We start from the raw sequence: 72,089 nt of genomic DNA, 5'->3' as shown, positions 1-72,089 counted from the left end.
ATCAAGTGCTAGGCTAACGGAATGGGTCAAGTCAATCACATCATTCTCTAATGATGTGATCCCGTTAATCAAATGACAACTCATGTCTATGGCTAGGAAACTTAACCATCTTTGATTCAACGAGCTAGTCAAGTAGATGCATACTAGTGACACTCTGTTTGTCTATGTATTCACACATGTACTAAGTTTCCGGTTAATACAATTGTAGCATGAATAATAAACATTTATCATGATATAAGGAAATATAAATAACAACTTTATTATTGCCTCTAGGGCATATTTCCTTCAGTCTCCCACTTGCACTAGAGTCAATAATCTAGATTACACAGTAATGATTCTAACACCCATGGAGTCTTGGTGCTGATCATGTTTTCCTTGTGAGAGAGGCTTAGTCAACGGGTCTGCAACATTCAGATCCGTATGTATCTTGCAAATCCCTATGTCTCCCTCCTTGACTTGATCGCGGGTGGAATTGAAGTGTCTCTTGATGTGTTTGGTTCTCTTGTGAAATCTGGATTCCTTTGCCAAGGCAATTGCACTAGTATTGTCACAAAAGATTTTCATTGGACCTGATGCACTAGGTATGACACCTTGATCGGATATGAACTCCTTCATCCAGACTCCTTCATTTGCTGCTTCCGAAGCAGCTATGTACTCTGCTTCACACGTAGATCCCGCCACGACGCTTTGTTTAGAACTGCACCAACTTACAGCTCCACGGTTCAATATAAATACATATCCGGTCTGTGACTTAGAGTCATCCAGATCAGTGTCAAAGCTTGCATCGACGTAACCATTTACGACGAGCTCTTTGTCACCTCCATAAACGAGAAATATATCCTTAGTCCTTTTCAGATATTTCAGGATGTTCTTGACCACTGTCCAGTGATTCACTCCTGGATTACTTTGGTACCTCCCTGCTAAACTAATAGCAAGGCACACATCAAGTCTGGTACACAACATTGCATACATGATAGAACCTATGGCTCTATCTTCTGCAGTGGTCGGGCATTGAGTCTGACTAAATTTTACACCTTGTAACACAGGCAAGAACCCTTTCTTTTCTTGATCCATTTTGAACTTCATCAAAACTTTATCAAGGTATGTGCTTTGTGAAAGTCCAATTAAGCGTCTTGATCTATCTCTATAGATCTTGATGCCTGATACGTCTGCAACGTATCTATAATTTTTTATTGTTCCATGCTATTATATTATCTGTTTTGGATGTTTAATGGGCTTTATTATGCACTTTTATATTATTTTTGGGACTAACCTACTAACCGGAGGCCCAGTGCAAATTGCTGTTTTTTTTGCCTATTTCCGTGTTTCGCAGAAAAGGAATATCAAACGGAGTCCAAACGGAATGAAACCTTCGCGAGGATCGTTTTTGGAACAAACGCAATGTAGGAGACTTGGAGTGGACGTCAAGGAAGCAACAAGGCAGCCACGAGGTAGGGAGGCGCGGGGTAGGCGCGCCCCCACCCTCGTGGGCCCCTCGTGGCTCCACCGACCTACTTCCTTCGCCTATATATACCCTTATACCCTGAAAACATCGAGGAGCACCACGAAACCCTTTTTCCACCGCCGCAACCTTCTGTACCCGTGAGATCCCATCTTGGGGCCTTTTCCGACGCTCTGCAGGAGGGGGAATCGATCACGGAGGGCTTCTACCTCAACACCATAGCCTCTCCGATGATGTGTGAGTAGTTTACCACAGACCTTCGGGTCCATAGTAATTAGCTAGATGGCTTCTTCTCTCTCTTTGGATCTCAATACAAAGTTCTCCTCGATTCTCTTGGAGATCTATTTGATGTAATACTTTTTGTGGTGTGTTTGTCGAGATCCGATGAATTGTGGGTTTATGATCAAGATTATCTATGAACAATATTTGATTCTTCTCTGAATTCTTATATGTATGATTTGATATCTTTGCAAGTCTCTTCGAATTATCAATTTGGTCTGGCCTACTAGATTGATCTTTCTTATATTGGGAGAAGTGCTTAGCTTTGGGTTCAATCTTGCGGTGCCCTTTCCCAGTGACAGCAGGGGCAGCAAGGCACGTATTGTATTGTTGCCATCGAGGATAAAAAGATGGGGTTTATATCATATTGCTTGAGTTTATCCCTCTACATCATGTCATCTTGCTTAATGCGTTACTCTGTTGTCATGAACTTAATACTCTACATGCATGCTGGATAGCGGTCGATGTGTGGAGTAATAGTAGTAGATGCAGAATCGTTTCGGTCTACTTGTCGCGGACGTGATGCCTATATACATGGTCATGCCTACATATTCTCATAACTATGCACTTTTCTATCAATTGCTCGATAGTAATTCGTTCACCCACCGTAGAATTTGCTATCTTGAGAGAATCCACTAGTGAAACCTATGGCCCCCGGGTCTATCTTCCATCATATAAGTTTCCGATCTAGTTTATTTTGCAATATTTACTTTTCACTCTATACCATAAAAATACCAAAAATATTTATCTATTTATCTCTATCAGATCTCACTTTTGCAAGTGGCCGTGAAGGGATTGACAACCCCTTTATCGCATTTGTTGCAAGGTTCTTATTTGTTTGTGCAGGTATGAGGGATTGGCGTGTAGTCTCCTACTGGATTGATACCTTGGTTCTCAAAAGCTGAGGGAAATACTTACGCTACTTTGCTGCATCACCTTTTCCTCTTCAAGGGAAAACCCACACATGCTCAAGAGGTAGCAAGAAGGATTTCTGGCGCCGTTGCCGGGGAGGCTTGCGCTAAGTCAAGTCAAGATTTGATCTCCCGACAACTAGCCATTTCTGGCACCGTTGTCGGGGAGATCTACGCACAAGTCAAGACATACCAAGTACCCATCACAAACTCTTATCCCTCGCATTACATTATTTGCCATTTGCCTCTCATTTTCCTCTTGCCCACTTCACCCTTTGCCTTTTCTTCGCCCCTCTTCAGTTCGATCTTGTGTTACCATGTGCCTTCTTTTTGCTTGCATCTTTGCTTGCTAAAAGTTTATGGATCCCCATCCACTTGCTAATCTCTTTAAGAGATCCATTATGATGAACCTATTGCTAGTGATTTGAGTGCACTAGATTATCTTTATGAGATTTTGCTTGAAATTCGTGAATCTGAAAATTGTGATGAAGAAATTTATGAAGAGATTCACGATATCTCCTTGAATAAAAAGCATGATTGCAATGGTTTTACTATAAATTCTCTTGATATCAATTGTGCTAATAATATGCAAGACCCTAAGCTTGGGGATGCTAGTTTTGCTATGTCTACTACTTGTTGCAATGATCATGATTGGGGTGATTCTTTTTTATGATCTTGAAATTTTATTTAAGCCCCATGATGAATATGAGATTGATAATAATGTTTGCAATAATATTGAAAGTGGGTTTGGAAGAGTGTCAACTTTAGATCCCACATATTTGGATAATGTTCAATCTTATGAAGTTTTTGATAAAAGTGGGTTTGGAGAGGTCATGACTTTAATTAATGATATTCCCACTATTTTGGAAGAGTGTCAACTTTGCATACATGTGGATCGTGTTAAGAATATGTTTTGTGATAGCTATATTATTGAATTTTCTTATGATCCCACATGTAATTATTATGAGAGAGGAAAATATGGTTGTAGAAATTTTCATGTTACTAAATTACCTCTCATTATGTTGAGATTGCTATTGTTTCTTTCCGCTTCCTTGCATATGCTAGTTTTTGCTTGCTTTGATAATTTGTTTGCCTATAAGATGACTATGCATCGGAAGTATGTCAGACTTAGATGTGTTTTTCACATGTTTTATGATGCTCTCTTTGTGCTTCAATTCTTTTCTTTTATGTGAGCATCATTGAAATTATCAACGCCTAGCTAGGGGCGTTAAACGATAGCGCTTGTTGGGAGGCAACCCAATTTTATTTTTGTTCCTTGCTTTTTGTTCCTGTTTAGTAATAAATAATTCATCTAGCCTCTTGTTAGATGTGGTTGTATGTTTTAATTAGTGTTTGTGCCAAGTAAAACCTATAGGATCTTCTTGGGTGATAATTATTTGATCTTGATGAAAAAGACAGAAACTTTCTGCTCACGAAAACAATTGTTAAAAATCACCAGAAAGTGAAAAAATACTGATTCCAATTGAATTAGATAAATAATCAAATTATCTAGGTCGTCCTATTTTGGTAGATTTTTCTGAGTTACAGAAGGTTGCGTTTGATACAGATTACTACAGACTGTTCTGTTTTTGACAGATTCTGTTTTTTGTGTGTTGTTTGCTTATTTTGATGAATCTATGGCTAGTATCAGGGGTTATGAACCATAGAGAAGTTGGAATAAAGTAGGTTTAACACCAATATAAATAAATAATGGGTTCATTACAGTACCTTAAAGTGGTGGTTTGTTTTATTTCGCTAACGGAGCTCATGAGATTTTCTATTGAGTTTTGTGTTGTGAAGTTTTCAAGTTTTTGGGTAAAGATTTGATGGATTTTGGAACAAGGAGTGGAAAGAGACTAAGCTTGGGGATTACCAAGGCACCGCAAGGTAAAATTTAAGGACAACCAAAAGCCTAAGCTTGGGGATGCCCCGGAAGGCATCCCCTCTTTCGTCTTCATCTATCGGTAACTTTACTTGATGCTATATTTTTGTTCACCACATGATATGTGTTTTGCTTGGAGCGTCTTGTATGATTTGAGTCTTTGCTTTTTAGCTTAACACAATCATCCTTGCTGTACACACCTTTTTGAGAGACACACATGAATTGAAATTTATTTTAATACTCTATGTGCTTCACTTATATCTTTTGAGCTAGATAATTTTGCTCTAGTGCTTCGCTTATATCTTTTTAGAGCACGGTGGTGGTTTAATTTATAGAAATTATTGATCTCTCATGCTTCACTTATATTATCTTGAGAGTCTTTTAGAACAGCATGGTAATTTTCTTTGGTTAAAATCCTAGTCCTAAAGTGATGAGCATCCAAGATAGGTGTAATAAAAACTATCATATAAAGTGCATTGAATATTATGAGAAGTTTGGTTCTTTATGATTGTTTTGAGATATGAAGATGGTGATATTAGAGTCATGCTAGTTGAGTAGTTGTGAATTTGAGAAATACTTGTGCTAAAGTTTGTGATTCCCGTAGCATGCACGTATGGTGAACCGTTATGTGATGAAGTCGGAGCATGATTTATTTATTGAATGTCTTCCTTATGAGTGGCGGTCGGGGACGAGCGATGGTCTTTTCCTACCAATCTATCCCCCTAGGAGCATGCGCGTAGTACTTCATTTCGATAACTAATAGATTTTTGCAATAAGTATGTGAGTTCTTTATGACTAATGTTGAGTCCATGGATTATACCCAACTCTCACCCTTCTGCCATTGCTAGCCTCTCTAATACCGCGCACCTCTCGCCGGTATCGTACACCCACCATATACCTTCCTCAAAACAGCCACCATACCTACCTATTATGGCATTTCCATAGCCATTCCGAGATATATTTCCATGCAACTTTCCACCATTCCGTTTATCATGACATGCTCCATCATTGTCATATTGCTTTGCATGATCATGTAGTTGACATCGTATTTGTGGCAAAGCCACCGTTCATGATTTTCATACATGTCACTCTTGATTCATTGCATATCCTAGTACACCGCTGGAGGCATTCACATAGAGTCATATTTTGTTCTAAGTATTGAGTTGTAATTCTTGAGTTGTAAGTAAATAAAAGTGTGATGATCATCATTATTAGAGCATTGTCCCAAGTGAGGAAAGGATGATGGAGACTATGATTCCCCAACAAGTCGGGATGAGACTCCGGACTAAAAAAAAAAAAAAGAAAGAAAAGAGGCCATAAAAAGGAGGAGAAAGGCCCAAACAAAAAAATGAGAGAAAAAGAGAGAAGGGACAATGTTACTATCCTTTTACCACACTTGTGCTTCAAAGTAGCACCGTGATCTTCATGATAGAGAGTCTCCTATGTTATCACTTTCATATACTAGTGGGAACTTTACATTATAGAACTTGTCTTGTATATTCCAATGATGGGCTTCCTCAAAATGCCCTAGGTCTTCGTGAGCAAGCGAGTTGGATGCACACCCACTTAGTTTCTTTTGTTGAGCTTTCATACACTTATAGCTCTAGTGCATCCGTTGCATGGCAATCCCTACTCACTCACATTGATATCTATTGATGGGCATCTCCATAGCCCGTTGATACACCTAGTTGATGCGAGAATATCTTCTCCTTTTTGTCTTCTCCACAACCACCATTCTATTAAACAAATAGTGCTATGTCCATGGCTCACGCTCATGTATTGCGTAAAGATTGAAAAAGTTTGAGAACATCAAAAGTATGAAACAATTGCTTGGCTTGTCATCGGGGTTGTGCATGATTTAAATATTTTGTGTGATGAAGATAGAGCATAGCCAGGCTATATGATTTTGTAGGGATAACTTTCTTTGGCCATGTTATTTTGAGAAGACATGATTGCTTTGTTAGTATGCTTGAAGTATTATTATTTTTATGTAAATATTAAACTTTTTTTTTGAATCTTTCAGGTCTGAACATTCATGCCACAATAAAGAAAATTATATTGAGAATGATGCTAGGTAGCATTCCACATCAAAAATTCTGTTTTTATCATTTACCTACTGGAGGACGAGCAGGAATTAAGCTTGGGGATGCTTGATACGTCTCCAACGTATCTATAATTTTTTATTGTTCCATGCTATTATATTATATGTTTTGGATGTTTAATGGGCTTTATTATGCACTTTTATATTATTTTTGGGACTAACCAACTAACCGGAGGCCCAGTGCAAATTGCTGTTTTTTTTTGCCTAAGTGTTTCACAGAAAAGGAATATCAAACGGAGTCCAAACGGAATGAAACCTTCGCGAGGATCGTTTTTGGAACAAACGCAATCCAGGGGACTTGGAGTGGACGTCAAGGAAGCAACGAGGCGGCCACGAGGTAGGGAGGCGCGCCCAGGGGGGTAGGCGCGCCCCCACCCTCGTGGGCCCCTCGTGGCTCCACCGACCTACTTCTTTCGCCTATATATACCCTTATACCCTGAAAACATCGAGGAGCACCACGAAACCCTTTTTCCACCGCCGCAACCTTCTGTACCCATGAGATCCCATCTTGGGGCCTTTTCCGGCGCTCCGCCTGAGGGGGAATCGATCACAGAGGGCTTCTACCTCAACACCATAGCCTCTCCGATGATGTGTGAGTAGTTTACCACAGACCTTCGGGTCCATAGTAATTAGCTAGATGGCTTCTTCTCTCTCTTTGGATCTCAATACAAAGTTCTCCTCGATTCTCTTGGAGATCTATTCGATGTAATACTTTTTGCGGTGTGTTTGTCAAGATCCGATGAATTGTGGGTTTATGATCAAGATTATCTATGAATAATATTTGATTCTTCTCTGAATTCTTATATGTATGATTTGATATCTTTGCAAGTCTCTTCGAATTATCAATTTGGTTGGCCTACTAGATTGATCTTTCTTGCAATGGGAGAAGTGCTTAGCTTTGGGTTCAATCTTGCGGTGTCCTTTCCTAGTGACAGCAGGGGCAGCAAGGCACGTATTGTATTGTTGCCATCGAGGATAAAAAATGGGGTTTATATCATATTGCTTGAGTTTATTCCTCTACATCATGTCATCTTGCTTAATGCGTTCCTCTGTTGTCATGAACTTAATACTCTAGATGCATGCTGGATAGCGGTCGATGTGTGGAGTAATAGTAGTAGATGCAGAATCGTTTCGGCCTACTTGTCGCGGACGTGATGCCTATATACATGATCATGCCTAGATATTCTCATAACTATGCACTTTTCTATCAATTGCTCGACAGTAATTCGTTCACCCACCGTAGAATTTGCTATCTTGAGAGAAGCCACTAGTGAAACCTATGGCCCCCGGGTCTATCTTCCATCATATAAGTTTCCGGTCTATTTTATTTTGCAATCTTTACTTTTCACTCTATACCATAAAAATACCAAAAATATTTATCTATTTATCTCTATCAGATCTCACTTTTGCAAGTGGCCGTGAAGGGATTGACAACCCCTTTATCGCGTTGGTTGCAAGGTTCTTATTTGTTTGTGCAGGTACGAGGGATTTGCGTGTAGTCTCCTACTGGATTGATACCTTGGTTCTCAAAAGCTGAGGGAAATACTTACGCTACTTTGCTGCATCACCCTTTCCTCTTCAAGGAAAAACCAACGCATGCTCAAGAGGTAGCAATGCCTAATATATACCTTGGTTCATTGAAAAACCCTTATTCAAGTATCCTTTTATGCTATCCAGAAATTTTATATCATTTCCAATCAACAATATGTCATCCACATATAATATTAGAAATTCTACACAGCTCCCACTCACTTTCTTGTAAATACAGGCTTATCCAAAAGTCTGTAAAAACCATATGCTTTGATCACACTATCAAAATGTTTATTCCAACTCCGAGATGCTTGCACCAGTCCATAAATGGATCGCTGGAGCTTGCACACTTTGTTAGCATCCTTTGCATCGATAAAACCTTGAGGTTGCATCATATACAACTCTTCTTCCAGAAATCCAATCAGGAATCCAGTCTTTACATCCATTTGCCAAATTTCATAATCATAAAATGCAGCAATTGCTAACATGATTTGGACAGACTTAAGCATCGCTACGGGTGAGAAGGTCTCATCATAGTCAACTCCTTGAACTTGTCAAAAACCTTTCATAACAAGTCGAGCTTTGTAGACAGTAACATTACCGTCAGCGTCAGTCTTCTTCTTGTAGATCCATTTATTCTCGATGGCTTGCCGATCATCGGGCAAGTCAACCAAAGTCCACACTTTGTTCTCATACATGGATCCCATCTCAGATTTCATGGCCTCAAGCCATTTAGCGGAATCTGGGCTCATCATCGCTTCCTCATAATTCGTAGGTTCGTCATGGTCAAGTATCATGACCTCCAGAACAGGATTACTGTACCACTCTGTTGCGGATCTTACTCTGGTTGGCCTACGAGGTTCAGTAGTAACTTGATCTGAAGTTATATGATCATCATCATTAGCTTCCTCACTAATTGGTGTAGAAGTCACAGGAACTGATTTCTGTGATGAACTACTTTCCAATAAGGGAGCAGGTACAGTTATCTCATCAAGTTCTACTTTCCTCCCACTCACTTCTTTCGAGAGAAACTCCTTCCCTAGAAAGGATCCATTCTTGGCAACGAATGTCTTGCCTTCGGATCTGTGATAGAAGGTGTACCCAACAGTCTCCTTTGGGTATCCTATGAAGACACATTTCTCCGATTTGGGTTTGAGCTTATCAGGTTGAATCTTTTTCACATAAGCATCGCAGCCCCAAACTTTAAGAAACGACAACTTGGGTTTCTTGCCAAACCATAGTTCATAAGGTGTCGTCCCAACGAATTTAGATGGTGACGTGAATGCAGCCGTCTCTAAAGCATAACCCCAAAACGATAGCGGTAAATCAGTAAGAGACATCATAGATCGTACCATATCTAGTAAAGTACGATTACGACGTTCGGACACACCATTATTCTGTGGTGTTCCGGGTGGCGTGAGTTGCGGAACTATTCCGCATTGTTTCAAATGAAGACCAAACTCGTAACTCAAATATTCTCCTCCACGATCAAATCGTAGAAACTTTATTTTCTTGTTACGATGATTTTCCACTTCACTCTAAAATTCTTTGAACTTTTCAAATGTTTCAGACTTATGTTTCATCAAGTAGATATACCCATATCTGCTCAAATCATCTGTGAAGGTGAGAAAATAACGATACCCGCCATGAGCCTCAATATTCATCGGACCACATACATCAGTATGTATGATTTCCAACAAATCTGTTGCTCGCTCCATTGTTCCGGAGAACAGCGTTTTAGTCATCTTGCCCATGAGGCATGGTTCGCAAGTACCAAGTAATTCATAATCAAGTGATTCCAAAAGTCCATCAGAATGGAGTTTCTTCATGCGCTTTACACCAATATGACCCAAACGGCAGTGCCACAAATAAGTTTCACTATCATTATCAACTCTGCATCTTTTGGCTTCAATATTATGAATATGTGTGTCACTACTATCAAGATTCAATAAAAATAGACCACTCTTCAAGGGTGCATGACCATAAAAGATATTACTCATATAAATAGAACAACCATTATTCTCGGATTTAAATGAATAACCGTCTCGCATCAAACAAGATCCAGATATAATGTTCATGCTTAACGCTGGCACCAAATAACAATTATTCAGGTCTAAAACTAATCCCGAAGGTAGATGTAGAGGTAGCGTGCCGATTGCGATCACATCGACTTTGGAACCATTTCCCACGCGCATCGTCACCTCGTCCTTAGCCAATCTTCGCTTAATCCGTAGTCCCTGTTTCGAGTTGCGAATATTAGCAACGGAACCAGTATCAAATACCCAGGTACTACTTCAAGCATTAGTAAGGTACACATCAATAACTTGTATATCACATATACCTTTGTTCACCTTGCCATCCTTCTTATCCGCCAAATACTTGGGGCAGTTCCGCTTCCAGTGGCCAGTCCCTTTGCAGTAGAAGCACTCAGTCTCAGGCTTAGGTCCAGATTTGGGCTTCATCACTTGAGCAGCAACTTGTTTGTCGTTCTTCTTGAAGTTCCCCTTCTTCCCTTTACCCTTTTTATTGAAACCGGTGGTCTTGTTGACCATCAACATTTGATGCTCCTTCTTGATTTCTACCTCCGCTGCCTTTAGCATTGCGAAGAGCTCGGGAATTGTCTTATCCACCCCTTGCATATTATAGTTCATCACGAAGCTCTTGTAGCTTGGTGGCAGTGATTGAAGAATTCTGTCAATGACACTATCATCAGGAAGATTAACTCCCAGTTGAATCAAGTGATTGTTATACCCAGACATTTTGAGTATATGCTCACTGACAGAACTATTCTCCTCCATTTTGCAGCTGTAGAACTTATTGGAGATTTCATATCTCTCAATCCGGGCATTTGCTTGACATATTAACTTCAACTCCTGGAACATCTCATATGCTCCATGACGTTCAAAACATCGTTGAAGTCCCGGTTCTAAGCCGTAAAGCATGGCACACTGAACTATCGAGTAGTCATCAACTTTGTTCAGCCGGACGTTCATAACGTCAGGCATTGCTCCTGCAGCAGGTTTTGCACCTAGCGGTGCTTCCAGGACGTAATTCTTCTATGCAGCAATGAGGATAATCCTCAAGTTACGAACCCAGTCCGTGTAGTTTCTACCATCATCTTTCAACTTAGCTTTCTCTAGGAACGCATTAAAATTCAATGGAACAACAGCACGGGCCATCTATCTACAACAACATAGACATGCAAAATACTATCAGGTACTAAGTTCATGATAAATTAAAGTTCAATTAATCATATTACTAAAGAACTCCCACTTAGATAGACATCCCTCTAATCATCTAAATGATCATGTGATCCATATCAACTAAACCATGTCCGATCATCACGTGAGATGGAGTAGTTTTCAATGGTGAACATCACTATGTTGATCATATCTACTATATGACTCACGCTCGACCTTTCGGTCTCAGTGTTCCGAGGCCATATCTGCATATGCTAGGCTCGTCAAGTTTAACTCGAGTATTCTGCGTGTGCAAAAACTGGCTTGCACCCGTTGTATGTGAACGTAGAGCTTATCACACCCGATAATCACGTGGTGTCTCGGCACGACGAACTTTTGCAACGGTGCATACTCAGGGAGAACACTTGTACCTTGAAATTTAGTGAGAGACCATCTTATAATGCTACCGTCGAACTAAGCAAAATAAGATGCATAAAGGATAAACATCACATGCAATCAATATAAGTGATATGATATGGCCATCATCATCTTGTGCCTTTGATCTCCATCTCCAAAGCACCGTCATGATCACTATCGTCACCGGCTTGACACCTTGATCTCCATTGAAGCATCGTTGTCGTCTCGCCAACTATTGCTTCTACGACGATCGCTACCGCTTAGTGATAAAGTAAAGCAATTACATGGCGATTGCATTTCATACAATAAAGCGACAACCATATGGCTCCTGCCAGTTGCTAACTGTGTTACAAAACATGATCATCTCATACAATACAATTTAGCATCATGTCTTGACCATATCACATCACAACATGCCCTGCAAAAACAAGTTAGACGTCCTCTACTTTGTTGTTGCAAGTTTTATGTGGCTGCTACGGGCTGAGCAAGAACCATTCTTACCTACGCATCAAAACCACAACGATTTTTCATCAAGTATGCAGTTTTAACCTTCAACAAGGACCGGGCGTAGCCACACTCGATTCAACTAAAGTTGGAGAAACTGACACCCGCCAGCCACCTGTGTGCGAAGCACGTCGGTAGAACCAGTCTCGCGTAAGCGTACGCGTAATGTCGGTCCGGGCCGCTTCATCCAACAATACCGCCGAATCAAAGTATGACATGCTGGTAAGTAGTATGACTATTATCGCCCACAACTCATTTGTGTTCTACTCGTGCATATAACATCTACGCATAGACCTGGCTCGGATGCCACTATTGGGGAACGCAGTAATTTCAAAAAAATTCCTACGCACACGCAAGATCCATCTAGGTGATGCATAGAAACAAGAGAGGAGAGTGTAGTCCACGTACCCTCGTAGACCGAAAGCGGAAGCGTTATGACAACGCGGTTGATGTAGTCGTACGTCTTCACGATCCGACCGATCCTAGTACCGAAAGTACGGCACCTCCGCGATTTGCACACGTTCAGCTCGGTGACGTCCCATGAACTCTCGATCCAGCTGAGTGTCGAGGGAGAGTTTCGTCAGCACGACGGCGTGATGATGGTGAGATTGAAGTTACCGGCGCAGGGCTTCGCCTAAGCACTACGACGATATGACCGAGGTGGATTATGGTGGAGGGGGGCACCGCACACGGCTAAGACAATTGTCTGTTGTGTGTTCTAGGGTGCCCCCTGCCCCCGTATATAAAGGACCAAGGGGGAGGCCGGCCAGCCCTAGGGCGCGCCAAGGAGGGGAGGAATCCCCCTCCTAGTAGGAGTATGATTCCTCCTTTCCTAGTCCTACTAGGAGGGGGAAGGAAGGAGTGGGAGAAGGGAAGGAAAGGGGGGGCCACCCCCCTTCCTGGTCCAATTTGGACTCAAGGGGGAGGGGCGCGCACCTGCCCTGGCAGCCCCTCTCTCTCCGCTAAGGCCCATCTAGGCCCACTAGTTCCCCGGGGGGGGGTCCGGTAACCCTCCGGCACTCCGGTTTTCTCCGAAATCACCCGGAACACTTCCGGTGTCCGAATATAGCCGTCCAGTATATCAATCTTTATGTCTCGACCATTTCGAGACTCCTCGTCATGTCCGTGATCATATCCGGGACTCTGAACTACCTTCGGTACATCAAAACACATAAACTCATAATACCGATCGTCACCGAACGTTAAGCGTGCGGACCCTACGGGTTCGAGAACTATGTAGACATGACCGAGACACGTCTCCGGTCAATAACCAATAGCGGAACCTGGATGTTCATATTGGCTCCCACATTTTCTACGAAGATTTTTATCGGTCAAACCGCATAACAACATACGTTGTTCCCTTTGTCATCGGTATGTTACTTGCCCGAGATTCAATCGTCGGTATCTCAATACCTAGTTCAATCTCGTTACCGGCAAGTCTCTTTACTCGTTCCGTAATACATCATCCCGCAACTAACTCATTAGTCACATTTCTTGCAAGGCTTATAGTGATGTGCATTACCGAGAGGGCCCAGAGATACCTCTCCCACAATCGGAGTGATAAATCCTAATCTCGATCTATGCCAACTCAACAAACACCATCGGAGACACCTCTAGAGCACCTTTATAATCACCCAGTTACGTTGTGACGTTTGGTAGCACACTAAGTGTTCCTCCGGTATTCGGGAGTTGCATAATCTCATAGTCATAGGAACATGTATAAGTCATGAAGAAAGCAATAGCAAATAAACTAAACGATCAAGTGCTAGGCTAACAGAATGGGTCAAGTCAATCACATCATTCTCTAATGATGTGATCCCGTTAATCAAATGATAACTCATGTCTATGGCTAGGAAACTTAACCATCTTTGATTCAACGAGCTAGTCAAGTAGAGGCATACTAGTGACACTCTGTTTGTCTCTGTATTCGCACATGTACTAAGTTTCTGGTTAATACAATTCTAGCATGAATAATAAACATTTATCATGATATAAGGAAATATAAATAACAACTTTATTATTGCCTCTAGGGCATATTTCCTCAAAATTGTATATACCAAATTGTATATATACATGTGTATGTGTGAATGGTGGTATATATATATATATATATATATATATATATATATATATAGGACAAATGTTTGCTACAAGCAGTGGTAGTTACCACCATTTGCGTTTTCTATGTTGTATGTTGTATCTATCGAAACCGAGAGTATGTACCTGTAGTATGCAGTATATAACAATGATTAGGTAGTATATATACTAATTTTTAGGTAGTATGTATCATGTTTTGAGTATACTCTTTTTTATGTACAAATATGTACGTATTTCACAAATATAACAAAAACTATGGGCTCATATGTAATTTTTTCATGTAACTTGCTTTGAAATATCTTAGATATAGTATATGAACATATTTAAAATAATAAAATAGTATATATAGTACCACATGGTAGTATATGAGATATGTGGGGTAACTATCACCGGATAGTAGGATGGATTTTCCCTATATATATATATATATATATGTATGATCGGTTTTACGAGAAATTCTATTTATATATATACATAACGTGTACAATATGTAGTATCGTAAAATACCAGCAAATAAAAAAAATTAAATGGAAAACATAAAATTAAAGGAAAAATAAATCATAAAACCAAAGTTACCAACCGGTACTAAAGGTCTCCCAGCCCCCGGCGCTGGCTCGTGCCACGTGGTGGCCCTTTAGTGGCGGTTCGTGTTGAACCGGTACTAAAGTGGGGGGCCTTTAGTCCCCACCCTTTAGTGCCGGTTACAGAACCGGCACTAAAGGGCCTAACGAACCGGTGCTAAAGCCCGGTTTTGCACTAGTGTGTTTTAAACTCCCAAGAGACTTATGTGATCATATAAAGTCTATTATCCGGAAGTTTTGGTGGGGTTGCAAACATGGTCAACGGAAGCCGGCTTGGGTCTCTTGGGATGTGATGATGAGACCAAAACACTTGGGAGGTCTCGGGTTCAAAGACTTAGAGCTATTCAACCTAGCTTTGTTGGCCCGACAAGCTTGGAGACTTTTTAATGAACCTTCTACCTTGAGTGCCGGAATACTCAAAGCAAGCTACTTCCCCGAGTCGACATTACTAGAGGCTCAACTTGGAGCTCGTCCCTCTCAGATTTGGCGAGCAACACTCGAGGGGAGAGATGTAATGAAGCAAGGTATTATTAGGAGGATTGGGAACGGTCAGACCACAGATATCTGGATGAACAATCGGATACCAAAGGAACACACACCAAGGCCCATCACTTCCCTAGTGCAAAACCCACCGAGGAAGGTGGCGGAGCTACTACAGCCAACCACCGGAGCATGGAACGCGGACTTGGTCCGGTCTGTGTTCATACGGTTTGATGCGGATGCGATCTTCAGAAACCCAGTTTGTACGTGCAACATAGAGGACTTCTGGGCGTGGTATCCGGATAAAAATGGGAGGTTCACTGTCAGCTCGGCATACGGATTTTTGGTTAGCACAAAGCTGCAGCGAGAAGAGTGGTTAGAGGGCAGAACGGGATCATCTTCCGGACAGGAGGAAGAAAGGGCCTGGTCGGCTCTATGGAAAATGCCAATACCTTCGAAGATCAAAGTATTTATGTGGAGATTGGCACGTCATTCGCTGCCTACCACGGATGTGTTGCACCACAGAAATATGTCAACCCAGAACACATGCCCTCTGTGTGGGTGCCAAGACTCATGGCGTCATGCTTTGATCTCCTATACCATGTCGAGGTGCATGTGGGCACTATCAGACGCAGACGTGGTGATTGCGATGTCTGAACTGGAAGAACCAAGTGCAAAGAGATGGTTGTTTGAACTATACAGCATGTTGGATCACTCCAAGTTTACAAAAATGGCTGTCACGTTATGGGCTGTTTGGTATGCATGTAGGAAAGCGGTGTACGAAGCAATCTTTCAAGTGCCGCATCAAACCATATCTTTTGTGAACAACTTCCTAGCGGACTTGCAACAACTCCCTAGGGAACCCATGGTGGTGAGCCCCGCAGCAGCTTTGATCCGACCTCAACGCTGGCTCGCTCAGGGGTCCGGCACTGTCAAAGTGAATGTTGATGGAGCAGTAGCATGGAATATGCGTGGTGGAGCTGTGGCAGCACTCTGTCGAGACGAGAATGGCATCTACCTGGGTTCCTCGGCGGTGGTCTACGGGGGCCTCATTAACCCCATGATCTTAGAAAATTTTGCTTGCAGAGAGGGACTAGCTTTGGCAGATGATCTTGATGCTCATGACGTGGTGATGGCTTCTGATTGCGAGGGAGTAGTCAACGACATCAACAGGGGAACAAGTGGTCCGAATTTAGCTATCACACATGAAATAACAGCTCGCAGCTCTAGTTTTTCTTCTTGCAAGTTTATTTTTGAACGTAGAAACTTCAATTTTGAGGCTCACAATCTCGCAAAGTATGCATGTAATCTAGGCATAGGAAGACATGTGTGGTTGGGCAATCCTCATGACACAACTATTGTACCTATAAACATTACTCTGAATCAATAAAGCTTGCGAGATTTCTCAAAAAAAATCTCCCGAAGGACGTTGGAGCTCATAAAAAAGTTAGCCCTAAAAAAAGTTAGCCATTGACAACAGCAAGCCGCTCCACGCAATCATGTATTGCTTCCTCATGCCATCACTGAATTGCACCAATCTTGCCTGCAAGAATTGAGCTCGGCGAGGCCCTTTGATCCCAGATGCAATGCACTGAAGAGATATACCATCGGTACTTTCAGACTCCTCTGCTTTGGCAGGTTTAAGGAGCGAGACATGGATGACTAGGTGAATCTTGCTGGAAGCAGTCATGTCCATATGATAGGACACGTCCCGTGCTTTGACCAGAACCTGATGAGGCCCAAAATATTTGAAACCCAACTTTGAAACACTTATTCACATATGTTGCATATACTGTTGGAGTTTCAGATAAACCCAATCCCCAACTGCAAACTGACACTCAAATTTGTTTTTGTCTTTGTGTGATTTCATCCGACGTTGAGCTCGCAACAGATGTTCTCTAAAAGGAGTCGTCATTACATTCCTTTTAGCCAGCCAAGTAGTCAAATCATTAGAAGTGGAATTCCATAGATTGGACACCCCTAAGTGTTGTGGTTGGTACCCATATAAGACATGAAAAGGAGTTCTGCCAAGAATGGAGTGATAACTAGTGTTGTACTAGTATTCTGCCTGAGACAACTACTATGCCCATTTCTTGCGAACTGAATGAACCATGCACCTAAGAAAGGTTTCCAAGCATTGATTTAATTGTTCTGTCTGCCCATCTATTTCTGGATGATTTGATGTGCTCATGTTCATCTTTGTATCTCACATCCGACACAATTCTTGCCAAAGTGTGATGTTGAATAAAGTATCTCTTTCACTTACTAACACCTCTGGTAATCCAGATAACTTACACACATTTTTCAGATAGAGTTGGACCAAAGTCAATGCAATAAAAGGGTGAGACAAAGGAAGAAAATGGCCATATTTGCTAAATTTGTGAATTGCCACTAGTATGGCGTCATAGTTCCTCCTCTTGGGATGGCGTCATAGTTCCTCCTCTTGGGTAGACCACCGATGAAATCCATGCAAACCATGTTCCAGGCTTCCTTAGGAACTGGAAAAGGGCTCAGTAACCCTGGTTTCTTAATGTGCTCTGCTTTTGCTTGTTGACAGACAGAACAATCCTTCACATAATCTTGTATTGTTTGTTTCATAGCAGGCCAGGAGAATAAGGCTTTAACTCTTTGGTAAGTAGCTTGAAATCCAAAGTGACCCCCTACTCCGTTGGAATGCAAGGACAACTTAAATACTCAATAGCCTCCGACTTAGAGCCTGACACCGTGGGGGCTCGGCGCCACGCGGTGGTCACTGCATCCGGCGAGGCAGTCACCCTTCTCAAGCCACCAGCCCCGACGGAGCCAAGCATCATTTGAGCGGATGCAATGGATTCATGACGGGTCTGTTTGTGCTATTGTTTGACCGGACGAAAGAGATGGTAAACTGACCAAACGTATCGTAGCTCGTTTGTTCCAATTTGGGAACGAAATGGGTTGGTCTATTACCTCATTACTAGTTGCTCATGACCATAAATCTACGGAGGAAGAAAAATGCAAAGCATCGATGATCATCTATCACGATGTGCACCGCAAAGCTAGCGAGGTTGCTTACTCGTGCTGATCGACGTGTGCGCGGAGATCAATGCAGAGCGCGGTGGTTCTGCGCAGGGATCTGCGATGTCCAACACGGGTTCGGCCGCCCCAACATGCCTGCACGCGCGGACGCGGACGCGGGCGCGTCCATCGACACAAGCAAGCAAAGTCGTCCGTGCGTGCGTGCGTGCCCTCGTCCTCCGCTCCAAGTAACCGCCCGCCTCCTCGACATCGGTAGCCAAAACCAGCTACTCCGAACAGTCAGTGCGCAGCAGTATTAAACTGACCGTAACATGAGCGAGCAGTCGCCTCTGGCATCGGCCATGTGTTATCCTCGTCACCTTCACCAATTGTTATCCCGGGTTCGGTTTTACCGGTACCACGACGCACACGCAGAGCGCTTCGATGCACGTGATCGCGGTACGGGGAAAACTTGTATATACGTCGATCCTCGAAGTCCATGTTACAATTGGCAGAGGACGGCCGGCCGGCGGCAACTGGCTGGCTCCAGGCAGCATCTACTTACGTAGCTGTTGATGCACTGGTATCCGGTAGCTAGCTTGTAGCCTTGTAGCTCGATCGGGACTCCAGACCGATTATGTATGCATTGGGTTTCCCGGGGGAAAAAAGTTGTGCACTCACTCAAGGGATCGGAATTAGATACAGGATTAGGGATACGGAGATCGATCAACAATGTAGTGGGAGTACGTATAATGCTAAACTATGGCACTAGTGCATCAGGCGTGCATAGTATAGTTCAATTAAGTGGCTGTTGCATATGCAGTGGTTAGTGTGGCCTAGCTAGATCCCGGATCATGATATCTTTACTATTAAAGGAGGATCGAACGTCGTGATGGTTCGACCTCCTGATTCGACCTCCCACACTCCTCCTACGATCCCCACTTCCCCCACACGATAAAAAGAAAAAAAAAACACATACAAAAAAAAGCAGCCACCATCAGGCACAATCATCCCACGCCGCACGCCCCCATCTCTCACGAGGAGAATGCCCTCCTTCCTCCCGATCCCATCTGTCTACCGAGAAAAATCCCTCGGCCGTCCAGCCCAAACTGCCACGCCCGTGAAGGAACCCACGCCGAGGAGTCCCTCGATCCAATCCTCGCCCTCTTGCCATCGCCGGCGGCCCCGCCCCTCTTCCCTCCGCCGTCCAGCCCGAACCGTTGCACCGGTACAGGAGCCCAGCCCAGGCCGCCCACGTGAAGGCAATGGCATAAGCCGCGTCATCGAGGCCGAGGCGTCCCTCGAGCCATTTCTCGCCCTCGCCGACTTCAGCGGCCCTGCCCGTCTCCAGGGGGTCGGTTACTCGATCTCGGTCATCCGACTCATCTCCGGCGAGTATCACGTCATTGGTGCGGACGCCGCGTCGGACAACAACAGCGCGAGCTCATATGAATCTTTGGTCAACGCCCTCCTGCCGCCGCTCTCTGTGTCGGCGCGGGCGCCGCACTCCGCATTTTCGTCGACAAAGGGAAGGACGAACACCGGCGCCAGCAAGGTTGTCATCCCCTCTCTCTCTAACTTTCTTATTTTATTTTTACACCCTTGTCACAGTATTGCTCTCTGTTGCTATTGTTGTCTGAATGAAGTGAGCTGCTGATTTTTGAATAAAATTGACTTGTTTGCAGATTCTTGAATGGGCAGAAGAAAGATAGAATTGACCTTGTGTACTGACTGTTGTATGGATGTCGATGGCCGTCATCTGTCAAAGGAGGGTGACGCCAAATGTTATGGAGGTGACACACTCAGCCGACGAGGAGCTCCGGGTCAAAGACGGCGGTGGCTGATGAGAAGAGTCTGCTTGTTGAGGAGGTCATCCACTGTCATGCACATTCTTGGCTTCGGAAGAACTTGGACTTTTTTATTTAGTTCAGTTCGATTTGACTTGATAGTTGTGGTGGTGTTAAATTATCGGATGCAGCATTTGTTTTGCAGGTCTTTATTCCAATGGAGTCACTGAGGTTGAAGTATGAGAGGAAGAAAAGATGTCATTGCATATTTGGGTTCAGTGATAAATGCTTCCATATGTTCTTGAACCCAAGATATGACTTGCTTCTATATGTACTTTTCTTGCTGGCGGAAGCTCAGTCTCGAGCATCATCTCAGACACCGGCGCCACCCACACCCACTACATAGGATCATGACTCCACTGCTTCAGCGCTTCACCGGCCACCCTGTCTGGTCGAGCGAGGTATGTTCTGCTCTCCATCCTTACTCTCCTTCCCGTTCCTGTACACTCCCTTCCTCTGCTCTTTCTTTTTGCATGCACAATGTTGTTAAGGTTCAACTGAGGGGAAAATATGATGGATAGTAAGGAGGAGGTGGGGGACCGGGAGGAAATTGCTGAAGCTGGCAAGAAAGCTTCATAGTTATGTCAATGTTCAAAATTTTGTAGCTAATGATTATTTACCCCTGTTTGCGTTATGTTATGTAAGTGATTCTCTCTCTCCTTTTCTTTCTTTTCCACGTCTGAAAACTGCAGATATTGACTGTGAGATGAAATTATCATTGTTCATAATTTAAAGGTTTGACACAAGGCCGGAGCCAAGAATGCTAGCTTCTTAATGCTGCTTCATGGGTTGCCATGTCAATGTTCATAATTTAAAGGTTTGCCCCTTTTGGACAGAGATGGTCGCATCAAAGGTGTCAATGGCACAGGTTCTTCGCCATGTCAGGCCTCTCCTGTGCCTACCTCATGAAGGTACTGTTGGGGAACGTAGTAATTTCAAAAAAAATCTTCGCACACGAAAGATCATGGTGATGCATAGCAACGAGAGGGGAGAGTGTTGTCCACGTACCCTCGTAGACCGACAGCGGAAGCGTTATCACAACGCGGTTGATGTAGTCGTACGTCTTCACGATCCGACCGATCAAGTACCGAACGCACGGCACCTCCGAGTTCTACACACGTTCAGCTCGATGACGTCCCTCGAACTCCGATCCAGCCGAGTGTTGAGGGAGAGTTTCGTCAGCACGACGGCGTGGTGACGATGATGATGTTCTACCGACGCAGGGCTTCGCCTAAGCTCCGCAACGGTATTATCGAGGTGTAATATGGTGGAGGGGGGCACCGCACACGGCTAAGAGATCTCAAGGATCAATTGTTGTGTCTCTGGGGTGCCCCCCTGCCCCCGTATATTAAGGAGCAAGGGGGAGGCAGCCGGCCAAGGGGAGAGGCGCGCCATAGGGGGGAGTCCTACTCCCACCGGGAGTAGGACTCTCCTTTCCTTGTGGGAGTAGGAGAAGGGAAGGGGGAAGGAGAAACAAGGAAGGGTGCGCCCCCCTTCCCTAGTCCAATTCGGGCCAGACCATGGGGAGGGTGTTGGGGAACGTAGCAGAAATTCAAAATTTTCTACGCATCACCAAGATCAATCTATGGAGTCATCTAGCAACGAGAGAGAGGAGTGCATCTACATACCCTTGTAGATCGCGAGCAGAAGCGTTCAAGAGAATGGGGTTGATGGAGTCGTACTCGTCGTGATCCAAATCACCGATGATCCTAGTGCCGAACGGACGGCACCTCCGCGTTCAACACACGTACGGAGCAGCGACGTCTCCTCCTTCTTGATCCAGCAAGGGGGAGGAGAGGTTGATGGAGATCCAACAGCACGACGGCGTGGTGGTGGAAGTAGCGGGATCCCGGCAGGGCTTCACCAAGCGCAAGCGGGGAGGAAGAGGTGTCACGGGAGGGAGAGGGAGGCGCCAGGGCTTAGATTGATGCTGCCCTCCCTCCCCCCCACTATATATAGGGCCAAGGGAGAGGGGGGGCGCAGCCTTGGCCCTTCCTCCAAGGAAGGGTGCGGCCAGGGAGGAGTCCTTCCTCCCCAAGGCACCTCGGAGGTGCCTTCCCCCTTTAGGACTCTCCGTTTATCTTATCTGTTGGCGCATGGGCCTCTTGGGGCTGGTTCCCTTGGCCCATATAGGCCAAGGCGCACCCCCCACAGCCCATGTGGCCCCCCCGGGGCTGGTGGACCCCTTGGTGGACCCCCGGACCCCTTTCGGCACTCCCGGTACAATACCGATAAAGTGCGAAACTTTTCCGGCGACCAAAATAAGACTTCCCATATATAAATCTTTACCTCCGGACCATTCCGGAACTCCTCGTGACGTCCGGGATCTCATCCGGGACTCCGAACAACTTTCGGGTTACCGCATACTAATATCTCTACAACCCTAGCGTCACCGAACCTTAAGTGTGTAGACCCTACGGGTTCGGGAGACACGCAGACATGACCGAGACGACTCTCCGGTCAATAACCAACAGCGGGATCTGGATACCCATGTTGGCTCCCACATGCTCCTCGATGATCTCATCGGATGAACCACGATATCGAGGATTCAATCAATCCCGTATACAATTCCCTTTGTCTATCGGTATGTTACTTGCCCGAGATTCGATCGTCGGTATCCCTATACCTTGTTCAATCTCGTTACCGGCAAGTCTCTTTACTCGTTCCGTAACTCACATCATCCCGTGATCAACTCCTTGGTCACATTGTGCACATTATGATGATGTCCTACCGAGTGGGCCCAGAGATACCTCTCCGTTTACACGGAGTGACAAATCCCAGTCTCGATTCGTGCCAACCCAACAGACACTTTCGGAGATACCTGTAGTGCACCTTTATAGCCACCTAGTTACGTTGTGACGTTTGGTACACCCAAAGCATTCCTACGGTATCCGGGAGTTGCACAATCTCATGGTCTAAGGAACTGATACTTGACATTAGAAAAGCTCTAAGCAAACGAACTACACGATCTTGTGCTAGGCTTAGGATTGGGTCTCGTCCATCACATCATTCTCCTAATGATGTGAACCCGTTATCAACGACATCCAATGTCCATGGTCAGGAAACCGTAACCATCTATTGATCAACGAGCTAGTCTCCTACAGGCTTACTAGGGACATGGTGTTGTCTATGTATCCACACATGCATCTGAGTTTTCTATCAATACAATTCTAGCATGGATAATAAACGATTATCATGAACAAGGAAATATAATAATAACCTATTTATTATTGCCTCTAGGGCATATTTCCAACAGAGGGGTGCGGCCACCTTTTGAGGCCTTTCTCTCCTTTCCCGTATGGCCCATTAAGGCCCAATACGAATTCCCGTAACTCTCCGGTACTCCGAAAAATACCCGAATCACTCGGAACCTTTCCGAAGTCCGAATATAGTCGTCCAATATATCGATTTTTACGTCTCGACCATTTCGAGACTCCTAGTCATATCCCCGATCTCATCCGGGACTCCGAACTCCTTCGGTACATCAAAACTCAATAAAACTGTCATCGTAACGTTAAGCGTGCGGACCCTACGGGTTCGAGAACTATGTAGACATGACCGAGATACGTCTCCAGTCAATAACCAATAGCGGGACCTGGATGCCCATATTGGCTCCCACATATTCTACGAAGATCTTTATCGGTCAGACCGCATAACAACATACGTTGTTCCCTTTGTCATCGGTATGTTACTTGCCCGAGATTTGATCGTCGGTATCTCGATACCTAGTTCAATCTCGTTACCGGCAAGTCTCTTTACTCGTTCCGTAATACATCATCCCGCAACTAACTCATTAGTCACAATGCTTGCAAGGCTTATAGTGATGTGCATTACCGAGTGGGCCCAGAGGTACCTCTCCGACAATCGGAGTGACAAATCCTAATCTCGAAATACGCCAACCCAACAAGTACCTTTGGAGACACCTGTAGAGCACCTTTATAATCACCCATTTACGTTGTGACGTTTGGTAGCACACAAAGTGTTCCTCCGGTAAACGAGAGTTGTATAATCTCATAGTCATAGGAACATGTATAAGTCATGAAGAAAGCAATAGCAACATACTAAACGATCGGGTGCTAAGCTAACGGAATGGGTCAAGTCAATCACGTCATTCTCCTAATGAGGTGATCCCGTTAATCAAATGACAACTCATGTCTATGGCTAGGAAACATAACCATCTTTGATTAACGAGCTAGTCAAGTAGAGGCATACTAGTGACACTCTGTTTGTCTATGTATTCACACATGTATTATGTTTCTGGTTAATACAATTCTAGCATGAATAATAAACATCCATCATGATATAAGGAAATAAATAATACTTTATTATTGCCTCTAGGGCATATTTCCTTCAGGTACGCCACCAATACATCGAGTTTCCACTGGTTATACTTCTTTACCGATGTAAAGTAGTTAACTGATGGTTTCATTGTATACTCTTTGGGAAGCCATTGAGCTGGTACTACATAGACTGAGGACGAGCTGAAGAAAATGTGAGCCATGGGAGGAGAGATTTACTGGAGCAAGGTGAACAATGGTGGCAGCGACAAGATGGGAGACGTCGGAAGTGCATGTTTTTCGTTCTTGGTGCCTTGGCTGTCATACACATAAGTGGATGGGAGATCTGCAAGTTATAGTTAATATCATGGTATTCCTCTCATGCACCTTGTCATCGCATATACCCTCATAACCTTTGTGGCTCTGCCTTTACTATTCGTCGTCTTCTCTGTTCCTGACAAGTAGTATTGACTTCTCTTTATTTTGAACCATGTCTGCCAACCATAGACATAATCATGTAACTCATTTTCTATTCTTTTCAATAGGCAAGTTACTTCTTTCAGCAATTACTTTTAGGAGTCAGCTTCTGCCATTCCATGGTATGCTTTGCTTTTTGAAAACCGTCAAAGGAAACAAATGCAAAACCTAATTGCACATGAATTAATGCTGCAAATGAAGGAAATGTGTCACTATGATGTTTAACTGGAAAGCACCCTCCTGGATGGGAATACAACACCTCGAGTTAAAATTTGCGACTTTGCTTACTCAAAGGTGCTAATAGTTATGTTTCCTGGATTGCTAGAATTGACCTGACTTTGAACTACTTGATCAAGCTATCGCATCAAGGTTTCAGACTGATTTGCTGCATTCCAAACAAAAATCAACCGTTGGTACTCCAACATACATAGCGCCGGAAGTTTTTTCCGAGAAAAGAATAACAAGGTAAGTTCTGCGTGTTACAATATGCGATTGTTTTCTCTGAATTTGCAGCAACCTTTTAACTAATAAGAGAACAAGGTAAATAGTGTGTAGTAATATTAGTAATAATTATAGATGTAACTCAAATTATGATGCAATTTAGAATTGAGTTGAAGGAGATTTTCGATTCTATAATTTTTATTCAAATATGAGTACCTAGCTTGCTTACCATGTAGGCAATACACTTCTTTAGAAGATCATTGTCATATATTTTTCCATTGAAGGAGAGCAGCATCCATTGGAGGATCCGCAACTCTAAAAGGAAAAGGTCTGAGTACACTCACACTATTATCAAAAGAAATAGCTCCATTCACGGTGCTCTTGGGAACTAAAATAAACTTAATGCTAATGATTTTATTTCAGTGGTGATGACACCTGCACATGTATGTCATGTTTCTTTAGAAGTTTTAAATGTCCATCTAATGCTTAGGATTTTAAAAATAGAAATTTTAAGATACCTGACTACATTCAAATATTCATGAGTAAGCGCACAACAACTTAGCATTTCGTATTTTTTTAATGAGAAACAAGGTCAGCCTTGATTATTCAAAAAATAATAATCATTGACTTTTTTTTTGCTTTGTTCAGCCATCTCAATTAACACCTTGTATGTGTTGGGGAACGTAGCAGAAATTCAAAATTTTCTACGCATCACCAAGATCAATCTATGGAGTAATCTAGCAACGAGGGGAAGGGGAGTGCATCTACATACCATTGTAGATCGCGATGCGGAAGCGTTGCAAGAACGCGGATGAAGGAGTCGTACTCGTAGCGATTCAGATCGCGGTTGATTCCGATCTAAGCACCGAAGAACGGTGCCTCCGCGTTCAACACACGTGCAGCCCGATGACGTCTCCCACGCCTTGATCCAGCAAGGAGAGAGGGAGAGGTTGGGGAAGACTCCATCCAGCAGCAGCACGACGGCGTGGTGGTGATGGAGGAGCGTGGCAATCCCGCAGGGCTTCGCCAAGCACCGCGGGAGAGGAGGAGGAGGGAGAGGGGTAGGGCTGCACCGAAAGAGAGACGTTCTCATGTCTTGGGCAGCCCCAAACCTCAACTATATATAGGGGGGGAGGGGCTGCGCCCCCTCTAGGGTTTCCACCCCCAAGGGCTGGCGGCCAGCCCTAGATCCCATCTAAGGGGGCGGCCAAGGGGAGGAGAGGGGGGCGCCACTAGGTGGGCCTTAAGGCCCATCTGGATCTAGGGTTTGCCCCCTCCCACTCTCCCATGCGCCTTGGGCCTTGGTGGGGGGGCGCACCAGCCCACCTGGGGCTGGTCCCCTCCCACACTTGGCCCACGCAGCCTTCGGGGGCTGGTGGCCCCACTTGGTGGACCCCCGGGACCCTCCCGGTCGTCCCGGTACATTACCGATATCACCCGAAACTTTTCTGGTGACCAAAACAGGACTTCCCATATATAAATCTTTACCTCCGGACCATTCCGGAACTCCTCGTGACGTCCGGGATCTCATCCGGGACTCCGAACAACATTCGGTAACCACGTACATGCTTTCCCTATAACCCTAGCGTCATCGAACCTTAAGCGTGTAGACCCTACGGGTTCGGGAACCATGCAGACATGACCGAGACGTTCTCCGGTCAATAACCAACAGCGGGATCTGGATACCCATGTTGGCTCCCACATGTTCCACGATGATCTCATCGGATGAACCACGATGTCGGGGATTCAATCAATCCCGTATACAATTCCCTTTGTCTATCGGTATGTTACTTGCCCGAGATTCGATCGTCGGTATCCCGATACCTTGTTCAATCTCGTTACCAGCAAGTCTCTTTACTCGTTCCGTAACTCACATCATCCCGTGATCAACTCCTTGGTCACATTGTGCACATTATGATGATGTCCTACCGAGTGGGCCCAGAGATACCTCTCCGTTTACACGGAGTGACAAATCCCAGTCTCGATTCGTGCCAACCCAACAGACACTTTCGGAGATACCTGTAGTGCACCTTTATAGCCACCTAGTTACGTTGTGACGTTTGGTGCACCCAAAGCATTCCTACGGTATCCGGGAGTTGCACAATCTCATGGTCTAAGGAAGTGATACTTGACATTAGAAAAGCTCTGAGCAAACGAAATACACGATCTTGTGCTAGGCTTAGGATTGGGTCTTGTCCATCACATCATTCTCCTAATGATGTGATCCCGTTATCAACGACATCCAATATCCATGGTCAGGAAACCGTAACCATCTATTGATCAACGAGCTAGTCAACTAGAGGCTTACTAGGGACATGGTGTTGTCTATGTATCCACACATGTATCTGAGTTTCCTATCAATACAATTCTAGCATGGATAATAAACGATTATCATGAACAAGGAAATATAATAATAACCTATTTATTATTGCCTCTAGGGCATATTTCCAACAGTATGATGACTTTTCTGGGTTATGTCTATGAATTGTTCTCGTCATTATCGATGCGCAGTGCGATAAAGAAGCCGGTGGTGAGCCGGGGCTCGTGGATTTATTTTGTTTCCGTGTGGCGAGCTCCTTCCGTTGCGTTGCTCATGGGTGTGGAGCCATGGTGACCGAGGAGTTTATTGTTCAGGCCAGGCTTTGCCTCAAAGCTGAGGGTGCGACAGACTTCTGATGCTATTCAAGATCTTGAAAGAAGGTTCTTTGAAGACAGGTACATGTCCAAATCAATGTGAGCTGATGCTAGACATACATTTTCTTATTGTTTCACCTAGCTTCTGGCGTAGTAACATCGACATGATTTGCAATGATGTTCTTGCTTATATGGATTTGACAGTTGCCTGTTTGTTATTCATTCATGCTGCACAATACCCCAGTGTTACTTCAGAATGAAAGGAAGCTTGAGCTTTATTCAATTGTCTACACGGACAGGTATTGAGCACATTTCGGATGAATAGTTGGATGCCTGGGTGCATCACAATTAGATATCCCAAACAAAATAAAAGTATTTTCTTTGGTAGGACAAGGTAGTTCTCTAGATTATACAAGTTCTCGGTAGTTATTGTCATTGACAAGGATATAATTATGCAATGTAAGTGTGCTTGTCAAAGTATTCCCTATGCAAAACTATTTATATCCTTTCTTTGGTAGGAAAGAGGGGAAAGTCAATAGTTTTGCAATGTAATAACAATGATGATGATGTTGACAACAACACACTCAGTTGGAACTCCATCATGGAGATTGATATGTGACCTGATGTCTCCATTGCCATGGAACCTTCCTACATTGATATGAATATCATGGAGATTGTGTTTGTATTGCACATATGGAAAACGAATCTATTGGTTGTATTTCTCTCTGCCTTCTTCCAACGATATTTTTGTTCTATTCTGGTTGGAGCAAAGGACTATACCAAGTGAAATGATATGCAAATTTTTGGATTATATTGCTTCATCAATGTTGTGCACATGGTAACCTTTCAAAGTTTCATAAAGCTCTCATCCAAATATTTGTAAGACTTGTAGTGGAGAACACTCTTCTACGTTATTTCTTAAATAAACATAAGCGGTGCATTCTTTCTAGATCAAAGTCAGCAAATCAAACATTGAGTACTATGATTTGATGGGTAAAATCGATTTTTTTTATTCCGTGGCAACGCACGGGCATTAAGCTAGTAGCTCCTAGTTGGACGGTGAAAGATTATCTGGTGGGTTGCAGGTTTGCAACTTGCGCCATGTATATGCGTTCTGTGTTGCTAGCACAGTCATCTGACTGCTGCCTGCTCGGGACCACGCACCTTATACTACCGGTCAACTCAGAGCGTTCGGAACCTCTCTGACTTGGATCTACCTCAAGTGTCACGGCACCATTTGTCAGTCTTTTCTAATGACTTGGCATGGTTGTGTAGCAGCGACACAGCATCCCTGCAAATCTTGCCTTTGAACAAGTTTGCCTTGATTTGCCTCTGATTATCTTTACGGAAAGAAAGAGGTGCATAATGCGGCCTAGAGATCCCCCTTCCATAGCAAGATGCAAACATTAACAAAACTAGTAAAATCAAAAGCCAGAGAGCAAACTTTGTTAGCCGCAAAGGTTGCGACCGCCGATTTTTGTACGTTTGAAACGGCCGGGGCGCGCGGGGCACGCAGCGAAGCCGGGGCGTCTCAACCTTGTTTTCTTTTCTGCGTGAAATCTCAGCATGTGCGGCCGTTCCTAAAGCTGTACTTGCTCGAATTTCCTTTCACTGACGCAGGAGAGAAAAAAGAAAGAGAGTGGCTAGAATCTTTGTGCGAGGAAAATAAAACAACACAACGATCGAGCTGTGCCTGCCTTCGCGTGAGATCGATTCCCATGCAGCCAGCGTGCATGGGAGCGAATCTCAAGGGTGGACGGCGCCGGAGATGCCACTGCCCAAGGCATCAACCAAAGAATGTCCAAGCTTCCTTCGACCACCCGGCCTGGCACGTACGTACCTGAGTAGGCTACTGTACAGCTTCAAGTGACCCGTTCTCAAACTAAAAAATACTAATGTAACGACTGTGATGCAGTTGGGATGAGTTAACCAACGGTAGGCTGCTGGACCAGAGGATCAGTTAACTTGTCCAGCCATGATTGCACAATCTGCGTCCGAGTTGTTGATTTGTTTAGCCGCTCCGATTTGGCTCGAAGCAAACCGAACAGCTACAGGTTAGACAGAGGACAAGGGAACAATTCTATCATCATCATCGGCGTCGTCAAAGTTAAGCGGATGCGTCTCTGTGTGTTCGGTACAGGGGCATCGTCCCATCCGTCCGGCACGAGAATTACGACCGGGAATTGGGGCTTTTACCACCAACTTATTCCTCAAGCCTGGCATGCAATGCACCGGACGCATTCGGTTGTGCTAGGGTTTTGGCTGTGATGCCATCCGTGACCGTCACACCGAACCGGCCGGTGCGTGCGTCGAGCCAACGCCGCCACGCATATGCCCTGCCTAACTCGGATGGACACTTGCATCGTGTTCCGCTGGACGTTGACCTCGGAGTTATGGCGACGATTGCAGGAGTTCTTAATTGAAGTGCATTGAATTTCTGCAAAAGTGTGGCACACGTTTGCACGCATTAAGCCAAGAAGATACTACTGCTCCATCAAAACTTCATCAAGGAATCCGAGGACAAATTGGTTGTTACAATTTTTTGTTGCCATGTCATACTTTCTCCGTCTAGGTGTGTAAGTCATTTTACGAAAACCAAATAATCCAAAAACACTTAGACGCGGTGCATTAACTTCTACCTTGTTTCTTGTTTCTTGACATATCAACCAATAAGAGATGAGGGGTGTGCATGCTTTTAATGACTTGAGACTACCAAACACGACATGCAGTGGTTAGTTCATTGCATGCAACACTATTACTTAGCAAATAAACATTAAGGTATCTCGTTTTCCCCTTCTCCTTGGTCACGGTGCACAACCTAAGGTGACTTACTCACCTAGACGGAGGGAGTGTGTTGTTTTACCACCATCATTTACAGAGTAGACATTGGTGGCTAGAATTTCTAACCATGTGATTCCCCCCTGGATGGCTAGACCGAACTAAATGCTATATGCTGAGCTCTCTTAGATTTACAGAAAATTCACAAGAAAAAATAACTGGATCAGGAATTAAGATTGAGTTACAGAGAAGCTACTCACAGAAAAAGTGTGGAATCTTTGCTCTGGGGGCTGCTCCGCTGCTTGGAAGCTTCAACTCTCCAGCAGGATGTCAGCTCTATCTGAAACCTCGAAAGGCGGAAGCTACGCTAGGTCGACGTGCTAGCTCCTCTATCACCCGGGGCCCGGTGAACTGAGCACACGATGGATCATGTCAATTAATCAGTCGACCGATCCGATCCATCCATCACCAGAAGATTCAACGCCGACCACGTCCCGTGCGCATCACCCGCAACAGTGCGCCAACACTGGATGCAGCGACCGAGCCAGGCGGGCCGGGGTAGCAAGCATAGCACGAACACCGCGAAAAAACAAGGGAAAACAGTGCGCGCCTACGCGTCCAACGAGATGCCACGACACACCTTAATTAAGTATGGCAATACCACACAACCTTTTGGTCGCCGGGGGAACCGAGAGCTGTAGTAGAAATTGGACAGGGCGCGAATCTGAGATATAGGCTGAAGTGACGCCGCGAAAACGAGAGGTTTGTGGAACGTGTTGAAGCTGAAATCGAGGGCGTCGCTAGCTAATCTAACCTTTATAGGACACACCACACATCCAGAAGCCAACGTTTCAACGTTCAAACGCCTTGACTGATCTTTTCAAGGAACCTAGTTCGATGTCTTCGATAGCGAAATTAACTCTGGCCGATAGTATCAGTATAAAACTTTTAGAATTGACACACTAAAGATAATTACGTGAACACTATGTGCTAGAGAAAGAAAGAATTAAGTCCATATAGCCAGGGACGTGTACATCAACTCGTAATAAATATGGTTGTGTGCATCAATTTGATTCACAGATAGGGGCGTGATAATATAACTTTTTAGATAAAATCACTTTTTTTCTCAATATTTTATCCATTATAATGAGTTTTTGTTGTTTTCCCTTTTTAGACATTTTTTCATTTTTCTATCATAGAGTAGTTTTTTTTCAAAAAGAGGATAACCTCTAACTTCTTATCATAGCTATAGTTTTCTTTTATTTTGTATGCTAATCATTTAAGTTCAATGTAAAAAACATTACAATGGTTGAATTTTATTGACTCAAAATAAAAATCCGTGAGGACTCCAACACAATGAGCACGCATTCAACCTCTGCATAACTATGATACACATATCAAACACCAATATACACACAAATAAATATTTTAATAAATAACAAAGTCATATAAGACCAAAGCTATGTCAAAGCAACAAAACAAACAATCAAAATAGAAAATTGTTGGATCATAAACAATAGGCCAAACTCATTTATGCCTCGCCTGTTATGACTAAAACTAGTATCACACATATTAGATGCTCTCAAAATAAGGTAGCTATTTTTGCTCGTGTGGAAGGTAGAACCATGACTTGGTCGGTGTCTGGGCCTCCTAGGTGATAGAGCCGAACGATGCTGATTGTAATCCTCCTGGGTTTTGAGTAATACAAGTGTTTTAATCGGGAAAAAAATAATAGTTCTCATATACAAATCCCAGAGCTGGAGCGAACTGAGCGCAACTCACATGATTAGTCTTTTTGTGGTGGAACTAGTCCAACAGGGTTCAAGTCCTAGACTTGATACTAGTGCTCGCATTTTTGTGAATTTATTTTATACTTTTTTGCGATGTTCGTTCAGTGGGAAGAGACAATCGCCTCGACTACGGAGATGCCTATCGTAACTTCATCAATCTTAAGATGATGTGTCGGGTTAGTCACAGAGGTAGGGTTGTGTGTTCATATGAGTGAGTATATGTGTCCGCGTCTGTACTGTAAAAAAAGAACTCCCGGAGATAGAAAAAAAGTAGTTGCATCCAAAAAAATTGGGCAACAATTTCCTCATTTAGGTTTTTTTTGGCCAATCACTTTTTACCTCTCCACCTCTCTTGTCAGCACGCGCCACCGTCCGTGACCCACACGCCGTCACCGGCTGAAGCGATATCGCCCACCACCCGCAACCAACATAGCCATCACATTGGCTCGCTGCCCCTGCCCTATCCTCGCGTTCTCTTCCGCCGATCTTCGTCCTGGCCATCCCTCCAAACAACCCCTCTCCTCCAGCATTGACGACCCCCCCCCCCCACCACCCGCACTTGTCAACCCTCCTGCACTGCCGGTGTCACAGCTAGCCTCATCATCTCGGCTTGGTGGTCCGCATCTCAGTCCCATAACCACTGACCCATGAAAAAAAAACAATCATAAAAAAAATAACAAACATGTAAAAATACAGACAATTTACGCCCATTCACCTGGCGCCATTTCTTATTGGCGGATACTCTCTCCGTATCAAAAAGTTTGTTTTAGATTCGTCTAGATACATACCTTTTTGGTATTAGATACATTCGGATCTAGATAAAAAATAAAACAAGTTTTTTGGACAGAGGTAATAGATCGGATCGGGTCCATTTACAGTGGCCACCGAATGAACCCTCCAGCTGGTTAGCAGTTACTACTTGCCCATACGGTTCCGTTGATCTCCCGCTTCATTCTGCGCGCACCAAGTCTCAGCGACGCCTTTATAACCCCAACCCGTCATCACACACAGACTCCAAACAATCCCTCCCTTCCTTTGCCCCCTCTCACTCTCGCCGCCATGGAAGCACCGCACCCTCATCCGCCAATGGACGTCCATGAGCCTGCCCCGCCGTCCCCGCTCTTCTCTGACATTTCCCCACACTTCCCACTGTCCATTGCGGACGCCGGCGCCGGCGCGCTGGACCTCTCCTTCACCTCCACCGCCTCCGCATCCACCTCCTCCTTCACCACCGCCACCACCTTCAGCGCGCGGAGCTCTCTCTCTCTGCCGTCCTTCTCCTCCTCCACCTCGCTCTCGCCGCGGCCGCACTCGTCGTCCACCTCCCCGCACTGGACGCACCTCGCCGCCGCCCGTGCCGCCACCCCGGACGGCGTCCTCCGCCTCGCCCACCTCCACCTCGTCCGCGAGCTCGGCCACGGACACCTCGCGCGGGTCTTCCTCTGCCGCCTCAAGTCCTCGCCGCCGGCCTCACCGCTCTTCGCGCTCAAGGTCGTCGACCTCCGCGACGACGATCCCTCCCGTGTCTGCCACGTCCTCGCCGAGTCTCGCGTCCTCTCCTCGCTCGACCACCCATTCGTGCCCACCCTGTACGCGCGCCTCGACGCCGGACGCTACGCGTGCTTCCTCATGGACTACTGCTCCGGGGGCGACCTGCACTCGGTGCTCCGCCGCCGCCCCGGAGGCCGCCTGCCCGTCGCAGCGGCCAGGTTCTACGCCGCCGAGGTGCTGCTCGCTCTGGAGTACCTGCACGTGCTCGGCTTCGTGTACCGCGACCTCAAGCCGGAGAACGTGTTGCTCCGAGGAGACGGTCACGTCGTGCTCTCAGACTTCGACCTCGCGTTCCCGGCGTCCGTGGAGCCCGCCGTCCGCCGCCGGCAGGTGCGGCAGCAGAGCCGCAGCCGCAAGAGGAGCCTCCTACCGTCGTGCTTCTCTTCCAACCGCGGCAGCGACGAGGACGACGGTGACGCGAAGGAGCGGTTCGAGTTCGTGGCCGAGCCGACGACCGCCAACTCCAAGGACTGCGTGGGCACGCACGAGTACCTCGCGCCGGAGCTGGTGAGCGGGAACGGGCACGGCAACGGCGTGGACTGGTGGGCCTTCGGGGTGTTCCTGTACGAGCTGGTGTACGGGCGCACGCCGTTCAAGGGCCCCGCCAAGGACGTGACGCTCAAGAACATCCTGTCGAAGCAGGTCACGTACCCGAAGCTGGACGGCGAGGCCGAGGCGGCCGCGCAGCTCAAGGACCTCGTCGGCAGGCTGCTCGAGAGGGACCCGCGGCGGCGCATGGGGTCCGCGCGCGGGGCGGCCGAGATCAAGCGGCACCCGTTCTTCGCGGGCGTGGACTGGGCGCTCATACGGTGCGTGACGCCGCCGGTGGTGCCGGAGGCCGACGCCACCGCCGCGTCCCCCGCCTCCGCCGCCAGGCAGGCGAAGCTCGGGAGCTGGAACAGCCTGGGCGGCAGCAGCTTCAAGAAGAGCAGTAGCTTCAAGAAGAGCAGCAGCTTCGGGAGGAGGTCGAGCTACGAGGAGCGGCAGGGTGTATTCCGCAAGCTGATGAGTTGGAACCATGAGAGCCGATCCAAGAAGACCAAGACGAGCAGAATGAAGCCATGAATCTGTTCCTGTGTTTTTTGCTGCGTGTGTTCGTTTTAATCTGGTTAGGGTTCGTGGCGTGTATAGATCACTATAGAGTGGAAGGGGTCGCGATCGACCGGCGAGGCTGTGAGGTGGAGGAGGAGGAGCTTTGTAGTTTGTACAAAGATCGAGGCGATGTGTGTCACTGCGTTGACATGGTTTGATCCGTGCTCGTATATGGAGAAACTTCATCCCTTGTTCACTGAGATTTGTTTTCTCATGACGGTGCCAGTACTTTAGGGTAGTACTTTTTCCGTCCCATGATATAAAAGCGTTTTTTATATTAGTGTAAAAAACGCTTTTATATTATAGTACGGAGGGAGTAGTATATTACAGTGGGTTCTCTGACAGATTGACCAGTTGCCGTGGCAAGTTAAATGTCAGCAGTCCAGGGGATCACGTCTTTGACCAACAACAAGTAGAGTATCCGATATCTTGAACACTGATTCGTATTGAATTTGAACATCTGTGGAGCTCCAGGCTCATTTCTAACATTTCCTCTTCTGAACATTTTGAATTGGACGCCTTCTCCCTCCGCGGATGCGCCCATGCCATGCCTTTCTTGCCCACATGCACTGTACGGGTTGATCACTACTTCGGTCTGTCTAGTATTTTTTTCCAGAGCATTAACAGTGTCTCAGCTAACTTATTCGACAAATGATTTTACACGAAGATTCTTCATGAAACTCCACACGTCAGTAGAATGATCGATCAGATTTGATACCCAATATTTTAGATTTTTTTTATTTTTTCTGGTATTTTTTAAATATTCATATAGGTTTCACGGGCACCCAAGAGCTCCTATGCATTTTTTCTTTCAAAAAAAGAATAACCTCGGCCTATGTATTATACAATGTACACAACCATTTTTTTTTGTGTGTGAGAGGGGGTTTGCAAGGATGCACACAACCATTTTATTAAATTTAACCTATGCATTTTCCTTGTTGAAATACTAGTAGTTCGTAGACCAATTAGTTCCTACTACCAATCTACTCCTCGCCGACCGACCGGTATGAAACGGCCCAAACTAACTATACAGATCTGGATGTTCCTTTAAATTTAAAGATTAGAGAAGACGCACTTCCTCTTCAGGTCGTTGGCATTTTCTTTCTGTTACATTATAGCATATGTGCATCTTACCCAATGGCCCTGTTTGGATCCCTAAGTTAGAGTTAGTTGGAGTTCAAATAACCCAAAAGTATCCAACGATGATGGGTTAGTTTGGGTTAGTTGGATCTAACCCACCCCAAAAAACTAGCCCACACTAGAGGAGCTTATTTGGGTTAGTTCTTTTGGGCCCACTAAAAAAATTAGTAAAAAAAGTTACCCCTCCCATCCAAACATGGTCTAAAGTAGTCAAACGATTGAGAAAGAATATTTATTATCAATCTAACCTTACCATCCAAACAGCTCTTTGGTTAGAGTTAGTTTAAGGTTGGTTCAGGATTAAAATCTAACTCTAACCTCTAACTGAGTTAGAGTATTCAAACAGGGCCAATAATTGGATCGATCAAGGAGATGGTTCATGCATGAACCCAGCGGAGTGTGGGGGACGTACGTACTGGTTGTACACATCTATGATTACTACTAGTAATAACTAAACAATATGTACGTACGCGCGCATGGATGTTCCCATCGTTTTGCTCTTCCTCGAGGCGAAAGCGAGGGTTGCCGGGGAACGACGGCGAAACTAGCTGGCTAAGCCGAAAGCGAGACCCGGGCGCAGCGCAACAGAGCACATCACGAGCATGCGTCTACGTTAGCCGGCGCTGAGGTCGCGGAGTTCGCGGGGTCACCAGCGCGCCACGCCGCCGGGCATCAGGCGCATGCATATGTACGTACGTACCTCGTGTGTGCACCACCAACGCAACACACACACTGGTGAGTGGTGACTGGTGTCTGGCTGTCTTTGGCATGGTCATGCCGGTCCCTGGCCCGGGCCAGACGAGGACGTACGCGTCGCGGTGGCTGCTTTACGAGGAGACGACAGAGGGATGCATGCCATTGCCATGCGAATAAACCTGCAAAGCGATGGCCTCCGGCCGGTCCTGGCCGGGAGAGGTGCCAAAGTGCAGATCGACGATGACACAGCGGCAGGTTAAAGGCGAGAGGCCGGGTCGATCGATCAGGGAATGTGCCTTTTGCGGGCCGGGCCGGGGTGATCACTTTCCCGCACTCCCATGCAGTGCACTGTATCTATCGCCCGTCCTCGATGCTGCTACTACGTCCCTTTGTCTTTGGCTTGCTTTCAGTTTCAGTGAGCACGCGCGGCGCCTGAAATCCATGCCATGCCTGCATGTGAGTGAGCGAGGCCAACTCCACCGTGCGACCTCAAACGGACGTCCGTTTTGTCCGGTTTCCGTCCATTTAGGTAGGGCAATGGGTCGTGTCCGAGCATGTCCTGAGATGCGGTGGCGCCGGCCTCCAAAATGAATGTTTTTTCTCGCCGGCACCCATGCCAGCCTCCAAAAAGAACGGCCACGGCCGATCAGACGACCTAGTTCAGGCCTTCGGCGTCGAGCATCTCCTTCTGCCTGGCCTCGAACCAGGCCCTCGTCTTCTCGCTCATCTTCGACAAGTCCACGCTCATGATCGCAAGTGCCACCTCCTTCACTTTGGTGGCGGCATTGGTGGCCTCGATGTCGAGCTGCCTCTGCCTGGCCTTGACGTTGTCGGCCTCGATGTCGAGCTGCCTTTGCCGGGCCGCCTCCTCCATGTCGATCTTCCTCCTCTTGGCCGCCTCCTCCATCTCAAGCTTCTTCCTTTGAAGGTCTAGGTATTGCTTCATCTGCTCGTCCTTGCTTTGCCGCTTCTTCTCGTCCTACACATCCTTTTGAGACATCATGCCATGCAAAGTGTCATGCAATGCCATGGATGAGGCATCACGTATGTCGTCAACCTTGGAGTTGGTCTTGCCCCTCTGCCTCTTCAACGCCTCGCCATCTCCACCTCCGGCGAACTTGGTCGTCTTCAATCCTCTCTTCCTTTGAAGTTCACGGTATTGGTCCTTGAACTTAGGGCAATTGTTGATGATCGTCCAACAATGCGTAAGAGTGAATGGCTTGTCATTGTGTCGGGCCTTGAATGCCTCCAAAGATTGAAATGCCTACACCACATGATCAACAACAAGTGAACATGCAAACATATACAAGGCCGAAGTCTCATGGCCGTAGCCAGGAAAGGACTAGGAAGAAGACAGCATACCATGTCCCCAACGCCGAGACCACTCACAGGTCGTGCTTCAACGCTCTCAAATGCGGCGCAATACTTGTTGCACTCTTGTTGGATGAACAACCACCTCTTTTGAATCGAGCCGATGCCACGGTTGCTTGTAATTTGGTAGGGCTCAAACATCTTCCTTTCATGGAAATTTTTGTGGACTCTCGTCCAAAAAAACAAGGCCCTTTTGTTGCGCGCCGGTCCTCGGATCTTGGCTAATCTCCATCCAAGCTTGGCAAATCAACTTGTCCTCATCTTGTGTATATGAACCCGTGCGAATGCTCTTCCTCTTCTTTTGTGCTTCCGCTCTTTGGGTGAGCTCGTCGATGAACAATGGTTCGCCACTAATATCAACGTCATTGCCTTCTTCTTCATCACCATCACCTTCGACATAGATGTCATTGTCTTCATGCCACGAGTCACCATGGTCGTAGTCAGCACGGTCGTCGGCCTCTTCATCGGGGACGTACTGGGCGCGGCCATCCTGACTTTGGGTCTCGTCGGGGTCGTAGGCACGGCCCTGCCCACCCTCGAAGATCATGTCCTCCATGTACTGGTTGTAGAAGGGGTCGTCGACCGTGGAGTTGGTGTTGGCATTCCGTCAAACAAGACGCGGGGGCCCGGCATGGTGCCCATGAACGGTGCCCGTGCTTGCTTTCTTTGCATCTCGACGGACAGCCGGCCGCCACTGCTGGACCCAGGCGTGACACTGAGGTCGATGACGGCCGCGGGGCGCGGTGTCGACGGCGCGAACAAGCCGACGTTCGGCGACCCCGAGAAACGGGTCTGGCCGTCGTGCCTTGGCGGAGGAAAGCCGGGCGACATGGGCGTGGTCCGCGACGTCGGCGACTTGCAGTGCGGAGGCCGGGCGACCGCGAGCCTGTGCTCGCCGGGCCGACGGCCGCTGCAGGGAAACCGGCCGGACGGCCCATGCCAAGCATGAGGAGGGTGTGCGCTTTGTTAACGAGGTCCTCCTTCTCGTCGACCGCGCCCTTGCGCCGCGCGGCCTCCATCGCATCGCGCTGGGCGGCGAACTTGGCCGCGGCGGCATTGACCTTGACGACCGCTCTCCGTTTCCTCCTCTTCACCGATTCCGCGTCCAACTTGGCGATCTCCTCCGGCGTGCACTCCGACCGCGGCTTCCTTGGCGCCTTGGCCGCCTTCTTCTTCACCTTTCTTGGTGGGTCGACGGCCAGGCCGCCGGAATTCGGCGGGGCGTCGGCCATGGACGGGGGAGAGAGGAGGCGGCAGGAGGGAGGTGGGAGGGCTTGGGGAAATGGCGCCAAATGGGGCGTGGGGGGGGGGGGGGGTTGGTTTCCCTCACCGACAGGCGGGCCAGGGGAGGACAAGCGCGCGCGTCCTGCCCGTCTGCGCGCTGTCTGTTTCACCCCAAAACCGGCGCAAACTTGGGCCGGGGATGGGTCGAAAGCGGACACAAAACGGACAAAAGTCCGTTTGCGCCCGCGCGCTGGGCCGTCTGGTTTGTCCATTTTACCCCAAACGGACAGGGGCGGACAGGATGGGGTCGCGCGGTGGAGTTGGCCTGAGGGGTCGGAGCTCAGCTCCCCCTAACACCGTCGGAGACGTACGCACGTGCGATGATCTAGCTCATCGGTCACATCTGTCCATCGGCGCCTCATCGGGGTTTGAGGCTTACGTCCGTTCAGCACGAGATAAAAGAGTCCCAAGCTTCTTAGGGCATGTACAATGGTGGCATATGGATACATACGTCCCATGACAAAAAGTAGTTTGAGGCACCTACATTTATTTCTTCTCCCCAATGTAAGTTACAACTAGTGGGCCTCATTAAGAAATACTCCCTCCGTTTTTAAATATTTGTCTTTCTAGAGATTTGAAATGGTTACCACATACGGATGTATATAGACATATTTTAGAGTGTAGATTCACTCATTTTGCTCCGTATGTAGTCACTTGTTGAAACCTCTAGAAAGACAAATATTTAGAAACGGAGGGAGTAGAAAATAAAGACTCTAATACACATGCATCTCTACTTTTCACTCTAACCTTTTCAGCTTTTGGCACCGGACCACACTTTTTCTCTCCAAGCACCCGCCTCCTGCAGAGAATCCCACTTCCCTATCCGAACCTAATTTACCTGATATCCGATCCTACATGGCATGCGAGGCATCACCCTAGGGCTATGCATTGTACATGCCCTTAACACAAGAGTTGGAAACTCGCAGGAGTGGTACGCTCGCAAATCACAGTCAAATTAGCCATTGGATGCGTGGACGCATCTAGTGATGTGATGTACTGTTACTACTACCACCAGTAGTTTTCGCCGTTCAAATGGGTTCGGTGAATCGTCCGCGGATCTTAAACTATGAATTGACAGTTAGTAGTAAATGTCAGAAGATCGATGGCAGAGTGATGAACACGTTCAGAGAACCGGTCAGTCCCCGATGCTGGCGCGCGCACGAGATGTAAAACGAGGCGAGGATAAGAGCATCTGATCGAGTAGTATATTGCTGTCGGTTTCAGCCGGTCCTTTGCGCTGAATCGACCACAAGTATTCGCAAACTATGCTCATCGGAGTGCTTACAAAACTAGTCCTGTGCGTACCCGGCCCCTTGGAAACATATTATGCTATAGTAGAAATTTTGGTGCATGCACGTAGACTGGTACTACCTCATTTCACACGGAGCATATGAACGGAATTCCCCATGTCGAGCATCGCAACGCAATGATCGAGAGGGGGTAGGGTAGATTCAACCGCCGGCCGGCTTGGGACAGTGGGATCGATGCGGCACGAGACATGGCCGGCGACGCGTCACATGCATTTTTGTAGGAGTATTTCTCAAGCCAAAGGTCATGCATGCATCCCCACGGCGTGCTAATCATATGGCCCCTCGTCGACTGTCGCCTGAATCCATACACATTTTTTCTACGAGCGTCGACGTGCCAGAGAATTATCACCTGTTTTCTTCGCATCAACTGATTGATGCAAAGTTGTGGTAAAACCGCGACGAGTAATATGGATCGACTACGATTATTTCTCCGACAAAATATTGGAACAAGTACGATAGAGGTGATGGATCGATGGATGCTTCCTTGCCACCCATCTCGTGGCGAGCATCTCAGCTTGGACGAGGCTGCAGGTGCGTGATGGATCATTAATGCGCTAGCCATGGCAACGTGACCATGCTGGCGACCGGGCCAGATCCCCCATCACGTACATGGCATTACTGTTTTGTTCCACGGAGGTGGAAGAAGAAAGATCGTCGAGGATGCCAAGGGAAAAAGGAGATGCACGCAGCTTTATTCCGGTGGAAGCTACAAGGAGGAGCGGATTGAGCGCGCGTGACGTGCTGCACTCCGTTCCACGACGGGAACGTACCGCACAAAATGAACATTCTCCGGGAGCCAGCTAGCTACCTTTCTCCCCTTTCCTCCACCCCTTCCTTTTGCTCTCAACCCCAAAATGCCTTTGCCGGCGAGCAGCATATTCCCTCCCTTGGCTTTTCGCCTGGCACACACGATGCTCCATCCATCAGCTTCTTCTTCTCGCAGTAAAACATGTCAAGAAAGTACTTATCTCAACACATAATCATCCTAGCTATCCCTGTGTTAAATCGATCACTTGGCTTTCTTGTGTTCTCTAGCCTGGCATAGACTGGCATGCTCTGCCACTTGAATTATTTCACACTGTATTATTCAAGCTGTAGATATTCCAAAGATTAAAATATAGTCTCAGAGGGATAGCAGGAATTTAAGCCATTGGGCCGGCCATGCCGCTGCCAGTAGTTGAGGGAAAAGAAAAGAAAATGGAAGCCAAGCCAGTTCACAAAATTCTCTACCGTTAGGCACGAGGAGCACCACGATCTAATAATAATGCACTGTGGTATGCCTTCTTAATTCCGTCTCTGGGATGTGCTGCCTGCCTGCAAAGCGATGCCACTGTTATTAGGCACGCATGAGGGCACATCGTGATCTGAGAGGAGATTCCCCACCCCCCCTAATTGACATTTTTGAACTAATCATTTCTCATGGGACTGTGGCAAGTGGCCGTAAAGAAATGAGGCCGTGTCCATGCTTAGCGCAACATGGGGACGTGCTGCGTGTGGGTGTCGATCGGTTGGATGACTGTTAATCAATTGTTTTGAATCGTTGGACTTAGAATGGGTGATGGGGAGGAACATCAGGCCTGCATTTTCTAACCAATCTTGTGGAGTTGTGGTTGCTCTTACATTCCGTTTCCTTTTGTTTAGGGAATGCTTCTGCATGATGCGAGTTGCCTGGAAATTTCTGAATCCTGATTAATTGAGCCATTTTACTCGGTACCCGCTAATAAGGATTACTGATGCTAAGCACGTACATTCGCAACAAATAGAAGTGCTTGGAAGATCATCATGCGCTATGAGTTTCTATGGCCACCAAGTGATCTCAATGCATACACTGTTTAATGATAGAAAGTATGGATTCCTATTTCCTAGTGATAATGCAATTGCAGGTTTGGACTTGTCTCAACGACAACAAAAAGTCTAGTCTTACAAGCTGAAGCGCTCGGCGGACATTCTTGTCTCTCGCCAACAACAATATTGGTCCTCTGAGGGCATCTATAACGGGAGCGCTAAGACGGGATGCCAGGGTCAAAATCCCATCCGTTACGTCTTATTCCCAGCCAAATCCCGTTCATTTATTAGCGCCGCAGCAAAATTAGGCGTCGAGCGCTCCAGCCTTTTCGCTTGACGTTTCTGTTCATTTTTAACTCGTGGAGCGCCTGTTATTTGCGACTTGCGTTGGAGGTGCAGACTCTAGCACAGACGCTTAGCCTAAAATCCTTACCATAAGCGCCTATTTAAGCGTCTCCCATTGGAGATGCCCTGAGAAGAAGAAAGGGGGGAGATTAATCTGGCAACTGCTAACTGATCATCAAAATGATTATGAAGTGCGTTGAGCGAGAAATTCCCAAATGATTAGCTTGGAAGCATCCAAGTCCAACCATAAGAATTATGCCGTGCAGGTACATATAATTGGAGTTGACATACATCGCTCTCGGTGGAGAGATGACTATTTTACAAAATGATTCCTTCCGTGGAAGGACCAGATCACTTAATAAATGAAGAAATGCAGCAAAACAGAAAAAATGGAGTAAAAGTACATGTCTCCGAAATGCTTTCAGCAAGAGGCAGGTTAGGGCGCCGAAATGTCCGCCCATGCACGGCCCATACAGGTACTGTGCATGGGCCGTGCTTTGCTTGCATTCTCTGGATATCCCAGGCTCTCTGAGTTCCAGCAGTTTCAACACAATTGAGCCCAAGTGACTTCAATTGATATCCATTCAGCTAACCATCCGGTTATACATCGATACAAGAGTTTACAATTTTGCAACACTGGTAATTTTTTACACACTGAAGCTTAGGACCAAAGCAAATGTGTATCATGTCCCTGATTTACAGAGTCCAGTTTGTTTTCCCAACTACCATGCTGGAAAGAAAATTGTTTCTCAACCTGAGTATCAGTGAACCATGTCATCTCACATCTTGACTGGTAGACCAAAGTGATATTTGCATACTGCGCAACACCTCTAACCACAGCCGCCATCAGATCATCGCATGCACAAAGTGATGATACCACAAAGAACAAAGCTACCACTCCGAAGATGATCAAGACTCCTCACATAGAATAGGTTGGCATGTAAATTGTGTTGGAATTGAGACTGATTGAAACAGTGCTATGCGCAAACTGGAAACAGGGCATCATATGTCACATCATACATAAAAGCAGAGCACCTGTAAATATCGGTCGCCAAGCCTGTCGTCTGGAAACTTGTTTGTCAGGTGCTCTGTTTTCCATTGTGATCTTCAGCAGTAGGCACTATAGGAGAAAAGTCATCAACCTATAAACAAGACATTGATTGCAATTGCTCAGAAGAAAAAGTTGACAGGTCGTCTACATGATGCAACGAGTCAAAAAAAGTTGTAGAAGGCAACAACGAGGGAGAGTGTAAGGAGAAAGATAACTCAACTACTGAGTAAGGGTGTCAAACGCATGCTCTTGAATACCGTGTGCACGGATTGTGATTATCAAATATCGGTAGTCTCTACAGTTTTTAATGTTTGTAATTTCAGTGCAACACAGCTAGACACAGCAACTACTATCTGAAATATATACAATTCTTGTTGTGTTTGATTCGCTATTCGGGACGAGTACAGTCTATAATTGGCACAAAATTCCAATTGTAGCGCCATGCTAGTATAGCAGAGATGTGATGTTATAGTGAATCACAATATCCTTGATCTGATCTGAAACATATTTGTTGTACGAGGGGAAGTACCTTCAGACAGGAGAGCTCATGGTGTCTTGTGTCCTGCGTGAGGTCTCTCTCGTGTATGGCGGCTCTTCTGGGAACGGGAGAGCTGGATGCCCCTTTCTAGGTCCACCTCCACATGGGCTTGGGCCCTAAGTGATAAGTAGATGGGCTTGGGCCCATACCGGTTCAACACTCCCCCTCAAGATGGGTGGTAGATATCTATCATTCCCATCTTGTCACACGCCAAGTTACAGTCCTTTGTTCCCAGTCCCTTTGTCAAGCAATCTGCAAACTGCTGCCCAGAGCTGACATGAGTAAGGCTGATGATCCCAGCATCAAGTTTCTCCTTAATGAAGAAGCGATCAATTTCCACATGCTTTGTCCTATCATGTTGAACTGGGTTATTAGCAATGGCTATAGCTGACTGATTGTCACACCACACCTTCAAGGGTCCCTTCCTCAGAAGTTTCAACTCACTCAGTAGGTACTTCACCCAGAGCATCTCACACAACCTTTGAGATAATGCTCTATACTCAGCTTCTGCTGTTGATCTAGACACAACCGGCTGTTTCTTGCTTCTCCAAGACACCAAATTTCCTCCCACAAACACGCAGTAGCCAGAAGTGGATCTTCTATCATCTTGACAACTGGCCCAGTCAGAGTCACTATAGCCATCCACCTCAAGATGTCCACTCTTCCCAAACCACAACCCTTTACCCGGAGTCCCCTTCAAGTATCTCAGGATTCTCTGCACAATATCAAGATGCCCACTCCTTGGTTCATGCATGTATCTGCTCACCACCCCGACGGCATATGTAATGTCAGGCCTGGTATGACACAAGTACAATAACCTCCCAACCAATTTCTGATAATCTTCCTTATTCACTAGCTCTCCTGATTGTGCTATCACTTGATGATTTTGTTCAATCGGAGTAGGGGCAGCACGACACCCCATCATGCCCATGTCACTCAAGAGATCCAAGGTGTATTTTCGTTGGCACATAGAGATTCCCTTCTCTGTCCGAGCAACTTCAATGACAAGGGAGTATTTCAAGTTGCCCAAATCCTTTACCTCAAACTCCTTGCTTAGACAGCCCTTCAATCTCTGTATTCCTCCTTATCATCTCCAGTGATGATAATGTCATCCACATAAACAGCAAGGATGGTGATCTTCCGATCGGAGTGCCTGTAGAACATCGTGTGGTCACCGTTACACTGACCATACCCCATACCACGGATGGCACGTCTGAACCTATCAAACCATGCCCTTGGTGATTGCTTCAGTCCATACAAGGATTTCTTCAGCCTGCATACCTTCCCCGTGGTCTCTGAAGTACCAAAACCTGGTGGTATCTCCATGTACACTTCTTCCTGCAACTCACCATGCAAGAAGGCATTCTTGACATCTAATTGATGCAACTTCCACCCAAAGTTTGCAGCACATGAGACCAATATCCTTACTGTGTTCATCTTTGCCACGGGAGCAAATGTTTCATCATAGTCAATTCCATAAGTTTGACTATATCCTCTGGCGACCAATCTAGCCTTGTACCGTTCCACCTTCCCCTCAGGATTCTGCTTCACTGTATAGATCCACTTACAACTCACTGCTTTCTTTTCTGCTGGCAACGTGGTTAGCACCCACGTCTTGTTTTTTCTCAGTGCTTCCAACTCTTCTATCATCGCTTCACGCCACTTCGGATCTTGCTTTGCAACCTTCCAATCCTTTGGGATTGACACAGTTTGAAGGGAGGCAACAAACGCCTTATATGAAGGTGACAAAGCCTTATAAGACACAAAATTTCCAATATCAAGGTCATCACAAGCATCATCCTTTGGTAGAGCCTTCCTTGCTACTTCACCCTTCCTTGCCGCTTCACGTGTAGCCTTTCGCAACACAATGGGCAGCTCCACTGTGTTAGATGAGCTTGCCTCACTGCCTTGCTGCTCACCCTGCACTCTTGCCTCACTGCCTTGCCGCTCCCCCTGCACGTGTGGTTGCCGTCGAGAGTACACCAGGGTATTCGTCTGCCATCGATCCCGAACAGGAACCTGGAGAGCACCAAACTTAAGTGTATCCACAGTTGGCTAGACATGAACCTGCACATCATCACCGGTGAGAGTACTAACTGGAATTGTACCCACAATTGGTTGGACCTGAACTTGCACATCATTATCAGTGTTAATGCCCACAGAATCATCATGAGTACGAGACGCATCCTTCTCCCCCTCTTACCATCGTGCACAGGGTGCAGGTGGTCAAGCTCTGCAAACAACAGACTGAGATCAGTTAGCTCACCATAGAATGGCTCAGACTCCCTAAAGGTAACATCCATACTTACAAACCTGCGTTTTTCAGAGGGACACCAACATTTATACCCCTGCTGGCTAGAAGAGTATCCCAGAAAGACACACTTCACAGCTCGAGGATCAAGCTTTCCAACAGATGGTCGATGATCACGAACAAAGCAGGTACTGCCAAACAGCTTGGGGGAAACAACAAACTTATTATCTCCAACGAGCAACTCAGATGGAGATTTCATACCTAGTATCCTAGAAGGTGTCCGGTTGATCAGGTATGTGGCTGTCATAACTGCTTCATCCCATAAGAATTTAGGCACATTCATGGTAAACATCAACGACCGAGCAACCTCAAGAATATGACGATTTTTCCTTTCGGCCACTCCATTCTGAGGTGGGGTGTCCGGGCATGAAGTTTGATGAAGAATCCCTTGGTCAGCCATGAAAGCCCCAAAATTGTTGTTCACATACTCTGTGCCATTGTCAGTCATGAGCACCTTGACCTGTACCTGAAACTGGTTCTTTACAAGAGCATGGAAGTTCTGAAAACAGCTAAACACCTCATCATTGTGACGCATCAAGTAAATCCAAGTCATACGAGAATAGCAGTCAATAAAGGTAGCAAAATACTTCTTTCCATTCATTGACACTACCGGGCTCGTCCATACATCCGAATGAATAAGCATAAAAGGAGATATGCTCCTAAGCCCCTTACTCACATATGAGGCTCGTGTGTGTTTTGCATATTCGCAAGCATCACATGTCAACTTGCCCTTGCCTATTCCACACATAAGATCTGGAAATATTCTACTCATCTTATCAAAAGATACATGCCCCATCCTACAGTGATGGATCATCGCCTACTTCTCCTTGTCCTCCGTGGTCACAGCACACACCAAGTCTGGCTGCACCTCCTGCACCTCCTGGTCCATGTACCAAAGCCCCCTACGCCTGGTGCCAGTCCCAACCATCTGGCTCGTTTGTCGCACCTGAATCAAGCATTCAAACTTGTCAAGGATCACACGACAGTCTATTTCATCAATGAGAGCACTGAAAGAGACCAAATTGACAGGAAAAGCTGGCACAACTGACGATAACGAGATGTTTGAAGTGCACTTGACTGTGCCAACCCCTACGACAGGCTGATTTGTACCATCGGCAGTTTGTATAGTGCCCTTGTGAGTAGGAGGGTGCTTATTGTAAGACTCAAACACACAGGAATTACCCGCAACATGCTTAGATGCTCCATAGTCTAGGACCCACTCTGAAGCATTCTCATTAGGAGTAAGAGATGCCTTTGTCGGATTACCTTCATCAGTGGAGGCCCAATGAGCAAAGTCTCCATAGGCAGCCTCGTCAACTTCCTTGCCCTTTGACGTCCCGGTGTCCCCTTCAACTACCATATGTACCCTCTGCCCCCCTGAGTTTCCTGAGTAGCCACCTCTGCCCCTAGAAAGTTGCCCCGAGTTCCCTAGGTATCCACCTCTGCCTCTAGCATGCCTACCTCTGCCAGTCCACCCTCTGTTGTATCCCCTGCCTCTGCCACGAGTTGGACATTCCCTCTTCCAGTGACCTATCTCCCCACAAACATGACATTTGTTGGGATCTCCCCACTCCATGCGCTCAGTGACAGCAAATGTCGAAGCCGGCACAGCCTTCATGTTACAATAGTTGCAATAGTCTCCCCACTCCATGTTACCATGGGATCTCCCCACTCCATGTTGCAATAGCCTTCATGTTACCATGGGATCTCCCCACTCCATGATCAAGAGATAGCCTCACCTCCTCTTGAGACATTGTTGCAATAGTCTCCTCAATAGTTGGCAGGAGAGGTTGGTGTAACAGGGATGCCCCCCTTCCATGAAAGCAACCTTTGAGCCCTTCCAACAGTTTCAACAGTTGCAATCCACTTGCGCCCTGACTCGATGCAAGCGGCATCATAGAGTTCCAGAGGATCGCAGTTATCCTGCTCCGCCCACAAAGCCTGCAGTTCTGCCACATATGCCATGTCGTCACCTTGGTGCAGCCGACTGATCTTCCCCTCAATCTGAGCAATTAGCATGAAATTACCCTTGCCTGAGTATTTGGTGGATAAAGTCTTCCATATCTTGGCGGACGTGGATAGTCCCTCCACAGAGCTTCCAATGGGGGGCACCACTGAGTTCAACAACCAGCCAACGTGCACGGAGTTTATGACCTTCCACCTCTTTCCCTCCGCGGTAGTCTTGTCTCCTGGTTCATCAACCGCACCCAATAAGTGCCCATCTAGTTCCTTCTGTTCCACAGCCAGCAATGCCCTCCTGGACCAACTCAAATAATTTGTGGCCCCCTCCAGCTTCATGTCCAGGGGTGACATTTAGAGCTTCTGAGCCACTTCCTGTCGAGGAACAATGGCCCCAGAGTTGGACTCAGCGAGGATCTTAGCAAGCTTCTCGAAAGCCTCAGCAAGACCAGTTGGTTTACTCATCTCCGATCCGGTAATCAACAACAACCCTCAGCAACACAGCCCTACAGCTGCACTGTCCCCTGCACGGTCCCTTTTCTCCCCCCAGGCTAGCAGCAGCACCCAGCGACAACAACAGCAGAGTTGCCCCCTTCACCTTCAGCAATCGGCAGCAACTCACACCCCCTGGCTAGCAGCAGCACCCAGCAACTCAGATGCCCAGCAGCAGCTCCAGCAGCAACAACAACCTCTTCTCCTTCCTCTGCAAACAGCAGCAGTTCCAGAGAACCTTGGCCTCCAACAACAGCCAACCCCCGCAGCAGCTCTCCAGCTCCCGTCCCCTGCACACACGCACAGCAGCACAGCCCACTCTCGAGGAGACCAAGCCGCTCCTCAGCTGCCTCCTCCTGCCGCGCAGCACAGCAGCTCCACCTCTCCTTCTTCCTCTGCCACGCAGAGCACCTCCTGCACAGCCACGCCGCGCCTCCCAGATCCGCCGCCGCCTCGCCGGACGCCGCCCAGATCCGCCGCCGCCTCGCCGGACGTCGCCGCCGTCTCCTTAGGCCCCGCCGTCGCTGGCCTCTGATACCATGTTGTACGAGAGGTGAAGTACCTTCAGACAGGAGAGCTCATGGTGCCTTGTGTCCTGCGTGAGGTCTCTCTCGTGTATGGCGGCTCTTCTGGGAACGGGAGGGCTGGATGCCCCTTTCTAGGTCAGCACCTCCACATGGGCTTGGGCCCTAAGTGATAAGTAGATGGGCTTGGGCCCATACCGGTTCAACAATATTCGATTAAAAAAATCATGTTTGCGTGACACACTAATCTATTTTATAAAATGATGAAGACGACAAATCTTGAAGGTAATCCATAAACTAGAAGCGAACATGACTCTGGCCTATGGTACAGTTTGCTATTATGCAAAACTGGTGAGCAGGAACATTACCCAAAACTGTAATCATGCTATGTGAAGAGGCCCACTGAAATATACTGTAGATGAAGGTTGTTTATGCATCACTATTCACATCCAAGTTTGGGCTTGCCAATTCAACCAATGCGATGCAAATTGTATATCACAAAAATTATAACATGGGAAATTATAACATTTGAAGTTTCTAATGGTATATATTGACGATCTATGACTCGTGTTAGGTTGGAAAAATTGTCAACCTAGAGAAACGGGTAGGCCTTTTAACTGGAAAGGAGGTAGTATCTTTTAGTTGTATACTGTTTGTTTTGTTGGTATCCTTTCATAATAATGTTTGCATCTTATACTACAGAGAGTTCTCTAATATCGGTTAGAAGTCCTCTTTATAAAGCAGAGCTTAGTTGTATTTTTAAGGAAACAAGGATGTATCTAATCGTTCCTCCCGGCTCCTTCTCCCATCCCCCTATTATCGAATCTTTCTTTTTTTCGAAACGGAGGCAAAAGATTTGCCTCTACCTATTAGTTAAGCACAAGAGAATTGCCCAGTTAATTTGCATAAAACTGGGAGAAGACCGTCTATTACCAAATCTTCACCATCCTTGCATCCATCCCTTTTCAAGCCATCCTTTAGAAGTCCTCTATAAAGCAGAGCCTAGTTGTATTTTGAAGGAAGCCAGAAATGTATTTAAGTGTTCCGCGCGGCTCTCCTCACCACTCTCTTAGATCTATCACTATCCCTTTTGAAGGCATCAATAGCAGCCTCTTTGCTAAGAGTATTTACCTAGGTCTTTAGAAAGATACCATTGATTGGTTAGCATATGCCGAATAAGACAACACAAATTGCAGTTCCATAAGTAAATCCACACAAGCCTTATGCCATATAGATAAAAAATAACACCTAAACACAAAAGCCAATATGACTGTTTCATTCTTCAATGAAACTGAGATAAAATAAATATCTATTATTTCTTGATCTCATATGGAGAATTGAGCTTTGCAACTTGTTCACATCCCAAAATATTCCAAACCTACAATGAAATTTTTTGTACTGTCTATCGAATCATCTACGAACAGAGCATATAATTAACATTGACATGTGGAAGGATTGACATGTGTGATACGATAGATGAGCACGAGTGTGCAACCAATCCAGGGCATGCGGCTGCCAGCAAAATTAGAGAGACAGTGCGTAATACCTACAAAGAATACAGGCTCATAATGGTTACCACAGGTTGTGGATTGGTAGCAACAGGGCGCGGCACTTACAAGATACTCATGGTTCACAGGATCTAACATGCAAATGCATATATTAGGTTCTTCCAAAGTGTTAGTTGATAACCACCCTCAGTAAGACCTCAACACTTGCAGGTCGCAGCTATTGTGGTAAGCCAGCAAGGCCTCAATACTTGCAACTGTGGTAACTGGTAAGCCTGTAACAACCCAGCCAAATTGTTGGTGGGTGGTAGCCAAGCTCAACCAACCACCACCACCACCCCCCCCCCCCCCCCCCACCACCACCACCACCACACACACACACACAGATGCAATGGATATGCTTAAAAGAACGAAGGGACAGATCTTCAATAGCACACTTTGAGCAAGGTAGTACTTTTTAACTTCTATCTTCAACTTAGAGATTTGTAGTTCAGATTTTCTTTAGATGTTTTCAGCAAAACTTTCATCTCTTATGGTGGATAGCAGGAGAACTCCAAAACAAAATCAACCCTGCGGGGAGCATCTGCAGTTTAAGGGCAGGGTCCCAGTATAGTAACTATTGGTCACCCCATCACCGAGATGCCAAGATGTTTATGAGATTTTTAGCATGCAATTCCGAAAATCACTCTTAGATACAAGGATCACCTTCTGACATCATCAATTAGCATGAGGTTTAGAACCATATGCAGCAGACTTAAACAAACAGATTATACAAAGCAAAAACTGACAGTTTGCTGAAGGTTTTACACATCCAAGCAACAAATAATAGTGATAACACGATTAACATTGTGTTCAAGATTTTACATCCAAGCAGCAACTGATAGTTATTACTAAGGAACAGATATTACCGCACATTAGAAGAGCTCCTGGAAAACAGATGTCCCCTCCTCAAGAAGAAATAATCAATGCCCAAGCAATTCTGGGTCCCCAACGTACTCTGCAATCTGATCATATTTCACACGCACCATGTCTTTTGTATCGGCATCCTCCACTACTGCAGTCTCTGCCTCTGAATTCTTCTCTACCAGATGCCCATACACCCCCTTGTGCTTCCCACAGAGCACAAGCACTTGCCCGTTTGTCCGTGGCAGGACTGTTTCAAGCATATCCTGCTCCACCCCCTGCACAAGCTCTGACCCATCATCCATCATTATGTCACATGTCGTTGGTCCAACCACATCAACAATTTTTGCCTTCTGCAGGTACAACCTTCTGCTGAACCTCTCATTAACCACTCTAACCCTAATATTGCTCTGTAACCAGCGCACTTTGTTACCAACATCGCGGCTACTCTTTTCTTCTCGACTATCCCGAGATTTTCTCTCTTTCTCTCGAACCTCCCTCTCGGCCCTAAGATCACCAGATCTCTTCTGTCGGGAACTTGAATCCCTCTCCCGGACTCTGTCTTCCTTGTCCCTATCTCTCTTCTTTGCATTTCCATTCTCGGCGGACTTCTTTCCACCATTCTCTGTCGGCTTCTTTCCACCAATAACCCAGTCGCCGGAGCGAGTCTTCTTAGGATCTGCCTCAGAAGGGTCGTAGCCTAATCCCAGCGTACCGGCACGGCGGTTATACTCAACAACCTTGGTATCTTCCTTGTTATTGCGGCCGAGCCCTTTGCCTTCCGACCAGCCGTAACCAGCAAGGAGAGCAGCACCGAAGCCCTCCACAGGCACCTCCTCAAACTCGTCTATACCACGGTGGTCCGGGAGGCTGGCCATGTCTTCCTTGTACCGTCGCAGCATAAGGTCACCGCTGGAGCCGCCATCTCTGGCTGGAGAGGTCGACTTCTTCTCTGATTCCTTGGAAGACTGCGTCTTACCCGGCTCCGTGGCGTCAGCCTCAGCGTCGGCGTCGGCGCCGCGTCGGGTGAGGCCATAGCCTATGTGGGAGGAGGGGTTGTCGGGGGCCTCGGAGGTGTCGAGCACGAATGTGGGGCCACCGGCGGTGGAGGCGGCAAGCGCGGCCTCCTCCTCGGGGGTCGGGAGGGAGGAGGGTTTGCGGGAGCGGTGGTTGAGGAAGTGGCCGGAGTTGGGGAGGGGCGCGATGACGGCGGACGCGGCGCCGGCGGCTAGGGTTTGCGACGGATCGAACTCGGTGACGAATTGCTGGGCGGGGGCAGCGGCCGCGGAAGCGGAGTTGCCGCTGGCGGCGGAGGAATCAGCGCCGGCGGCGGGGCGGGGCGGCTTGGGCGGCCTGAGCTTGGAAGGGATGGAGAAGGACAGCTTCTTCTCCTTCTCCATGGCGGCGGCGATTTGGGGGAAAGCGTGTGGAGGCTGTGGGGGGCGCAGAAACACGAAAAAAATACTAGTGGTACAGGAAAGAACGAACCGAGTTCGTGTGACGTTGAGACTCGGTATCGGCTGAGCCCCCCCAGTGGTCCACTGCAAAGGCTTTCGGTATATTTATGGGTTTGGCCCATCAAAGGTAACAGCGGGCGGCCGGATCGGTGGGCTGGAACAGGCAAATCCGATCAACGGTGGGGTCGTTCGAGCGAGCGCCTGATTGGGCCTGCCCACCGTGCGGGAGGCCACAGGCCTCAAAACCGCTCGCTTATTTCACTGTTTTCTTACCTTTTCCTTTTTTACTTTTTTATACTTACAAATGTTATATATATATATATAAGTTATTCTTCACCCGAGGTAATCTTACGATCACTTCATAATTAAATTACATTTAGAATTCAAATAGTTACATTCCTATTGATTCAGTACGTAAAATTTGGTATAAGAAAATAAAAATATAGGTCATAAGACATGAAAATTTGCAGTTTATGTTCATTTTACACTATGTTTTTACGTCTGTAATTTTACGTAACATAAGATTTTTTTACAGCGATTATATATTTTCTTGCGGTCTCTTTTTACATCAGAAATAAGACAAAACTTACGGAACATAAAATTACGGTGCATTGGTGGTAAATTAGAGAGGGGTGAAGAATAACTATGTCTCACCCAGGGTGACGAATAGTCAATCCCTATATATATATACTACCATATAATATTATATATACTACTTTATCATTATAAATATGTTCATATATTATATATAAAATATTCCAATATATATATACATATATTATATATATTGTATATATATATATATATATATATTATATATATATTGTATATATATATATATATCAAAAACACTTTACATATTTCTTTAAAAAAATCATGCTTTTGAGAAATGTTAAATGCGTATTCAGAAAATGTTTCTCGTGTATAAAAAATATACCATGTGTATGGAAAAAACTAAGATAAAAAATAAAAGTTTCAAAAATGTTATTCATGTTTGTAAATTATTATAAGTGGACAAAAATATGTTTGATGTATACAACACATGTACAATGTGTATGAAAAAAGTAAGTAGCAAAAATTATATGTTTTAAAAAATGTTAACCACGTAAACATGCACATATAAAATATTAAACATATATAAAAAATGTATTGAATGCATCATAAAATTATGATGCGTAAAAAATAGACATTAAAACATATTTCAAAAAAATGTTAACCATATTTTTTCACGGGAAAAACGACTGCTAGAAAAAAAATTGGAACCCAAAAAAAGAATATGAATAACATAAGAGTAAAAACGACAACCAAAAAAGAAATACATGAAAAATGGAAGAAAACAAATCAGAGCCTAGAAGCTTGGTTGCCGTTTTTCATATTATTTTTTTCCTTTTTTCACAACGCGGAAGCAAATCTATGCTAGAAACTTATATGTTTTTCCCCGAGAAGCACAGTTGTTTCTTGCAGAAGCAAAACTCTACTTCCACGAGAAGCAAATCTTCCTCCTCGTGGAAGCACAACTATGTGCTTCTTGCAAAAATAAAATCCATGGTCCCACGCGAATCAAATATGTGCTTCCACGATGCTTCTCGTCAAAGCGCAGTTTTTTCCTTTTCCCCGAGAACCATAGTTGTGCTTCGCAAAAAAAATCCACAAAACCTAGGGAAAAGCAATTGAATACCGGAAAACTAAAATAACCCAAAAAAACCCAACTCAAAAATGCGTACAGAATAATAAGAACTAAATTTAGAGGGAGCACCAGCACAAGACACGCAATGATGGTTGGGCGGTCAACTTGACATGATGACATACTACCAAAAAGTGACCCTTGCAGGAGCCTCGCCAGGGGGTTAACCATTTGTTAGTTGCTTCCGCGTGGGGTACGCCTATCTGCTACCTATTGTGAGGCGCATGGCCGCCTCACCTATAGGGCGTAGATGGTGGGTCGGGCAAGTAGAAAATGTGTTGTCCTGCTGGCGCCAACCAATTTTTTTCTTTTATACTTTTATTTACATTTAAATTTTAATGCATATATTTTAAAACCGAAATTTACATGTCAAATTTGAAAAATGTTATTATAGTATAAAAAAATTAGAGCGGCTTTAAAAGATGTTGATAACTTGTAATAAAAATGTATGGAAAAAACAAAGATAAAAAATAAAAGTTTCAAAAATGTTATTCATGTTTGTAAATTATTAAAAGTGGACAAAAATATGTTTGATGTATACAACACATGTACAATGTGTATGAAAAAAGTAAGTAGCAAAAATTATATGTTTTAAAAAATGTTAACCACGTAAACATGCGTATATAAAATATTAAACTTATATTAAAAAATGTATTGAATGCATAATAAAAACTATGATGCGTAAAAAAATAGACATCAAAACATATTTTTTTAAAATGTTAACCATATTTTTTCACGGGAAAAACGACTCCTAGAAAAAAAATTGGAACCCAAACAAAGAATATGAATAACATAAGAGTAAAAACGACAACCAAAAAAGAAATACATGAAAAATGGAAGAAAACAAATCAGAGCCTAGAAGCTTGGTTGCCGTTTTTCATATATTTTTTTCCTTTTTTGACAATGCAGAAGCAAATCTATGCTAGAAAACAAATCAGAGCCTAGAAGCTTGGTTGCCGTTTTTCATATTTTTTTCCTTTTTTGACAATGCAGAAGCAAATCTATGCTAGAAACATATATGTTTTTCCCCGAGAAGCACAGTTGTTTCTTGCAGAAGCAAAACTCTACTTCCACGAGAAGCAAATCTTCCTCCTCGTGGAAGCACAACTATGTGCTTCTTGCGAAAATAAAATCCATGGTCCCACGCGAATCAAATATGTGCTTCCACGATGCTTCTCATAAAAGCGCATTTTTTTCCCTTTTCCGAGAACCATAGTTGTGCTTCGCAGAAAAATCCGCAAAACCTAGGGAAAAGCAAGTGAATACCGGAAAACTAAAATAACCCAAAAAAAACCAATTTGAAAATGCATACAGAATAATAAGAACTAAATTTAGAGGGAGCACCAGCACAAGACACGCAATGATGGTTGGGCGGTCAACTTGACATGATGACATACTACAAAAAAGTGACCCTTGCAGGAGCCTCGCCAGGGGGTTAACCATTTGTTAGTTGCTTCCGCGTGGGGTACAGCTATCTGCTACCTATTGCGAGGCGCATGGCCGCCTCACCTATAGGGCGTAGATGGTGGGTCGGGCAAGTAGAAGATGTCTTGTCCTGCTGGCGCCATCCAATTTTTTTCTTTTATACTTTTATTTACATTTAAATTTTAATGCATATATTTTAAAACTGAAATTTACATGTCAAATTTGAAAAATGTTATTATAGTATAAAAAAATTAGAGCGGCTTTAAAAGATGTTGATAACTTTTAATAAAAATGTATGGAAAAAACTAAGATAAAAAATAAAAGTTTCAAAAATGTTATTCATGTTTGTAAATTATTAAAAGTGGACAAAAATATGTTTGATGTATACAACACATGTACAATGTGTATGAAAAAAGTAAGTAGCAAATATTATATGTTTTAAAAAATGTTAACCACGTAAACATGCATATATAAAATATTAAACTTATATTAAAAAATGTATTGAATGCATAATAAAAACTATGATGCGTAAAAAAATAGACATCAAAACATATTTCAAAAAAATGTTAACCATATTTTTTTCACGGGAAAAACGACTCCTAGAAAAAAAAAATTGGAACCCAAAAAAAGAATATGAATAACATAAGAGTAAAAACGACAACCAAAAAAGAAATACATGAAAAATGGAAGAAAACAAATCAGAGACTAGAAGCTTGGTTGCCATTTTTCATATTTTTTTCCTTTTTTGACAACACGGAAGCAAATCTATGCTAGAAACATATATGTTTTTCCCCGAGAAGCACAGTTGTTTCTTGCAGAAGCAAAACTCTACTTCCACGAGAAGCAAATCTTCCTCCTCGTGGAAGCACAACTATGTGCTTCTTGCAAAAATAAAATCCATGGTCCCACGCGAATCAAATATGTGCTTCCACGATGCTTCTCATAAAAGTGCAATTTTTTCCCTTTTCCAAGAACCATAGTTCTGCTTCGCAGAAAAATCCACAAAACCTAGGGAAAAGCAAGTGAATACCGGAAAACTAAAATAACCCAAAAAACCCAATTCGAAAATGCGTACAGAATAATAAGAACTAAATTTAGAGGGAGCACCAGCACAAGACACGCAATGATGGTTGGGCGGTCAACTTGACATGATCACATACTACAAAAAAGTGACCCTTGCAGGAGCCTCGCCAGGGGGTTAACCATTTGTTAGTTGCTTCCGTGTGGGGTACGGCTATCTGCTACCTATTGCGAGGCGCATGGCCGCCTCACCTATAGTTAGTAGATGGTGGGTCGGGCAAGTAGCAAATGTCTTGTCCTGCTGGCGCCAACCAATTTTTTTCTTTTATACTATTATTTACATTTAAATTTTAAAACTGAAATTTACACGTCAAATTTGAAAAAAATTAACATAGTATAAAAAAATTAGAGCGGTTTTAAAAGATGTTGATAACTTTTAATAAAAATGTATGGAAAAAACTAAGATAAAAAATAAAAGTTTCAAAAATGTTATTCCTGTTTGTAAATTATTAAAAGTGGACAAAAATATGTTTGATGTATACAACACATGTACAATGTGTATGAAAAAAGTAAGTAGCAAAAATTATACGTTTTAAAAAATGTTAACCACGTAAACATGCATATATAAAATATTAAACTTATATTAAAAAATGTATTGAATGCATAATAAAAATTATGATGCGTAAAAAATAGACATCAAAACATATTTCAAAAAAATGTTAACCATATTTTTTTCACGGGAAAAACGACTCCTAGAAAAAAAATTGGAAACCAAAAAAAGAATATGAATAACATAAGAGTAAACACGATAACCAAAAAAGAAATACATGAAAAATGGAAGAAAACAAATCAGAGCCTAGAAGCTTGGTTGCCGTTTTTCATATTTTTTTCCTTTTTTGACAACGCGGAAGCAAATCTATGCTAGAAACATATATGTTTTTCCCCAAGAAGCACAGTTGTTTCTTGCAGAAGCAAAACTCTACTTCCACGAGAAGCAAATCTTCCTCCTCGTGGAAGCACAACTATGTGCTTCTTGCGAAAATAAAATCCATGGTCCCACGCGAATCAAATATGTGCTTCCACGATGCTTCTCGTAAAAGCGCAGTTTTTTCCCTTTTCCGAGAACCATAGTTGTGCTTCGCAGAAAAATCCACAAAACCTAGGGAAAAGCAAGTGAATACCGGAAAACTAAAATAACCCAAAAAAACCAATTCGAAAATGCGTACAGAATAATAAGAACTAAATATAGAGGGAGCACCAGCACAAGACACGCAATGATGGTTGGGCGGTCAACTTGACATGATCACATGCTACAAAAAAGTGACCCTTGCAGGAGCCTCGCCAGGGGGTTAACCATTTGTTAGTTGCTTCCGCGTGGGGTACGGCTATCTGCTACCTATTGCGAGGCGCATGGCCGCCGCACCTATAGGGCGTAGATGGTGGGTCGGGCAAGTAGAAAATGTCTTGTCCTGCTGGCGCCAACCAATTTTTTTCTTTTATACTTTTATTTATATATAAATTTTAATGCGTATATTTTAAAACTGAAATTTACATGTCAAAATTGAAAAATGTTAACATAGTATAAAAAAATTAGAGCGGTTTTAAAAGATGTTGATAACTTTTAATAAAAATGTTTGCAACAATAAAAAAGACTGTTCCCATGTTTAAAAAAATATGTGTTTTTGATAAAAAAATTGTGCGTACAACAAAAAATATGTGTAATAAAAAAGTATCGTGCCATTAGAAAAATGTACATCACATTTGACTGAGATATTCCCGCGTTTTGCATTTAATAAATGTTATACAAAGGTGAAAAATATTGGTGTAAGTTTTTGTATATTTTCATTAGAAATGTATCATGACATTGTGCAAATTATCTCCACAACATAAAAAAATCATGTAGTTTAAAAAAAATATTTATTGCCATTTAAAATTTACAAAGTGTATTTGAAAAAATGTCACCACATATTTAAAAAGTGCTCAAAACATGTATTTAAAAATTTCAAAATTATATGACATATAAAATTCAATTGTGCGCGGCAAATAGAAATTGTGTACTCACATAAAGTAAACATGTGGTTAAAAAGGAAAATGATTAAAACCAACAACAAAAGGAATATGAAAAAAAATAAAAAATAAAAGTATAACAAAGAAAGAAAGAAATGAAATAAACTATGAAAAACAAATATAAACATAATTTAACGAATGGAAAAATAAAACCAAAGAAAACGCTGAAAAACCAAAGGAATGAAGAAAAAAATGGAACAGAAAAAGTGGGACAAAATGAGGTCTGAGGGATTCAAACTTGGGTCGTTTGTATACTGCATAGAGTTGCTAACCACTACGCAACATATCACTTTACCTTTACAAAGGCGTTGAACCCTAGTTGAGGTAAAAGATCGGAGCTTTTTTTCAGTTCTCAGTATTTTTTTATACTTATTCATTTTTCTTCTTCATTTTCTTCGTTTTTTCCTTTTCTTTTTTATTCTCCATTTTCCCCTTCTTTTTGCATTTTTTTCTTTTTTCTTTTCTCTTTTCCTTTTTCCTTCTTCATTTTTTGTTTTTCCTTTGTTTTTTCTTATGTTTGTTTTCATTTTCACTCTACATTTTCGTACATGTCAAAAACATTTTTTGTAACAAGTGATCAAAATTTTTGTATACACGTTCAACATTATCTGAATGCTATTTCAACATTATTCACAAACTTGTTCAACATTTTCATAGTTATTCAAAAACAATTCAAATACTTGATCAACATTTTTAATACTTATTCAAGATTTTCAAATACTTGTTCAACATTTTTTATATACTCGTTCAACATTTTTTACTACATATTCAACATTTTTAAATACTTGTTCAACATTTTTAATGCTTATTCAACATTTTCAAATACTTGTTTAACAAGTATTTTAAAAATGTTGAACAGGTATTAAATTTTTTGAATGAGTATTTGTAAAAATTTGAACAGGAATTTTAAAATATTGAGCAAGTATTACACAATGTTGAACAAGTATTTTAAAAATGTTGAATAAGTATTAAAAAATGTTGAACGAGTATTTGAAAAATGTTGAATGAGTATTTAAAAATATTGAATAAGTGTAAAAAATGTTGAATAAGTATTTAAAAAATGGTGCATAAGAACTAAAAATGTAGAGTGAAAACAAAACAAACATAAGAAAACACACGAGAAAACAAAAAATGAAGAAGAAAGAAGAGAACCAAACAAAAAATGGAGAAAAAAAAGGAAACAAACAAGAATGAAACAAATCTGATGTGAGAAGATCAAATGCAAAAAAAAACAGAGAAGAAAAATCAAATGAAACAAAAGAAAAAGAAAAAAGAAAAAATGTTGAATAAGTTTTAAAAAATGTTGAACGAGTATTTGCAAAGTGTTGAACAAGTGTTAAAATGTGTTACAAGTAGTTGAAAAGTGTCGAATAAGCGTTCAGACAATGAAGAAAAACGGAGAAGAAAAAAAAGAAACAAAAGCAAAGAAATGAAAAAAGGGAAAAAAGTCGAAAATAGAGAGGAGAAACAGGCACGTTATGCTTCACTAGTTAGCGTGCACGCGCAATGCTCGATAAATCATATGTAAAAATTCACTTGTGTATATAAGAGAATAATTTAATAGTAGTAGTAAAAAATATTTCAAATGTATTGTTGTGTAGATAAGGTTCATTTTCCACCAAAAAAAACTATTCCATTCTCATTTCAAACTATTAGTAGCCGTCTTATATTCTATGAATCTTGAAGAGCAGATTCAAGTACTTAAGCACAACCCCTATTTATTCTTTCTATCTACTCAAGATCTACATTTGTTGTTTGTAATATGATTATTTTCTTACAAATCCAACTTTCCATATTTCTTTCTATTTCGATGTCATCGTCTCAACCAACAACGTTTAGTGCCACAACTATATGGAGTAGTGGAACGATCACTATGACTTGTTGATGATGAGCTTCTTCGGGTAGAAGGCCACATCCAGAATGGCATTCCCGGCACAGGGTGGTTGCTTGGCAAACATCCAGAACAATGGATCCATAATAGTCTTTACCAGTGGCGAATATCATTTTGAGTAACTCGCAATATGTTCTCTCACAAGCTGAAGTTGTATAGAGGAATAACAAAGAGGGCTGTTAAACATAAGATAAGTTTGCCTATTAGGCCCCGTTCGGAAGTCTTCCACAGGCCAGCTTCCTAAAATCGCTCCCAGAAGCCAGCTGAACGGATCTGCTCCAAGAAGCAGGCTCCGCGGAGACGAGGAATACGCAGTGCAATTTTTTCGGATTCGAGGAGCAGCGCCAGCCCAGCTTCGTGAAACAGAGAAGTAGGAGTTGATCAAATTTACATGGGAATGCCCTTCCGAAGTTAGGCTCGCGTATCGTTTCGATCGCTACAACAGCCCTCGACACATCGAAGCAAGGAGTTGGTCGAAATTACACGACATTGCCCTTCCGAAGTGAATCTCTCGTGAATCTCACGTACCGTTTCAATCGCTCGAACCTGCTTCCCCAACCGAATTGGGCCAATATGACCTGGCCCAAACCCTGGCCGAACAGGCCTTAGCCTGATTTCCTGGGCTACCAGTCCATGCATACGTGAGGAGCGAAGGATGTTCAGCCGAACGAAACACTGCTCCACCGAGAAGCTGGAGGCCAGCGAGAAGCTGGGAAGCCAGCTATTTCGGGAAGCCAGCGGAGATCCGAACGGGGCCTTAGTTTATCTTTCAGAACATAGCACAGTTCATATTGTTGCTAAGATTCATTGAACAAACATGAAAGCCTACTTGGTATAGCTGAACTGGCAATGCTAGAAAGGATCCATTCCATAGTAATGAGTGAAGAAACAAGAAAATATTAGAAAACCAAAAACACTACAATAGTTCTCCTATGAGGCAAATATTTCTCGCTAGTACATGGTTCTCCAAAAATCTAACATGGTTTATAGTTTGAAGTTAATGAAATTTCATAGTATGTATAGTGACCTCATGGTTCTAACAAATATTTGCCCGGGAAAAAACTATCACGTACTACAAAATAATCTATATGCATAACATGTTAAGCATTGCACGTATGGACCAATATGTAGAATGTTGGAACTCTAGACAACATACCAAAGCTATCTCTCAACTAATAATAATGAAAAGGAGCATGTTGGAAGCACACGAAATTCATACATGTTTACAGTTACATAATCACTAAGAATACAAACTTATAACCGTAAATCTCCATGTGTACTTCTGCCAAAAAAAAGTAACTATAGATCTAACTTTTGCATAGTCATGATGACCCTTTTCTGTCTCTTGAGAGAAAGACCAAGCAACTGAAAAAACAACATTTCTAAATAAAAAATCTAGTGAAAATGATCCATCAATGGCATTACCAGATACACAATGTCTGGAGATTTAAACTTGCTTGAAAATGCATGGCACATCTTTACAGAAATAGTTTGTTGAAGCTATCTGAACCCAACTCAAAGAAAACAATAACTGGCTTAGGTTGGCTCTTTATTTAGACCTAGACGTTCCCATTTTGCAAAGATGGTTTTAGTGAAATGTTTGCACCTAACAGTACATTTTAGGACCGAGCTAAAAAAGGAGCAACCTAGAAGCATACTGTACAAGATGCTGATCCTCATCAGTCAATAACAGATCAAATGATATTCATTTTTTATGAAATAAAAAAATACTTACCTGTAGAAAAACAATGGATCGACACTCGATATTAAACTCAGTATTTTCTCGTCTTCAAATGAATGCAGAAATAAATACTGTGTAGGTTTTGAATTACCACGATGCTTAAATCAGCTTTTTTTTTCTTGCAAAAAAGAACAAGGTTTCGAAGATATATTCTTGATTCATCAGCAGGCTTCAAACAAAATTCAATTTATTCCCATTGAAAGCTGGGTGCAAAATGTGTGATTTTACATCTCTGCATATTCTTCTCTAACCTAAAACAATGATGTTGCAAAATATGTTGTGGAATAGTCAAGGTTTGTTCCAATTGCTAAAAAGGTTATCACGTTCAACAAACCTGCTAGGATAGTTCCATCAAGCGGCGACACGAATGATGCCGAGGATGGCCATTCAGGGTTACTTCAGTGCTGTCGAAGATAAGGCGTCGACCGCGATGATGGCGGTTCCCTCAGACATCGGCGTCTTCAAAAGCATAGGTCATTATGGGCACATTATGGAAATTTCCCAAGATGGGCTAGGTATCTCTGTTGGAGTCAACACAGGTGATTACTTTATACTCAAATTCCCGATTGTTAGATATTAGAGATACAATACAAGTTGGTAGTAGACCTTAAACTATCTTAACAACATTTAAGATTAATTTTCACTGCCTTCTAGCCTGCAACTCAATGGAGATGCTTCTTAACTCTGTAAGAGTACACGGTATCCGTTTCATCTGACCAATAAAACCAACACACCCCAAACTCCAAAGACCTAGACACAGATAAAAAGTGCCCACAAGCTTCATGGTCCTACAGGGAAATATCTTGAACACAATACGTAATAAATACCATAGGATGACATGAAACTGACCTAGGAACATAAGAAAGATCAATGAACAACATTTATTCTTCTTCTTTCTGAAGGCCAAATACACTCCATGAACTTAGACTCCAAGTGCAGTTCCAGCGGAAGGGAAAAGCACGAAAGCTGCCTCTAAAAGACTCCCGCTTGAAGGGTCAATAAGAAAGGATTTCCTCCTGCAGCATAATAGAGAACCTGATGGGTGGATGCAGAACCTGAAAGGCTTTTTGCATCAGCATAACACATACACTGCAGTTTATGAGAAATCCCCCAAAAATTATATCACCTAAGAGTATTTTGCAACCGAAAATGATAGGTACGCCGACCCAGATCACGAAACAAAGCACATCCACCGCCTAAAAGAAAGAACGAAGAATTCGCATGTATATCTGTCAACGGAGCAGCCAGGGCGGCCGAACATAGGCACACTTTGATTGTCCCATGTGCAAATCGCACAGCTGGAGAGAACAATCCTGTGACCAAACGCAAATAAGAATCATTAGAGTGAAACCGTAGAACAGGAAGAACATTATGCTGCATCACACAATTTTTGTTGATGTGTTTTGGAAATTTAGATTTGCATCAATGAAGTTTACCACAACATCATGTCCCCTTGATCCTATAAGGTACCTACACACTTCGATGAACCTCCACCTCCGCATACGCCGTTACCCCGCTGGCCCGGCTGTGAGACGCGCGTCGATGCGCTCGACTTATGCGTTCTGCCGCGCCCTGCTCGTGCCCAGCAGCCTGCCTGTTGGAGCCGCGCCATGTACCGCATGATCGCCGCTGCCGTGAGGCCCGTGTCGAGTCGCCGCCATTTGCGGGCTGCTGCATATGCTCCGCGCGGCACCATGCGAGCCGCGTTTGTTGGGGAACATGGTATTTCAAAAATTTACCTACGACCACGCAAGATCTATCTAGGAGATGCATAGCAATGAGTGGGGAGAGTGTGTCTACGTACCCTCGTAGACCAAAAGCGGAAGCATTTAATAACGCGGTTGATGTAGTCGAACGTCTTCGCGATCCACGTACCGAACGCACGGCACCTCCGTGATCAGCACACGTTCAGCTCGGTGACGTCCCTCGAACTCTTGATCCAGTTGAGGCCGAGGGAGAGTTCCGTCAGCACGAAGGCGTGGTGACGGTGATGATGAAGTTACCGGCGCAGGGCTTCGTCTAAGCACTACGACGATATGACCGAGGTGTGTAACTGTGGAGGGGGCACCGCACATAGCTAAGACAAATCTTGGAGTGCCTTTGGGGTGCCCCCTGCCAACGTATATAAAGGAGGGAGGAAGAGGAGGCCGGCCCTAGAGGGGGCGCGCCAAGGGGGGGAGTCCTACTTGGACTCCCGGTCCAAGTAGGATTCAGCCCCCTCTTTCCTATTCCAACTAGGAGAAGGAAGTGAAGGAGGAAGAGGGGAGAAGGAAGGAGGGGGGCGCGGCCATCCCTTGAGGCCCTTCTCTCCTTTCCTGTATGGCCCATTAAGGCCCACTACTTCCCCCGGCAAATTCCCGTAACTCTCCGGTACTCTGAAAAATACCCGAATCACTCGGAACCTTTCCGATGTCCGAATATAGCCTTACAATATATCGATCTTTACCTCTCGACCATTTCGAGACTCCTCGTCATGTCCGTGATCTCATTCGGGACTCCGAACAAACTTCGGTCATCAAATCACATAACTCATAATATCAAATCGTCATCGAACGTTAAGCGTGCGGACCCTACGGGTTCGAGAACTATGTAGACATGACCGAGACACATCTTCGGTCAATAACCAATAGCGGAACCTAGATGCCCATATTGGCTCCTACATATTCTACGAAGATCTTTATCGGTTAAAACCGCATAACAGCATACGTTGTTCCCTTTGTCATCGGTATGTTACTTGCCCGAGATTCGATCGTCGGTATCATCATACCTAGTTCAATCTCGTTACCGGCAAGTCTCTTTACTCGTTCCGTAATGCATCATCCCGTGACTAACTCATTAGTCACATTGCTTGCAAGGCTTATAGTGATGTGCATTATCGAGAGGTCCCAGAGATACCTCTCCGATACACGGGGTGACAAATCCTAATCTCGATCTATGCCAACCCAACAAACACCTTCGGAGAAACCTGTAGAGCATCTTTATAATCACCCAGTTACGTTGTGACGTTTGATAGCACACAAGGTGTTCCTCCGGTATTCGGGAGTTGCATAATCTCATAGTCAGAGGAACATGTATAAGTCATGAAGAAAGCAATAGCAATAAAACTAAACGGTCATTATGCCAAGCTAACGGATGGGTCTTGTCCATCACATCATTCTCCTAATGATGTGATCCCGTTCATCAAATGACAATACATGTCTATGGTCAGCAAACTTAACCATCTTTGATTAGCGAGCTAGTCAAGTAGAGGCATACTTGGGACACTTTGTTTTGTCTATGTATTCACACATGTATCAAGTTTCCGGTTAATATAATTCTAGCATGAATAATAAACATTTATCATGATATAAGGAAATATAAAATAACAACTTTATTATTGCCTCTAGGACATATTTCCTTCAGCGTCGTGGCCACGCAGCAGCGGCCGGACTCCTGCATGCCACACATCGGGCGGCGTCGATCCAGTGAAGGGCGAGCGTCGGGCGTTGGTGGTCGAGGCGATGTAGCGGAGGGGGAGGTGACCGAGATGAGGTGCGAGTTGCAACGACCAAGGGAGGGCAGCGAGTCTGGACTGCGGGAGAGATCGGAGACGCGGCGGCGGCGCTCGATGGGGAGAGGAGGAATGGGAGGTTTGGGTTGGACGAAGGGCAGGGGGAAAATGTGCCTTTTTTCACGGGCCTTTCCGGTTTGTTCTGACTTTTTTTTCTCTGTAGCTGAACAAGTGCGTACAATGGACGACAGAGTTTCGTCCGCCCTCTAAAATTGCTAATTGCACTTTTGATGAGGCTTATTGTTATCCAGACGGTTAGATCTAAATGACAGGATCCGATCGTGTGGCTTTAATTTCTCCGTATTGTTGTGTGTACATTAGATGGGTGCGGTTAGAGAAGAATATGTTTGCTTGTTTAATAGTACAGTAGTAGAGAAGTGGGTCGTGCCCCAGATATTATCTTGAGAGTAAAATGCATTGGTGGTCATTGAACTTGTCACACTCGCTCACTTTGGTCATTGTACTTAAGAATACGTTCAATACGGTCACTATATACGTGCGGAGGTGATTATATGGTCACTGCCAGATCGTACGGCTCTGTATTCTATCTATTCGACTGGTCAAACAATGCACATGACGCCACGTCAGCTCGTTTTCTCTCTCTATTTATGCGGGTCCCACCTGTCTGTGCATGCATGGTGGGCGAAAAGTAGAGGGAAAATAAAATTTTGTACCCATTCAGATTTGAACGTGGCAGTAGGCTAACCAGCTGCACTACCTCGCCTAGGGTCCGATTGAAGGAAGTAAACCTTTTATATCGTACATGCATTCACGTGATAGCCATTGGGATTTTCCTTTGGGCAGTGATAGGCGCCGGCGCGCCGGCCGAACAGTTGGGCCGGTCGTATGCCAGCTGCCCGATTCGCACGTCCCTGGCCGCTCGATTTCGCTAGCTGGCCCCGCCCCGCGCGTCGTCTTCGTTCTCCCAACACCATGAGCCCGCGAGATCCCCTCCGGAAACAAATCCACCGATCTGGGAGTAGTCTCCCCCACCGCGGGCCACCCGTCGCCCTCCGGCGCATCAGGTTGCGCCTTCGCCGCACCCGTCCCCCCGCAGCTAGCCACCTCCGTCGACGGCCGCAGCTGGATGATGAGGCCACGCAACTCCATCGCCGCCGGCCATCGACACATGCAGCATTCGCTGATGTGGCTCGTAGCACCGGCCGTAGCCGCTTCCAGCATCTGCTAGTCGAGATTCTGGCTACAGCTGCAACACCCCCTTCCCTGGTCGTGGTCACCGCCGGGGAGCTTGTGTGTTCACGGGGTCCAGATTTTCTGTCAGTTCATGGTTCCAACCAAAATTCATGGATGTAGCAAAAATCATCGCCAGCGGTAGTAAGACCGAAACGCGGTAGCAGCAAAACGCGGTTGCCGCCCGTCGCGGCTTGCAGCTAATCCATGAAGGGATGTAGCTAAAAAACTCGCCCTGCGGTATCGTTTCTAGTTGCCGGTTGTAACAAAATTCAGGATCCTCGTCCATGTCCGTCGAAGCAAAAAAAATCACCGATGGTAGCTTTTGCGGTTGCCAGTTGTAACAAATTCAAGACCTCGTTGGCCGCGACGGCCGTTGCCAGCAACTGCTGTGGATGCAACACCACTTTTTTTGCAAGGCCGCCGTGCTCCTGGTGTAGCTTTGTTTTCGGTTTAGCCGGTTGCAGCTTTTAAATTTGTCGGCTCCAGCTTTCTATTTGTTGGTTGTAGCAATTTCATCTCCCAACCCCATGTTTTGATTTGCTGGTTCCAGCATTTTCTTTGCCGGTAGTAGCTTTTGCAATAGCTGGTTCCAGCTTTTGATTTCGATGGTTGTAGCAGCGTCTTCTGTCGAACGCGACCAATAACGGGAGGTGGACGAAGCAGCTTGCGGTCGCGGCCAATGGTGGGAGGTGGACGAAGCAGCTTGGGAGATGGCGGTCACGGCCAACGAGATGGCGGCGGCGTTGGAGTAGCTTGCGGCGGCGCCATGGGAGCCTGCTCGGAAGAGTTTGCCGAAGAAAACGATTGGAGAAGGAGCCATGCGAGTGGATAAGGCAGTGCTGCGTGATGGATCGGACCGGCCGAAGTTTGGGCCAGCATACCGGCCACAAGCGATTCCCTTTTCCTTTTGCGTGGGAGCCATTGGACTCTACGGCCGGTCGAGGTGGCCGCTGGCATCGACCCGTACACGACCGACTCTTCCTCGCCGGGCGCAAGGTGATGATGCGTGTGGGCGAGGTGCCGGCTGTCTTGGAGGTGGACGTGCTGTGGACAAGGACGCCATGCACGGGGACATGGGCGTGCATGCGGCAGCCGGCCAGGCTGCGGCGCACGACGACGCGGAGGTAAACGCAACAGCCAACCAACCTGCGACTGGCAGACATCATGGATGTGCACACGGACGCGAAGGTGGATGCGCACGCGCACGTCGTGGACGCGGAACTAAACGCAACAGCCGGCCATGCTACGGTGAACGGCGAAATGGAGGTGAACGCAGAGGCAGAGGTGGACGCGCAAGCGGTAGACGACAACATAGACATCGACCCCCCATAATGAGGCCGGCATGGACCTGAGTAAGTGCGGTTTGCTGCATGATGATCATAGACTTCGCATGGTTTTTATCAAATATGATCTTTATATTTTATCCATATAATTAAATTGTCTTTCAAAGTTTGCATTATTTTGCATGTATATATGGTTTTTTTGAAACTATGATGATTTTTATAGCAAATTCGAAAACTATACACCCTAATGCAGAAAAATCAAAAGTATAACCCTGTCGGCCTCATGTTGGCCGAAGAGAGACTTTTCGGCCAACCGTTGGCCAAAAAGGACTTTTCAGCCAACAGTTGGCCAAAGAGTCCCTCTTCGGCCAACACCTGCTGTACTGTTTTAGAAATTTCGAAAGCCTAAGTACTGAACGCTCCTCTCAAAGGCTGAGGCCCATCTGCGAGTTCTGAGCGAGCAGATGGGGCAGTTTCCTGAGGCCGGCACGGCGATAATGGTGGACCGCCTCCTCCGCCAGCTGGCGCGTCTCCGGGAAGGCCCCTGCCAAGAAGAAAAGCAAGTCAGAAGAAAGTTACTAAGGAAGAAGAGCCGGAGTCCCAACCCGGCAGCGACAAAATTCAAGGAAAGCACTTACTGGAAAAGGACTCTTCCAGGTGCTGCGCTTCAAGCAACGTACTGTGTCGCTCTCGGGCAATAGTGCGGTCGCGCTCCTCCAGCGCCTTCTCCAGATCGGCGACCTTAGCAAGGGCCGCCTTCAGCTCTGCGTCCTTGTCCTCGGCCGCCTTCACGGCCTCTTCACGGAGCCGGGTCTCCCCCTGCCGGGTCTCCTCCGCCGTGGCCACCGGCACCTTCAGGCGCTCCACCTCGAGCTGGAGTTGCCCCTTGTCGTCGGCCAGCATGCTGCGTTGATGGTCCGCCTCAGCAAGGGCCCGCTGCGCCTCCACGACCTTGGCGGCCTCCGCCTTAAGGCGCTCCACCTCGGCCTCGAGGCGGCTCTTGTCGCCCGCCAGCTGCTCCGGCAGCCGGCCGGCTTCGTCGAGCGCCCGCCGGGCTCCCGCCGCCTCCGCCTTCACCTTCTCCACCTCGGCCCCGAGCCGGCCGACGTCTGCGACAAGCCGGTCATAGTGAAAACCGGCCCGAATCAGCCGGGTCCTCCAAGACAGCACCTCGGCTGCAGAAGAAAAACTCAGCAATAAAGTACTACTTTTAGATTCGACCCAACTGCTACGCAGTTGGCCCGAATCTCGGGGGCTACACCCAGTGGGTGCGCTAGCGCGCCCCCACTAGAAAAGAGCATAAAGAAGAAGTACCTGCCGCAATGCGGAGCTCCTCCTCCTTGGCAGCAAGCTTCTCCTTGAGACGCCGGTGCGTCTCGAGGATCCGGTTGAAGACGGTGACTCGGTAGGAGTCCAGTTGCTGCGAAAAACGACGATCAGCGCAAGACAACAAGATAAGATTCGACCCAACTGCTACGCAGTTCGCCCGAATCTCGGGGGCTACACCCAGTGGGTGCGCTGGCGCGCCCCCATGAACGAGAAAGCAATGAAAAAGAAAAGAGGAACGCAAATGAAAGCTTACGAAGACGGCGCGCTCCAGCTCTTGCGTCGCCTCGACCTCGGCCTGGGCAAAGGCTTGGATCCGGTCCGTCCGTCCCTGCAGGCGACGGGTCACGGCACCCATCGCCGCCTCCTCCTGGGTCGGAGGGCCGAAGGGGACCTCGCTGGTCCCGCTCCATGATGACCGCGGCTCAGCAACCCGGTGTCCTCCGGACCTGAGCACCAGAGCGTGCTCCCCCCGGCCGCCTCCCCTGAGGCAGGCACCTTCTCCGGCGCCCTCTCCGGTACCGACACCGGCTCGGTGGGTGGAGCAGCTTGAAGCTCCACCACCAGCGGTGCCTCACTGGCTGGCATCCGAGACGCCCCCTCCGACGCCATCCGCGCCGCCTCCTCCAAGACGGCATCGCCGCCGCCTCCATCGCCCCCCTCCCGCTCGACCACGTCGGTCCGCGGTGGGGTGCCGTCCTCGACAACCACGACCTCCCGGTCGAGGTCCATCACGCCCGCACGGCCGCCTTGGCCGTGCTCCCCCTCCGACGCCGGCACGAAGACCGTCGTCGCCGGCACCGTCCCCGCCGGCATCTCCGGCCACGCCGCCTCCTCGCCGGCTCGCGCCCACGCCGTCGCAGCGCTGACCCAGGACTGGGTCGACGCCGGCTCGCGCCCACGCCGTCGCAGCGCTGACCCAGGACTGGGTCG

The 72,089-nt window shown here is 45.4% G+C and overlaps 3 protein-coding genes and 1 pseudogene across 7 annotated transcripts; 1 reads left to right on the top strand and 3 right to left on the bottom strand.

The window, feature by feature from the left end:
* Positions 1–33,664: 33,664 nt before the first annotated feature.
* LOC109741732 (serine/threonine-protein kinase WAG1) lies at positions 33,665–35,504 on the top strand. The gene has a single exon (XM_020300806.4). It carries the CDS (start codon positions 33,721–33,723, stop codon positions 35,275–35,277), a length of 1,557 nt encoding a protein of 518 aa, XP_020156395.1. The 5' UTR covers positions 33,665–33,720; the 3' UTR covers positions 35,278–35,504.
* Positions 35,505–43,777: 8,273 nt separating this feature from the next.
* Positions 43,778–54,055, bottom strand: LOC109741724 (protein MOS2). 5 transcript variants are annotated; one of them, XM_073496785.1, is made up of 3 exons: positions 52,524–54,055; positions 44,816–48,081; positions 43,778–44,377 (listed from the first exon to the last, which is right to left on the bottom strand). In XM_073496785.1, exon 1 carries the CDS (start codon positions 53,916–53,918, stop codon positions 52,578–52,580), a length of 1,341 nt encoding a protein of 446 aa, XP_073352886.1. In that variant the 5' UTR covers positions 53,919–54,055; the 3' UTR covers positions 43,778–44,377; positions 44,816–48,081; positions 52,524–52,577. The 5 variants fall into 5 exon arrangements, with proteins under 5 accessions (XP_073352886.1, XP_073352887.1, XP_020156383.1 ...); XM_073496786.1 differs by having other exon boundaries at positions 43,778–44,355; XM_020300794.4 differs by lacking the exon at positions 44,816–48,081.
* On the bottom strand, positions 44,991–45,755 carry LOC141021902 (secreted RxLR effector protein 161-like). Its single transcript, XM_073497756.1, has one exon. It carries the CDS (start codon positions 45,753–45,755, stop codon positions 44,991–44,993), a length of 765 nt encoding a protein of 254 aa, XP_073353857.1.
* LOC141021334 (uncharacterized) lies at positions 48,782–49,559 on the bottom strand (annotated as a pseudogene).
* Positions 54,056–72,089: the final 18,034 nt, after the last annotated feature.

Source organism: Aegilops tauschii, chromosome 4, assembly GCF_002575655.3.
Source record: "Aegilops tauschii subsp. strangulata cultivar AL8/78 chromosome 4, Aet v6.0, whole genome shotgun sequence".
Taxonomy (NCBI): Eukaryota; Viridiplantae; Streptophyta; class Magnoliopsida; order Poales; family Poaceae; genus Aegilops; species Aegilops tauschii.
This window is presented reverse-complemented; position numbering and strand designations above follow the sequence as displayed.

Coding starts and splice junctions, on each gene's coding strand:
- LOC141021902 (XM_073497756.1), bottom strand. CDS start 45,755: ATGGGCATGATGGGGTGTCGTGCTGCCCCTACTCCGATTGAACAAAAT.
- LOC109741724 (XM_073496785.1), bottom strand. CDS start 53,918: ATGGAGAAGGAGAAGAAGCTGTCCTTCTCCATCCCTTCCAAGCTCAGG.
- LOC109741732 (XM_020300806.4), top strand. CDS start 33,721: ATGGAAGCACCGCACCCTCATCCGCCAATGGACGTCCATGAGCCTGCC.